The sequence below is a fragment of the Dama dama genome, chromosome 2 (genome assembly GCF_033118175.1).
Source record: "Dama dama isolate Ldn47 chromosome 2, ASM3311817v1, whole genome shotgun sequence".
NCBI classification, from domain to species: domain Eukaryota; kingdom Metazoa; phylum Chordata; class Mammalia; order Artiodactyla; family Cervidae; genus Dama; species Dama dama.
Genome location: NC_083682.1, coordinates 11036929 through 11097876, shown reverse-complemented (window position 1 = coordinate 11097876; position 60948 = coordinate 11036929). Strand labels below are relative to the sequence as shown.

The 60948-nt window shown below is 45.2% G+C and overlaps 1 pseudogene; it reads left to right on the top strand.

The window, feature by feature from the left end:
• The first annotated feature begins 22923 nt into the window (after positions 1-22923).
• LOC133066182 (pregnancy-associated glycoprotein 2-like) lies at positions 22924-31846 on the top strand (annotated as a pseudogene).
• The last annotated feature ends 29102 nt before the right edge of the window (positions 31847-60948 follow it).

Below are 60948 nucleotides of genomic sequence, written 5' to 3'. Positions count from 1 at the left end.
GTTACCCTCTCAGTATGGGCCTTTCCTCTACAAGACAAGCATCAGTCAAAGAGATGTATTCCTCAGCTCTTCCTCATCTTTCATTCACTACAAGTTTACTGAGCAGCTATATGTGCCAGGTGCTGCGGTGGACCCCAGGGGAGAGGGATGGGTTGGAACCCACCACCAAGTCATGGAGACAGATAAAGAGACAACTCTCACTGGGGAGGGCCAGATGGAGAAAACGGCAGAGCTGTGGGTAAGAGGCCAAGGAGAGCTTCCTTTCAGGGAGACATGGAAAGGCTGGCAGAGGGCAAGTGGAGGGTCATTGACTTCAGGCTTGTCATTGAACCCTGAAACACACCCGTCTACCTTGCGGTTGCCATCTCTGTGCAGAACAGCCCTGTGTCCAAGGTTGCCTGTGCCTGGCCCCTTTAGGTGACACTGGATTATGATCCCCTTGACAGTAAATATCACAAACTGAGCGAAATGGAGACTCAAGTGAACAGTCTCTCAAACTCATTTTCCAAGTAGTCTTCATAGAACCATAAGCCATGATTCTGTTGGTAAGAAATCACCAATAAGTGTAAGAAGCACAGCTCTGGTCAATTACATATGCGATCTTGCTGTCTCCACACAAGCCTGGCAAGGCATGTCCCCCATTGTACAGATGGAAGATGTCTCCTCCGATCTTCTTTCATCCATATTGGAGACAGACACATAATAATCCCACAAGTAATACATGCTGACTAAATGAATGGGTACATTTATAGATACTTCCAATAGAACACATTGGTGCATCCATGTTGGGAGACACGCATGGTCTCAGCACAGCTACTGCCATAATATGAACTGGAGAAGGTCAGGATTTGCCCCTCTAGATCAGCTGGGACTGATAAGCTGGGGCTCTCCTAAAGCTGGGGCTGGAGCTGGTGTCTGTTAAGGAGCCTCCTGTTCTTGAAAAATGAAAGTGAAAATCGTTTAGTTGGGTCCGACTCTTTGCAACCCCATGGACTATACACCCATGGAATTCTCTGGCCCAGAATACTGGAGTGGGCAGCTGTTCCATTCTACAGGGGATCTTCCCAGCCCAGGGATTGAAGCTAGGTCTCCTACACTGCAGGCAGATTCTTTACCAGCTGAGCTACCAGGGAAGCCCCTCCTGTTCTTGAGGCTCTATGTTTGTAGCCTGTGCCACCAACATGAGGATAAATTCTGATCTTCAAAGCAATAATCTTACCCCATCCTCCACTTCTATCCTTTACAAATTGTAGATCAAAGAGATGTATACCTTAGGTGAGAGAAACAGTGGAAAAAAATAGCAAAAAGATAGGTCTGGACACTTCTTTAAGAGTGTAACTTTGCTCAATCTTTCTGGAGATGTTTTGTTCTGAATATACATATGGCCTTTGTCCCGGCAATTTTGCTACTAACAATTATACTAAAGCGATGGTCAAAAGCAGCCACCAACATAAATGAGCAAGAATGAAGTCCTCAGAGTCTCTTACAAAAGAGAATATCTGGGACATCCCGAGGTCAGTTCAACATAGAGTGTCCACAGCATAGACAGACGATCACACAGGCAACTGCCTGAAAATTGTATTTAATGTTATGGGAAGTCATTCCAATAGGACATTGAAAGAAAAGAACAGAATACAAAACAGCATGATCCCAGGTTTGCAGAGCAGTTGGAACACAGTGCAGCCTCCTTGCCAGGCATGGACATTCTGGAGCTTTTCTGCCTGGGTTCAAATCCCAGGGCAGGAGTCAGAGGGTTGAACCGACAGAGGTGACAGCAAGGCCACCATGGGAGCAACTGAAGATGCATGAGGCCCAAGACAGGGTGGGGACAGCTGGGAAGTGGGGAGGAAGTCACACAGCATCCACAGGTACAGAGACAACAGCTCTTTAGGGGATGGTACCTCCCACTCTACGGAGATCGGACTGGGACCCAAGCAGGAAAGGAAAAGATGCTGATCTGTGTTACCGAGAAGAGAAAATGTATCACTGTTTCCTCACTAACAAACCCTGAGAAAGAAACTTCCTCTTTTCCTTTCTCTCCTCCTTCTTTCCTTCCTTCCTTCCTTCCTTTCCTTCTTTTGTCTCCTCTGAGCTTTCACCCCCACAGAGCTCACTGCTTCCATTGTTTTCCCATCTATTTGCCATGAAGTGATGGGACCAGATGCCATGATCTTTGTTTTCTGAATGTTGAGTTTTAGGCCAGCTTTTTTACTCTCCTCTTTCACTTTCAAAAAGAGGCTGTTTAGGTTCTCTTCATTTTCTGCCATAAGGGTGGTGTCATCTGCATATCTGAGGTTATTGATATTTCTCCCAGCAATCTTGATTCCAACTTGTGCTTCATCCAGCCCAGCATTTCTCATGATGTACTCTGCATATAAGTTAAATGAACAGGGTGACAATATACAGCCTTGATGCACTCCTTTCCCAGTTTTGAACTGTTGTTCTATGTCCAGCCTAACTATTGCTTCTTCACCTGCATACAGATTTTTCAGGAGGCAGGTAAGATGGTCTAGTATTCCAACCTCTTGAAGAATTTTCTACAATTTGTTGTGATCCACACAGTCAAGGCTTTGGCATAGTCAGTGAAGCAGAAGTAGATGCTTTTCTGTGCACACCTTGGGCCTTGCTAAACCTCTCACCATGGGGAGGGGTCATGAAGTCTCCAGATACTGGTCCTGCTGCTTGCAATCTTGCCTTCAACTTCTTCCCGCTACTTTCTATCTTTACAAAATCCAGTTCATGTACCTCAAACGCTGGGAACTCAATCTATTGGATGATAGTAAGGCCCACATGCAGCTACACAATACCTGGTAGATGGAGGCCAGTGTGATGCCTCTGGTCACTACCTGCAAAGGGGAGGCTGCAGAAAGTACCAGTGGGGAAGAGATACTGGTGAGGGCTTCGATCAGGATAACTCTCCAGATCTGATGTCAATAGGGTAAAAAGGCAAGGTATTGGTGGCTCTTGCTCAACAACGATCTACCCTGGGACTGTTCAGCTCAACAACAAATAGTTTCACCTGATATCAGATCCTATAAACATAAACTCAGGGGAGAAAAAGGAAAGACTGAATGCAAAGCAAAGCATTTTCTAAGCATGAGGACACTAAGATTAGAGTAAGGTATGCAGACCTAGAGATAGGGGGCGGTACCCCTTCCCCTCTTTCTTTAGCATAAATAATTAGTGCCAGCTCTTCACTTCCCCCAAACTCTGGGTGCAGAGCGGAAACAGACAACATGGGGACTGATGTCTTGGGTTTGCATTTTGGTTCCTCAGCACTTTACCTGTGTGACCTTGATCAAGTCTCATAACTTCAGTTTCCTCATCAGCAAAACGGGTAGCAAGATGATAACCCCACCATGGGGATGGCATGTGTGCCTGGGATGAGCGAGGGTCCCTGAGAGAGCTTTATGGACTCCTGAGTCTGGAATAAATATTCATTGTTCTGCCTCTTCTGCTCTGCTAGGCAGTCCCATCACCTCAAGGGAAACAGAAGTGGAAAAAATGGAAACAGTGAGAGACTTCATTTTCCTGGGCTCCAAAATCACTGAAGACAGTGATTGTAGCCATGAAATTAAAAGACTCTTGCTTAGATAGCATATTACAAAGCAGAGACAACACATTGCCGACAAAAGTCTGTATAGTCATAGCTGTCGTTTTTCCAGTAGTCAAGTATGACTGTGAGAGTTGGACCAAAAAGAAGACTGAGCACAAAAGAACTGATGCATTTGAATCATGGTGCTTGAAAAAACTCTTGAGAGTCCCTTGGACTGCAGGGAGATCAAGTCAAGCAATCCTAAAGGAAGTCAACTCCGAATATTCATTGGAAAGACTGACGCTGAAGCTGAAGCTACAAAACTTTGGCCACCTGATTTGAAGAGCCAACTCTTTGGAAAAGACCCTGATGTGGGGAAAGATTGAGAACAGGAGAAGAGGACAGCAGAGGATGAGAGGGCTAGATAGCATCACTAACTCAATGAACACGAACAGGAGCAAACTCTGAGAGATGGTGGAGGCCAGGGAAGCCTGGTGTGCTACAGTCCATGGGGTCATAAAGAGTTGGACATGATTTAGCAACAGAACAACAAAAGAAAAAACAGGAGCAGGCAACCAGATTTACTCTCCTACCTCAAACAACACCCAAGCAGACATATTAAATGAAACAATGGTTTTCAGACATTGGACACCTGGCAGCAGAGGACAGATTCTTCAGAGGGATGTGCAAAGGGAATGAGCTCTACATTGAGCCAAATCCAGATACTGTTTCCAAGCCTGGAATGGGAAGCATATATCCAGGCAGTCTCCTCAAGCTGGGAAGAGAGATTTGGGGCTCTAGGTAGCCAGAGTTCACAGGAGAGAGCTACACAGAGAGAACCCTGGAAATCTGCTCGAGACGCCACTCCTGTTTTCAGCTGAGTGTTGATAGTACTGGTCAGGATTAGAGGAAACAATCCTTGAGCCTCAACTTGAGCCACAACTAATTTGTGTCACCACCTAACACAGTGGAAATAGTTCATAATTCACAGGATATCAGGAGGGCGCTGAAGAGGATATTGCCTTGAGTGTGGGGAAAAGTAACCCTGGTCTAAAGACTGGTCTCCTCTCAGCTGACAAAGCTGAACAACATGCCTGTAAAAAAAAAATAAACTATTTCCAGGATATTAACAGTGTCCCCCAAACAGTGCCAGAAATATTTTTAAAAATAAAAAATCCAGCACCCAAAAGCATAAAATTCCTAACATCCAACATCCAATCAAGAATTTACATGAAGTGTAATGAAGTGAGAAATATGATCCATAAAGAGGGGGAAAATTAATCAGTAGAAACACACTCGAAAATACAGATAACTGAATTAGCAGGGAAGGACATTAAAATGGTTACTACAATCATATTCCATACATTCAAGAAGCTAAAGAAGATTGAACATTTTAAGCAGAGACATGGAAAATATTAAAAAGATCCATCAAAATTCTGGGAATGAAGTATACAGAATGAAAATTACAGCAGATTAGACACAACAGAAGAAATGGTCAGTATACTTGAAGAAACAGCAACAGAAATGACACAAAAGGAAACACAAAGTTTTAAAATACAGGCAAAAAAAAATTGAGCAACAGGGAGATTTGAAACAACTTTAAGAATACTAAAATGTATAACTAGAGTTCCAAAGAAGCAAGAGATAAGAGACAGAGAAAATTCCTGAAGAATAACTCAATGTAAAATTTCCAAATGTGATGGAACCTTTAAGACCACAGATACAAAAAAATCAATTAACCCAAACACAAGAAATATGAAAACTATACCAAGGCACATCATAAATACATTGATTCAAACAAGTAACAATAAAAATTGCCAGAAGGAAAAAAGACATTGCCCACTGGTCCCCATCACCCAGTGTCCCATGTGCCTCAGACTCTAGGCATGACCATCAGGCAACTGTAACTGCACCCTAGCAAGCAGGTTCAGGCAAGATGTCTGCCCAACATGTAGATGCAGAGCACAACCTTGAGTCACAGCACACCTGTCAGAGGTAATTGCAAGGAAAATGCCCTAGCTGACATCGTCAGGTTAAATTAAAATCTATGATCTGGAGGGTGAAAGTGGAATACATGTATGTGTTAGTCACTCAGCCATGTCCAACTCTTTCTCACCCCATGGACTGTAGCCCAGCAGGCACCTCTGCCCATGGAAATCTCCAGGCAACAATACGGGATCGGGTTGCCATTCTCTTCTCCAGGGGATCTGAGGGGCCCAGGAATCAAACCCAGTTCTCCTGCATTGCAAGCAGATTCTTTACCATCTGAGCCACTGGGGAAGCATGAAAGTGGACTAGAAGAGCCTTGAGAACTAAACCCAACTACAGTAATAGTCATATTAAAAGTATGTGCCTAAACATCCCTTAAAAGGCAGAAATTTTTAAATTGGATTTTAAAAAATACAAAGCTTATCTACTGCTGCCAACAAGAAATCCACTCTAAATATACAGACACAAATACTTCAAAAGTAAAAAATACGTAAGAGATACCCTTTAATTATGGTAAAACACTGTGGCGGTGGTTTAGTCACTAAGTCATGTCCAGGTCTACCAAACCCATGGACTATAGCCCACCAGGCTCCTCCATCCATGGGATTTTTTCAGGCAAGAATACTGGAGTGGGTTGCCATTTCCTTCTCCAGGTGATTCCTAACCCAGGGATCCAATCCCAGTGTCCTGCATTGCAGGTGAACTCTTTACTGACTGAGCTACCATTTACCATTTTAAACATTTAAAGTGTATAATTTTATGACATTAAGTACATTCACACTGTTGTACAAGCATCATTACCATCAACCTCCAGAATTCGTTCATCGTCCAACTGAAACATCGTACCCTTTAAACATTAACTCCCATTCCTCCCTTCCCCAAGTCCTTGCCAACCATCATTTTTCATTCTATCTCTATGAATTGGTCTCATAAAATTGCCTCCTCAGGGTATCTATTTGAAGATCTGTTCTGCCCCCTTTTTCCTGAGCCCAGAGTGCCTCATTTCTGCTCTCTACCCTCAACTCCTTTCAGGGGAGGTTGAAAATCACCAGCTGCTGCTGCAGTATTTCTTCCTGGAAGAGGTATATGGCAAGCGCTGTGGGAACTGCCAATTTGTAGATTGAGCCCCATGCGTGTGTGCTTAGCCCCTCAGTTGGGTCTGACTCTTTGCTACCCCATGGACTGCAGCATGTCAGGCTCCTCTGTCCATGGGGATTCTCTAGGCAAGACTACTGAGTGGGTTGCCATGCTCTCCTCCAAGGGATCTTCCCAAACCAGGGATCAAACCCAGGCCTCCCGCTTTGCAGGCTGATTGTTTACCAGCTGAGCTACCAGGGAAGCCCCACATGGTCATAAATTTGACCATACTTTGGGAGGCATTTCATGACCATTTCATCGCATGGTGCTAGGAAGTTTCATTTCGAGGTCAGGCAAAGACTTTGCCAGTAGGCCACTCAATGTGCTGTTACTGGACTGTCTATCAACAGTAACCAAGGGGCTCTAGACCACACGGGGTCTGTTATGGTCCAGGAAAAAATTCCCTCTTGTTGTATCTTCCCATATCTAGAGTGACACTATTACAGTCACTAATGGCAGACGCACTTGCCATGGGCACTAGCCATCTACCTCTAAAAGGATTAAATCCAGAGGGATGGGATGGGGAGGGAGGTGGGAGGGGGGTTCAGGATGGGGAACACATGTAAATCCATGGCTGATTCATGTCAATGTATGGCAAAAACCACTACAATATTGTAAAGTAATTAGCCTCCAACTAATAAAAATAATTGGGAAAAAAAAGAAATACAGATGGCTAATAAACATATGAACAACTTCAAAAATAAATAAATAAAGTAAGTGTTGATAGGGAAAAAAAATGGCTTAAAATTCAACATTCAAAAAACTAAGATCATGGCATCCAGGCCTATCACATAATGGCAAATAGATGGGGAAACAATGGAAACAGTGACAGACTCTATTTTCTTGGGCTCCAAAATCACTGCAGATGGTGACTGTGGTCATGAAATTAAAAGACTCTTGCTCCTTGGAAGAAAAGCTATGATAAAACTAGACAGCATATTAAAAAACAGAGACATTACTTTGCCAATAAAGATCCATATAGTCAAAGGTACGGTTTTTCTAGTAGTAGTCCTGTATGGATGTGAGAATTGGACGATAAAGAAGGCTGAGCATCAAAGAATTGATGCTTTTGAACTGTGGGGTTGGAGAAGACTCTTGAGAGTCCCTTGGACTGCAAGGACATCAAACCAGTCAATCCTAAAGGAAATCAACACTGAATATTCATTGGAAGGAGTGACACTGAAGCTGAAGCTCCAATACTCTGGATACCTGATAAGAAGAGCAGACTCAATAGAAAAGACCCTGATGCTGGGAGGGCTTCCCTGGTGGCTCAGATGTTAAAGAATCCACCTGCAATACCAGAGACCTGGGTTTGATCCCCGGGTTGGGAAGATCCCCTGGAGGAGGGCATGGCAACCCACTCCAGTATTCTTGCCTGGAGAATCCCCATGGACAGAGGAGCCTGGCGGGCTGCAGTCCACGGGGTCGCAAAGAGTCAGACACGCCTGAGTGACTAAGCGCAGCACAGCACTGACACTGGGAAAGATTGAAGACAGGAGGAGAAGGGGACGACAGAGGACGAGGTGGCTGGATGGCATCACCGACTCAATGGACACGCGTTTGAGCAACCTCCAGGAGATGGTGAAAGACGGGGAGGCCTGACATGCTGCAGTCCATAGGGTCACAAAGAGGCTGGCAGGACTGAGTGACTGAACAGCAATGGCATTTGCAACTATATATTAGATCAACTGCTTCAAGTCACCTAGTCTTCATTTTCATTGCAGTTCCAGTCACACATTTGGTAACGCAAGAAACAGCGATCTTGCAAAATAGACAAAATACAAATAACAGAGCTAGCGGTATTATTAAAGTTATAAGTAAGAATTAAACCAAGAATTTGCATTAGGTGTAGCCCAGTATATTCTCAGGTCGTTTGACTTAGTCTATTCTGTGTCAATCTTTATCTTTCAGGGAAATTATATATTGGCACTGTCCATAAGGCTCCCAGCCTCATTTCCTATTGTTACTAACCCAGTTACCCTTAGTATAATTTAATTGATCCCCAGTTAAAGGGTGACCTGAAAACTTAAATGACCACAGCCTAGTGTTAACCACATAAATCCATCCTATAAATGTTAGAGGTTTTATTCCTAATTTTGCTTGTTGTTCTGGTTGAGTTTGAGTAACTTAGAGGAAAATTCATATTATGTCCAAGGTTAGAGCAGGTATTATTAATTGGACAGGTGAGAGGATCCTAATTAGTAATATCAAGAGTAGCATGAACAGGACTGAACTTTCTTTCTGCCAAAATTAATTTTGTAAGGGTCAGCTAATTAGAATCTTGTAGTAGAGAAATTCACCAAGGTAATCTAGACTTACTAGACACAGGTAATTAGCCACAACCCAACAATTGAATAGATTTTTTTCTTTTGAATCAGTTTTTAAAACTAGCATTCGGCCATGTCCATGATAGAAAACATTTGATTTATAGGCAAAGGTCCAAAAAGTCAACAAAATATTATAAATGACCACAAGAATTAGGTCTGTCATCTTGGGTAAGCTGTCTACTTCTGGTGTCATCTTCTTCTCATCCTGGCGTAAGTGTGGCTTCTTCTATTTGAGCATTGTTTTAAGGTAAGTTGGAGGTCAGCAGTCCTCTCTACAGACCAGTCCAGTGTAGGGTCTTTGTAAGTGGGAATTAATCAAGAGTCAGTTTCCCTTCAGTGTACTGTGCATGTGCTAATTAACAGTACCTGAAAAAGCCCCTTACATTCAGATCAGAGACAGTCCTTTAAATTACGTCTTCCAGTACACATCATCCCCTGATTGCAGGTCATGCAGTCTTAATCTGAAGATGACTGAGACAAGCTTCAGAAACAAATTGAGAGGATCCTGTTACTATTCAATTACCTTTTCCTTAATATATGGTTCATTCTCTTTTTTTCTAATATAAATTTATTTATTTTAATTGAAGGCTAATCACTTTACAATATTGTAGTGCTTTGGCCATCCATTGACATGAATCTGCCACGGGTGTACATGTGTTCCCCATCCTGAACCCCCCTCCCACCTCCCTCCCCATCCCATCCCTCTGGGTCATCCCAGTGCACCAGCCCCGAGCACCCTGTCTCATGCATCGTGGTTCATTCTTTCTAAATAGTCCTCATTCCTTCTACCTCCAGCCCCTAACCTGGCTCAGCTGAATGACCAAGCAGGTAGCAGTGGGGTGGGGATGTGGTGGGTCGTTGTCTGGAGTGGGGTGAGGTGATCAGATAACAGGAGAAGAGCTGGAGTAATGAATGAGCAGGTGGGTCTCCAACCACTCAGCCTGCACAAAACTGCTTTTCTGGGACCCTCAGGGCATCACTGAAGACAAAAACTTCAAAATGGATATTTTGTAAACTTCTTACTACAAAAAGATTTCAAACATAACAAAAATTTAAAAGAATGCTATCATGAGCCCTGTATTTCATCACACAGCATCAAAAACTGCAGGAGAGAGATGGGCTCCAGGTTAGACATTTACAACTGGCCTCCTGTTTGCAGTTCATGGGGCACAAAGAAGTGGGTTTCAGCCAGGATACTCACAACTGTTAGCATTTTCTGAGGCAAGAGATCGGGGGGATCCAGTTAGGGCATTTACAATCAGCCTCCTCTTTGCCCTCCAAAATGGGAGTAACAACAGAAACAGGGTAAATAGCCAGTGTTTACCTCCTGTAAACACCTTAAGGTAATAGTCATGGCAAGGACAAAGAGGAAAAAAACCCTGTTTGATTAAAGGTTTAAGGGATCACCACTCCCCGCTCTTTCAGGACAAGGGAGACACTACACATGTGCAGAAAGGCTCCTTGTAAGTAGAAAGATATCGGATAACACCAGGCCATAATGAGTCTTTTTTTTTTTTTTTTTTTTTTTTTTTTTGCCTTTTCATACTGTTAGGGCTTCTCAAGGCAAGAATACTGAAGTGGTTTACCATTCTCTTCTCTAATGGATCACGTTTTGTCATAACACTCCACTATGACCCATCCATCTTGGGTGGCCCTGCACAACATGGATCATAGCTTCACTGACTTACACAAGGCGTAATCCATGTGATCACTTTGGTTAGCTTTCTGTAATTGTGCTTTTCATTCTGTAGGATGTGGATTTTAGTTCTTGCTTCTGTCTGCCCTCTGATGGATGTGGATAAGAAGCTTGTGTGAACTTTCTAATGGAAGTGACTGACTTGGGAAAACTGGGTCTTGCTCTGATGGGCAGGGCCATACTCAGTAAATCTTTAATCCAAGTTTCTGCTCATTGGTGAGGCTGTGCGGTGTTAGTAGCTCAGTCATGTCTGACTCTGTAGCCCTTAGCTTCCTCTGTCCATGGAATTCTCCAGGCAAGAGTACTGGAGTGGGTTGCCATTCCCTCCTCCAGGGGATCTTCCTGACCCAGGGATTGAACCCAGGTCTCCTGCATTGCCATCTGAGCCATCCAGAAAGTGCTAGACCTCTTCATAAAGGCGACACACCCAGATTTCCCTGATGACTTGTGGCAAAGCGGAGTCCTCTGATGTCGCCAGCAGGTGGCGCATTCTTCCATGCTGAGAGAGCTGCTTCACCTCTTAGGAGTTTTGGGGACTGAGATTTTTTTTTTTTTTAATTGATTTACTTATTTTATTTGGAGGCTAATTACTTTACAATATTGTAGTGGTTTTTGCCGTACACTGACATGAATCGCCATGGGTGTACACGTGTCCCCCATCCTGACCACCCCCCACCTCCCTCCCCATCCCATCCCTCAGGGTTGTCCCAGTACACTGGCTTTGAGAGCCCTGCTTCATGCATCAAACTTGGACTGGTGATCTGTTTCACATATGGTGATATACATATTTCAATGCTATTCTCTCAAATCATCCCACCCTCACCTTCTCCCACAGAGTCCAAAAGTCTGTTCTTTATATCTGTGTCTCTTTTGCTGTTCACATATAAGGTCATCATTACCATCTTTGTAAATTTCATATATATGCATTAATATACTGCATTGGTGTTTTTCTGACTTACTTCACTCTGTATTATAGGCTCCAGTTTCATCCACCTCACTAAAACTTATTCAAATGTATTCTTTTTTAATAGCTGAATAATATCCCATTGTGTATATGTACCACAGCTTTCTTATCCATTCATCAGCTGATGGACATCTAGGTTGCTTCCGTGTCCTAGCTATTGTGATTTAAATTGAATGATGGAAGGGAATTCCCTGGCAGCCCCCGTGGGTTAGGACTCTGCACTTCTACACAGGGGGCCTAGGTTTGATCCCTAGTTGGGAACTATATATATGCTTGGAATTGGATTTGCTTATTTCTAACACTTACATATGTTGAAATTTAATGTAAATCTTAACACAAAAGAGTTAAAATTGAAATTGATGAAAGCACTGTGTGAAAAATAATTGGCCTGCGGAATTTACAACAGAAACCGCTGGATGTATTATTATCATTTGTAAACTGTGCATCATGTGCTCAGTTGCTCAGTTGTGTCTGAGCACCACTGGGATGTGCTGGGACTCTTCATAACCCCATGGACTGTAGCCCGCCAGGCTCCCCTGTCCATGGGATTTTCCAGGCAAGATTTCTGGAGGAGCTGTGCTCCCTCCCTGTTAGTTGTTTGACCTCAGACAGCCCAGTCCTGGAGTCTATAGGCTCTATGGTAGGGTTAAAGGTGAAGTCCAAAAGGATTTATGCCAACACACACCCCCCCCAGGACCCCTGCTACCAGTGCCCCTGTCCACACAGCAGGCCACGGCTGCTACATGCTGCCACATGCTGCCACAGGAGACCCTCAAAACTCACATGCAGGTCTGGCTCAGTCTCTTGGAGGTCACTGCTCCTTTCCCCTGGGTCCTGGTGAATGCAAGGATTTGTTTGTGTCCTCCAAGAGTCTCTGTTTCACCCAGTCCTGTGGAACTTTCATAATCAAATCCCACTGACCTTCAAAGTCAGATTCCCCGGGGATGCCCAGTCCCTTTGTCAGATCCCCAGGTTGGGAAGCCTGATGTGGGGCCTAGAGCTTCACAAAAATGTGAGAACTTCTCTGGCATTATTGTTCTCCATTATGGGTCACCTGGTGGGGATGGAATTTGACTTTAATGTGATTGTGCCCCTCCTACCATCTCCTTGTGGCTTCTCCCTTGTCCTGTGACATGGGGTATCTTTTTTTTCTTTTAGTGAGTTCCAACATCCTCCTATCAAAATCCAGGAGATAGTGAAGGACAGGGAAGGCTGGCGTTCTGCAGTCCACGGGGTTGCAAAGAGTTGGACACGAATTAGCGACTGAACAACAACGAAAGTACTGAGTTTTGCTCCTCCCGGAAGCCTTTACTTCCAGATCCATCTTGGCTGAGGCGTGCATGCACCCCCAGGGGAGGTTCCCAGGGTGAGTCCGGTATGGAAAAAGAAATCAGGTAATTGGCCTGAAGGAAGACAAAGACCCTGAAGAACTGACCCATATAAATAACTTAACCACCTCTTTAGTGAACTCCTACTCACTAGGCCCATCCTCTTTCTCTCCAGGGGTGCATCTCTGCCTTGCTTCTATCCCATCTATACAAACCATTTCTCCGTGTGCTCTCCCACTCATTCTGTATCTTTAATAAGAAACTTTGTACCTTCATTTATAGTTTCTGCCTCCGTGATAAAGCCATTTTCCACTGGGGGACAAAGATCCAAGGAAAAATAGCTTCTAGCCTCCAGCCCTTGCTGGTCTGGTGGCTAGGATTCCTGGTTCTCATCCTTGGAATGAACCTCTCATTCCAGGTTCAATTCCTTGGCAGGGAATGAAGATCTTGCTTCATATCACCGCTCACTGCTGCCTCACCGAGATCAGAACTACAACACTACTCTCTTGGTCCACCTAGGGGGTCATAGACCTGAGGCTACATGTCCAAGACCAGGTGCTGGCCACTTGTGTTCCTGGTGGGAGCCCTCATCCTGGCTCCCAGACAGTTCTCTCCTTGCGGTGTCCTCACATGTGATGGGGAGGGATATTGAGGGAGGAGAGGAGGAGGGAGGGGAAGGAGAAAGAATGAGAGAGAGAGAGAGGACGTTCTCAGGTGGCTCTTCCTATAAAAGTGCTAATCCTATCATGGAGAAGGAAATGGCAACCCACACCAGTATTCTTGCCTGGAAAACCCCATGGACGGGGGAGCCTATTAGGCTACAGTCCATGGGATCGCAACGAGTCAGACACGACTGAGTGATTCACTTTCACTTTCAATCCTATCATGAGGGCCCTACCATTAAGACCTCATCTCAACCTAATGACCTCCCAAAGGCCCTGCCTCCTAAAATCATCACATCAGGAGTTAAGGATTCAACATTTGAACTTGAGGGTGGACACAATTCAATCCATAGCAAATACTCAGATCTATTTCTTTAAATCAAAGCACACCCTCATTTAAATTTTGGTTTTTGCTATGCATTCATTTTTGCTAAAGTATTTTAAGGAAGAGACTGTTATTTTGCTGTTGTTGTTTAGTCCGACTCTTTTGTGGCCCCATGAACTGTCGTCTGCTGGCTCCTCTGTCCATGGAATTTCCCAGGGAAAAATACTGCAGTGGGTTGCAACTTTTTTTTCTCCAGGGGCTCTTCTCAACCCAGGGATCGAAATAATATCTCCTGCATTGCAGGCAGATTCTCTACCACTCAGCCTCCTGGGAAGCCCAAGGAAGAGAGTACCATTTCATAAAATGTATATAACCATAAATGCTATTTTCTTCCAAATAAAATTAACATCTGATATCTAGTCCATGTTCAAATTTCTGTAATCCTCTAAAAAAAAAGTCCTTTATAGTTTACTTATTCAAATCTAGGTCTAGGGGATGAATATTTGGATGTTGCATTTGGTTGCTCTAAGACTTTCAATAAATAAAATTCTCCCCCTTTCTTTTTATACCATTTATTTGTTTAAAATGTGAGAGGAGGTAGGTGATTTGCCTCATAGAAAGTCCCAAGGCTTGTGTTGAGAGCAGGAGTCCACCACACCAGTACCAGGACCAGTACCAGTCCTTGGTCCATTAAGAACCAGACACACAGCAGGAGGTGAGCAGCCCACAAGCAAGGCTTCATCTGTATTTTCTGTGGCTCCCCATCTCTCTCCCATCACCCCCAGATGGGATAGTCTCTGTCCAGAAAAACAAGCTCAGGGCTCCCACAGAGTCTGTATTACAGTGAGTTGTATAACTATTTCATTATGTATCACAACATAATAGGAATAGAAATTAAGTCCACAATAAACGTAATACCCTTGAATCATCCAGAAATCACCCCCTCCACCAAGTCTCTAGAAAAATTGTCTTCCAGGAAACCAGTTCCTAGTGCCAAAAAAAGCTGGAGACTGCTGATTTAGAGGATTGCTTCTCTGTTCCTTTATCTATGTATTTCCCTGGAAACTGGTAGTGAGATCTAGACTTATGTTCAACAAATTTTATTGGAATATTTAATTTGTAGTTACATATATTTCTTACGGCATCACTTAAGAGACATACTCGCTAGGTGCCTCACTTTGATGTATGCAGCGGGTCCTGATGCTGCCAACCTCATGCAATCATTATAAACTTCACCTTTGACCTTTCATCTTATGGTTTCATCATCCATGGATGATCTTGGCCAAGATTTATTAGCTCATGAGAATGTTGCAAAACAGTGGTTTCTTCTTTCTACCACTGCTGAATTTAATTCCTGGAAATCTTCAATTAATAAGAGCATTCTTTCAAATGTTTATAGTTACATGAAATATGCTTCATACAAACAAAAATAGCATAAATATTGATGATTATTTCCCTTTCTCAGTGTCCATGACAATGACTTTGTGCCCTAGCAATCTGCCACAGTGACAAATTACACATTATCTATCAACATTTGGAACTCCTGAATTTTCATATATTTAATTTGTTTCAGTGGATTTGATCTGATGCTAAAATTGTCTCACTTTCAGCCTCATCAAATGGATTCCTAAACTTTTTGTTCAGCTCTTGCTAATCTTTGAAGGCCCTCAAATTTCTGGTCCTTCAAGATTCTCAGGCTTATCTTGTTCATTCCTTGGCCCAGTCCTGAAATCAGTCATCTCTTCAAGAATCCATGGACCCTAAGTTGGGAAATGGAATTTAGAAGCCACATGATAGACCTCAGGATAGTCACTGTAACCAGGTTGCCATCCCTTCTAGGCTTTTCAGTTGAAAGAGCCAGGAAGTACCAATTCCTTTAAAGAAAAGGAAAAAAAAAGGAAAATAATTAAATGGTACAAACTCATGTTATCAATTTTTAAGGCTGTAGGGCTTTACTAAAGGTTTTTTGTTTTATACTTGAACCTCTTTACCCTATCCACTGAAAGTCTTGCTTCAGAACAATATTAGCATAAATTATTGACTTGCTTTAACCAGTAATAAACACATGATACTTTCACAATAACAAAAGCAATATCACCAACAATAAGGAGATGGATATAATCTCAAATTTCTTTGCTTTTTTGTTTTCTCTTGGTTTTGTTTTGGATACAGCAGAGTATTTTTGATTGCCTTAGTCATCAGAAGACATTCCACTGTGAATGTAGAGTCACACTTCTGAATTTAAACCACTTAAATAATATTTTGTTCTGTGCAGTAATATCACCAACTTGACACAATTAGGCTCATTTGCTTTTTGATTGTTCTAAAATTCTGCAGATGTATTTCTTTATCTGTTTTTTGAGCCTGTGATGCATTTTCATGGTTGCAAACTCAAACTATAAAACAAGAAAAATCACTTCCATCCCTGGCCCTCATCCATAAATTACATTTTCAGGAGGTCTAGGCTTTTTCTTCCCCTTTTTCTTATTGAAAATAGACAGATATTGTATGTAAAAGCAACAACTGTAAGCACTTCTCCAGTCCCTCTGTTTCAAAAAACTAAACAGTGTATCCTGAAGATCTCACCCATTCCACTCTTCTCTCCTTTTATCCACATGATACCCAAGTGTTGGGATGCCCTGTGCCTTATTCCACACTCCCCCATGAAAGGTCACTTTGAGTATATTTATAATCTTATACTTTCACAATCAGTGTTGTAGTGAATAGTTTGTACATGTGGTACTTCTTGTATTTTTTTGCCAGTGAATTTTTGGGACAGATCCCTAGAAGTAGAATTGGCTGAGTTAAAGAGCATATGTGTGTGTCATTTGTTAGATGCTGTCAAATCCCCTCTGTAGGGATTGAACTGAATGTTAACATTGTACAAAATGAAGGATAAGACCCAGCACCCCATCAACACACACCTGGTGACTGGGGAGCCTCCCAGTGTTCTACCCAAGGGACAGGCTTGCACGAACCTCATACAGGAATACCCAGGCCCTGGGAGTTGTAGAAGGAACCATGAAGCACCGTCGTCTTTATTTTGCATGGAAGAACAGTCTAAGAGGTAGCCCTGATCATCTCAGGCTGAGCAGGAGCTTGAGTGGTTTGTATTTTGTGTGTATACGTTCCTTGACTGATTAGACAACTTGCAATTATCTCTTTCTATGTTTGATTTGGCAGACAAAATGTTTCATGGCATGGATCCTATTGTTGCTCTTCAGTCATTCAGCCGTGTCCAACTCTTTTCCACCCCATGGACTGCAGCATGCCAGGCTTCCCTGTCCATCACTCTCTCCCAGAGTTTGCTCAAACTCATGTCCACTGAGTCAATGATGCTATCCAACCATCTTGACCTCTGTCTTCCCCTTCTCCTCCTGCCCGCAATCTTTCCCAGCACCAGAATCTTTTCCAATGAGTTAGGTCTTCGCATCAGATGGCCAAATTATTCGCACTTCAGCTTTAGCATCAGTCCTGATTTCCTTCAGAATTGACTGATTTGGGCTGATTTGGGCTGATGTTTGATCTCCTTGCTGTACATGGGGCTCTTAAGAGTCTTAATCCATGGCTGATTCATATCAATGTATGACAAAACCCACTGGAAAAAAAAAATAAAAATAAAAAAAAAAAAGAGTCTTTTCCAGCCCCACAATTCAAAAGTATCCATTTTTCAGCTCTCAGCCTTCTTTATCGCCCAACTCTCACATCTGTACATGACTACTGGAAAAACCATAGCTTTGAGTACATGGATCTTTGTTGGCAAAGTGATGTCTCTGTTTTGTAATACACTGTCTAGGTTTGCTATAGCTTTTCTTCGAAGGAACAAGCATCTTTTAATTTCAAGGCTGCAGTCACTGTCCGCAATGATTTTGGAGACCAAGAAAATTAAATCTGTCACGGTTTCCATTGTTCCCCCATCTATTTGCTATGAAGTGATGGGACCGGATGCCATGATCTTCGCTTTTTAAATGTTGAGTTTTAAGCCAGATTTTTCACACTCTCCTCTTTCACCTTCATCAAGAAGTTCTTTAGTTCCTCTCTGCTTTCTGCCATTAGGGTGGTATTATCTGCATATAAGAGGCTGTTATTTCTCCCAGCAATCTTGATTCCAGTTTATGCTTCATCTAGCCTGGCATTTCATATGATGTACTGTGAATATAAGTTAAATAAGCAGGATGACAATACACAGCCTTGACATACTCCTTCACAATTTTGAATCTGTCCATTGTTCCATGTCCAGTTCTAATTGTTGCTTCTTGACCTCCTTACAGGTTTCTCAGGAGGCAAGTAAGGTGGTCTGTTACACCCATCTCTTGAAGAATTTTCCACAGTTTGTTGTGATCCACATGGTCAAAGGCTTTAGCATAGTCAATGAAGCAGAAGTAGATGTTTTTCTGGAATTCCCTTGCTTTATCTATGATCCAACGGATGTTGGCAATATGATCTCTGGTTCCTCTGCATTTTCTAAATCCAGCTTGTACATCTGGAAGTTCTCGGTTCACATACAGTTGAAGCCTAGCTTGAAGGATTTTCAGCACTAGCTTGCTAGCAAGTGAAATGAGCACAGTTGTGTAGTCAATGCCAAAATCAGATTGATTATATTCTTTGCAGCTGAAAATAGGGAAACTATACAGTCAGCAAAAGCAAGACATGGACTGACTGGCTCAGGTCATAAGCTCCTCATTGGCAAATTCAGACTTAAATTGAAAAAAGTAGGGAGAACAATCAGGCCATTCAAATGTGACTTAAAGCTAATCCCTTATGATTATACAGTTTAAGTGACTAATAGATTCAAGGTATTAGATGTGGTAGACAGAGTGCCTTAAGAACTACAGATGGAGGTTCATAACAATGTACAGGAGGTGTGACCAAAACCATCCCCAAGGAAAAAGAAATGTATCAAGGCAAAATTATTGTCTGAGGCATCTGTAAAAATATCTGAGTAAGGAAGAGAATCGAAAGGCAAAGGAGAAAAGGAAAGACATAAGCATCTGAATGCAGAGTTCCAAAGAATAGCAAGGAGAGATAAGAACACATTCTTAAGTGAACAATGCAAAGAAATAGAGGAAAACAATAGAATGGGAAATACTAGAGATCTCTTTAAAAAAAAAATTAGAGATACTAAGGGAACATTTCATGCAAAGATGGGCATAATAAAGGAGAAGTATGGACCTAACAAAAGCAGAAGATATTAAGAAGAGGTGTTAAGAATACACAGAATAACTCTACAAAAATTCGGTCTTAATGATCTGGATAATTACAATGGCATGATCACTCACCTAGAGCCAGATGTACTGGAGTGTGAAGGCAAATGTGCCTTATGAAGCATTACCAGGAGCAAAGCTAGTGGAGGTGACGTAAGTCCAGCTGAACTATTTCAAATCCTAAATGATGATGCTATGAAAGTGCTGCACTCAATATGCCAGCAAATTTGGAAAACTCAGCAGTGGCCACAGGACTGGAAAAGGCCAGTTTTCATTCCAATCACAAAGAAGGGCAATGCCAAAGAATGTTCAAACTACCACACTATTGCATTCATTTCACATGGAGACTCTTAGGGAATTAGAATTCTATCCATTTGTCCTCAACAAAGAGTATTATTAAATTCATTGGTTTATATAACCCTGCTAATCTTTCTTTACAAATGGAAGGGAAATTAACATAGATGATATGCATCCAGTCTCTTATTCAATCAACCAACTTGAATTGAATCCCCTCTCTGTCCCCTCTCTACTCACACCTCTAGGATGGAAATAAAGACCACACAGTCTGCAGGTTGAATTCGGCACACAGTTGTTTTGACATTTGGCCTCCACTATTGATCTCAGAGGGAGAGCAGTGAGCAGTGCTGAAGAGAGATCCTCATTCCCTGGCCAGGAATTAAGCCCAAGCAACCTGGGAGAAAACCAAGAGTCACTACACCACCTGGAGCTAGAGGCTAGAAGCAAAGTGGCCCTGGCGCCTGTCCCTGCTTGAAAGCAAGACTGTTTCAAGGAGGCAAAAACTGTAAAACCAGGTACAAAGTTTATTACTAGAGGCACAGCACCATGTATGGGGGACACATGGGGAAACAGTTGGTTTATTCAACTCAGAAGCAGGGTAGAGATACACAGAGAGAAAAAGGGCATGGGCATCTTCTCTAATGAGGGGGAGTGCAGTACATCAGAAACTAGGCAGAGGCCATACCCAGAGAGGAGTGTGGGCATCCTGAGTGAGGAGTGCAGTATGGAGGTGAAGGAAATCATATAGGACAGTCCTTCTAGGTCATTGTTTACCCTTGGCCAATTATCTTCTTTCTTCACACCTGACTGATCCATGGATCCTCCCTGAGATGGATTCACAAATTTTTGCTAAGATGGATCCCACTGCACAGGCCTATGGGTGTGTGTCCACACTTATTATGAGGTGAGGTCTGCTCCCTTTTCCACCCCCATGAAGCCTTCTTGAGCATGGGCAGACGAGGAAATCTTCCTTGCACTCAGGAGTGGGCACCTTATCTCCTTGTTTTAGTAGAGCTCAGCTTTTACCACTAGCTTTGTCCTCGGACAGTCTGGGTGAGAACAAAAGCTCAATTTTACTCCACTCGACAACCACCAGGTGTCTGGCCCAGAGGCCAACTGTAGCTACCTCATTTTGTTTTTAGTTTGTTTTTAAAAGAAAACCCAAAAAAGTAAGTTGCTAGCATTTAAATCAGAAGATTGTACATAAATATCCAGGCTTCTGAGCTCTCTTCTAAATGAGGCCGGTCGGCCCGCTTTCCAGCACGGCAGCCGCTGGTTGGAGCTGAGGAGAGGCTGCCCCCAGTAGTAGGGCCTGTGATGCTGGGTGTCCAGGATGCCTTCCGAGTGCTTCCATTCATTTCTCTTGGGCCAGGTATTAGTGAGAAATGACTTGGACTGCTCTACCCTGAGGGTAAGGGCCACCTGAGTGTTACTCAACTTTTGACTTTCCAGTGTCCTATCCAGACCCCAGCACACAGGGTTCTCCTTATATGTTTGTTGGATAATATAAAGTATCTTGTGGATGCCTGCATCACATTTTTTCCAATACTGAAACTGTGCAATTGCAATTCTGCTCCAGCCTAGATCTTTGACAGAGACTGGCATCAAAGGTGCCCCTGTTCTGTGCGAATGTCCCACTACCTAAAGCCACTCATATGTCACTGGGTTGCCCCTTAAGTCTTCACTTTGCTATTTGACTTCTTTTCCTTCTAGCAATCCCCTCTCCAACTGAGGACAGCCGTGTACATCTTATGACATGTCTAGGAAGACCACGTGAGATCACAAATATCTAGCATGGCCCCTAGATTTACTTTTATCACATTATTAGCAGTATTTTGTGTCTAAGTTGGCAAGAGATTCACTACTCTTAGTTTAGTTTAATTTTTCAGCTAAGCCTCAAGGAAGAGATTACAGTCAGTTCAATTCAGTTGCTCATCGTGTCAGATTCTTTGCGACCCCATGGACTGCAGCACGCCAGGCCTCCTTGTCCATCACCAACTCCCAGAGTTTACTCAAATTCATGTCCATTGAGTGGGTGATGCCATTCAACCATCTCATCATCTGTCATCCCCTTCTCCTCCTGCCTTCAATCTTTCCCATCATCAAGGTCCTTAAATGATGCAGCTCTTCACATCAGGTGGCCAAAGTATTGGAGCTTCAGCTTCAACATCAGTCCTTCCAATGAACAGTCAGGACTGATCTCCTTTAGGATAGACTGGTTGGATCTCCTTGCAGTCCAAGGGACTCTCAAGAGTCTTCTCCAACACCACAGTTCAAAAACATCAATACTTCAGCCCTCAGCTTTCTATATAGTCCAACTCTCACATCCATACCTGACTACTGGAAAAACCATAGCCTTGACTAGACAGACCTTGCATTTCTCTTCTCTTCTTTTCACAGCTATTTGTAAGGCCTTCTCAGACAGCCATTTTGTTTTTTTGCATTTCTTTTTCTTGGGGATGGTCTTGATCCCTATCTCCTGTACAATGTCATGACCCTCCGTCCATAGTTCATCAGGCACTCTATTAGATCTAATCCCTTGAATCTATTTGTCACTTCCACTGTATAATCATAAGGGATTTGATTTAGGTCATACCTGAATGGTCTAGTGGTTTTCCCTACTTTTTCAATTTAAGTCTGAATTTGGCAATAAGGAGTTCATGATCTGAGCCACAGTCAGCTCCCAGTCTTGTTTTTGCTGACTGTATAGAGTTTCTTTGGCTGCAAAGAATATAATCAATCTGATTTTGGTGTTGACCATCTGGTGATGTCCATGTGGAGTCTTGTGTTGTTGGAAGAGGGTGTTTGCTATGACCAATGCATTCTCTTGGCAAAACTCTATTAGCCTTTGCCCTGCCTCATTTTGTACACCAAGGCCAAATTTGCCTGTTACTCCAGGTGTTTCTTGACTTCCTACTTTTGTATTCCAGTCCCCTATAATGGAAAGGACATCTTTTTTGGGTGTTAGTTCCAGAGGTCTTATAGGTCTTCATAGAATAGAACCGTTCAACTTCAGCTTCTTCAGCATTACTGGTCGGGGCATAAGCTTGGATTACCATGATATTGAATGGTTTGCCTTGGAAACAAACAGAGATCATTCTCATTTTTGAGATTGCATCCAAGTACTGTATTTCAGGCTCTTTTGTTGACTATGATGGCTACTCCATTTCTTCTGAGGGATTTTTGCCCACAGTATATATAATGGTCATCTGAGTTAAATTCACCCATTCCAGAGATTACAGTAGTATCTCTGTATTCTGAGAATTTTCCAAGTCAAATACACACGGGGACTGATAGAGGTAAATATTTTATGGAGAGGTTCATATTTCTTATCAGATCCACCACTAGCCTAAAGGGGACAATTAGGGCAGGTCAGAGCATATATAATTAGGAGCTCTTGGTCACCACTGCATGCTCAGAACTTGAACTTCCCTGAGTACTAAGACCCAGGAAAGAAGCATGAAGTGGCCTGTGCTCCTCGGGCTGGTGGCCCTCTCAGAGTGCATAGTCATGTAAGTATGGGGACTGTAAGTAGCATCATCTTTCCTTCTGGGGTTTCTCTTGTCATCCTCTCATTCTTCCACCCATCAGGGTTAGAAGAGAAAGTAATCACTCCCTGGCAGTCTTCAACTTTCACTGATTAATGAGAATCTTGTCATGGGCACCATGGCGGGCAAGGTTCATGGGGCAGGACTGCAGGACTGCGTAACTCTGGGAGTACCAGTCACATCGTGACCCATATAAAAATGGCACTCCTTGGAATTGTTCAGTGCATGACCTGTGCAGCTGTCGGTGTGATGCTACAGAAAAGCATTTCTCCTGCATTTGCTTCTAGGTCTTCTCTCTGCTCTCCCTCCTCTGCTGTGTGTATGTGTCAGTGTCTTCATCTGTGTAGGCTCCAAATGGTCATCTGGTTTACCCAAGATTATACAACAGAACCTGTATGCAGACCTAGGTCTTTGACATGTCTTTGCATGGCATTCTGATAAAAAGTGACACTCATAAAAATGCTTGGAAAATACACAATGCCATTACAATGCCAGATACAGCAGTCATACCTGGTTACTGACATTTCTTTGTTTCCTTTTCCCCATGCTCGGTGAAAGAATCCCTATAACGAAGATGAAGTCCGTGCAAAGAACCCTCACGGAAAATAACTTGCTGAGAAGTTTCCCGGAGCCACAATCTTTTACCCTGTCCCAGAAGTTGACTCTTGACCAGAATTTCTCATCTCATCCCCCGAGGAACCTCATGGACGTGAGTGCATTGGGAGAATGGTGCTCCACAGCGCTCCCTGGTGTTCTGGTCTAGAATTGAGGCTCATCTGGGGGTGCCAGGTGGGATGTTGGGGCTGGGGCTCCTGCAGGAGGCAGAAACAGTGGGGAACAGGGACCCCATTCCCAGGGGAGAAAGCACTCAAATCCTCAACTTTTGGTCTGCGTTAACTGGGACCAATTACGACCAAGTGGCAGGTAAACATCCATTTATGTACCAAAGATGTGGCATTAGTTTGAGGAAGATTGTTCTTTCTGAAATAAGTGAGCCACTCAGTTACAGATGAAGGGTGAGCCATCTCTGATCAAAAGATAAAGTCAACTGAAAATCAAATGTGAATCTCCAGGCAGAGAAAGTTCATCCTCCAGAGATCCAGAAATGACACTAACTTACTGAGTCCCTAATGCATGTGACTCCATAAAGGTCTAACACTATAGTTACTGTTATGTTTTTTTTTAAATAGGAGCTTTTCTCTTCTTCAAGAATGCATGGGAAAGCCATGAAATTCTCCAGGCAAGAATACTGGAGTGGGTTGCCATTTCCTTCTCCAGAGGAACCATACCAACCTAGGGATTGAACTCGGGTCTCCTACACTGCCGGCAGATTCTTTACCACTGAGCGGCCAGGAAAGCCCATATAAGCAAGGCAGAGAGAGACAAAGATTGAATACATGTCAAAGAAGGGACCACTTTCATGTTTTTCACAGGACATGCTCTGAGTTTAGCAGGAGTGGCCTGGAATGACATAGGAGGGCCACCTAGAGAAGGAGGCGCTAGAAAGTGAAAGAAAGTGAAGTCGCTCAGTCATGTCTGACTCTATGTGATCCCATGGACTGTAGTCCACCAGGCTCCTCCATCCATGGAATTTTCTAGGCAAGAGTACTGGAGTGGGTTACCATTTCCTTCTCCAGGGATCTTCCAGACCCAAGGATCGAACCCGGGTCTCCCACATTGCGGGTAGACACTTTACCATCTGAGCCACCAGGGAATCCCAGTTTTTATATATAAAAAGGCGGCGCTAGGCTGGGCCTTAAAGAAGGAAACTGGAGAGCTTCTCAAACGAAGGGACCTCTGAGCAGAAGTTGTGAGGAGGAGCAGTTGGAAGTGATTTCAGGCCCTGGGATGCCCAGAGGGAGGCAGAACAATGGGAGTCAAGGGTGGCCAGGCAGCCAAGTCCACCCCAACCTCCGTCCCTGGCCCCTATAGATGGCCTACATTGGCAGCATCACCATTGGAACACCACCTCAAGAGTTCCGGGTTATCATTGACACCAGCTCGTCTGACTTGTGAGTGGCCTCTGCTGAAGTCCCTCCTTCTGTGAGTGCCTGCCCCCCACCCATCTTGTCCTCCCCCACTTTCTCCATCCTTGGCATCTGACAGATATGGGTCTCTTGTGTTGGCAGCTGCAGACTGGACATATGACCCCAAGATGTCCACCACCTTCCGATGGAAGTGGAAGAAATTCAACCTCTACTGTGGCTTTGCAAAGATAACAGGAGTTCTTGCCAATGAAACTGTTCAGGTAACAGGGGAACCAGGGGCTCAGTCTGGGCTGGCCCTGGGAGCAACCACTGCCTGCAAAACAGATGCAGGACCAGCTGGGAGGGACTATCTTTCTGAAAGTCCCCTCATGGCTGGCCACATGCCCAGCAGTGCCCTGTCCCTGGGGAGACAGCGCCCCTGCTGACACACAAACTCCCAAAACAATGAACCCCAGAGAGAGGCTTGGGGTGTGGACCCGCATCTCCATTACCCAAGGTGCATTTTGCTGGAGCAGGAAGAAGGGGGAGTGAAGCACCCCCTTTGATAGTCACAGGCTCTACAGGGCAGTTTCTTGGTAATAACTTGTTTTATCCTGCAACATCCCCAGGCAGGAGGTACTATTATTAGCTCAGGATAAAGACGAGGGACATGAGGTGCACAGAGCGAGGGCCTTGCCAAGGTCACATATTTTTTAAGTGGAGCCTCACTGACCTTCAGGACTCAAGTAGGTGTGGGTTTGGGGAGAGGATAAAACTGATTTGGGGCCCCTGGGGCAGCACAGGGCTTCAGGTATCTAGGCAAGGGAATCAGGGGTCACAGGTGTAAGATGGGACTGATAAAAGGGTTCTCACTCTAGGGGGCCTTTGAGACTAATAAAAACTATGGCCTGCCCCCCCAACACACACACACAAAGTGCCTGAATATGCTCACCCTGTGTTTCTCTGTCTCGGTCTCTGTATCTGTCTCTCTCTCTGTCACACACACACACATATATATATACACACACACACGCACTCACACACAAGTGTGCACATCCCCAAAAGCCTGCTTTACAGGCAGAATTTTCATTAGAACCCAGCCAGTGACATTGCATAATGGCTTCTGTCTTCCTGGGCACATGTAGAATCCACAATGCATTGCAATGAATTCAGTTCATGTTTGTCATCAGATCATGAAAGTGAAAGTGTTCGTTGCTCAGTGTTGCGACCCCACGGACCTAGCTCGCCAGGCTTCTCTGTCTGTGGAATTCTCCAGGCAAAATACTGGAGTGGGTTGCCATTTCCTTCTCCAGGGGAACTTCCCAACCCAGGGAATGAACCTGGGTCTCCCGCATTAACAGGCAGATTCTTTACTGCCTGAGCCACAAGGGAAGCCCATCAGATCATAGTGATGCCAAAGAGAAGACTAGTCTGGTCTCTATTCATTGTCCTTAGAGAGGACCATTCAGTCCTGTCCTGAGTCTGGTTGCCCCACCTGTACAGAAGATATGAACCAATTTGACTCACTCAGATGGTGTTTGCAGGAGAAGCAGGTGTTGTTAAAATCCACAGCCCCACACAAATGAAAGCCCAATTCCTATCCCAGCTTGCCCTACCCATCTGAGGTCAACTGAGGCCTCAGTTCTTCTCTGCAGTGCTAATGGCATTTGCACCAAATAGCCCAGCCTCACTTCCCAACCCTTTACATGGGAACACTCTCCTGTCTCACAAATAGGGACAGCTGTTGCCAAGAACCAGACATTTGGCCTGACCAAGAATAAGATTGGTGGGTTCCTGGAAAATTCACCTTATGATGGCGTCCTTGGCTTGGCGTTCCCCAGCCTCGCCAGGCGTGAAGCCACCCCTCTCTTTGACAACGTGAAGAGACAAGGAGTCATTTCTGAACCTGTCTTTGCCTTGTTCATGAGCAGGTAAGTCTGAGCTGGACAAGCCCTTCCTCCAAACAAGCTCTAAGATGCTTCCATTTGCATGAAAAGGTGTAGGCCACCTCATCCAGTAGACTCCTGAGTGATAGTCTAGCCGAGGAGAACCACGGCCCCAGGATCACAACTGGCCCCATCACTGGGTTTTTGTTAATAAAAAATGGTTGTGTTTCACTGGAACACAACCATTCTCATGGATTCAACGGTGCAGTTTGGTCCAGCAGGGTGGAGGTAGGAGGAAGAGAAATGGTCCAGGATACGGCTGGAGGAAAAGGCAACAGGATTTGCTGATGAATTCGATGCAGAAGGAGAGGGATGGCGAGAATGTTTCCTTCCTCACTAACATTTCACCGGGAACCCAGGGCAAGCTACAGAATTTGCAGGAGCCAGCACAAAATGAAAATGTGAAACCCTTTGTTCAAAACATATTAGGAATTTTAAGACAGGGAGAGTGGAGGTGGGTGGCCTGCTCAGCTTGAAGTCCCATTGACAGCACAGGTCACAGGCAAGAGAAGTCAACCCTGGGTGAGACTGAACCCATGTTCTTAGCTCCCTCAGACATCAGCTTTCCTGAAAAATGACAGGCTAGACAAGGAGGAAGCCTGACCCCTCCAGCATAGAGTCCTCTGAGGGTATATCTGAGCATCCAGGTGGCTGGAAAAGTCCAGGCCCTCTTCAGAAAGATGGGTGGTCGGAGCCAGGCCTGGTTGGAGCCAGGCTGCCCAGCTTCGAACCTCTTCTGTGACACTTATTAGATGGGGACCGACCCTGGTCAGGTACGCAAGCCCTCCAAGCATCCGTTTCTGCATGTGTAAAATGGAGACCATAGTAGTGCCTCTGACGGGTGAAGAAGCGCAGCCCTCAGACAGTGGCTGGTGTTACCCTCCTCCAACAAGCCCCTTCTTCCTCCTCTCTTCAGCTGGCCGCAGAAGAGCAGCTTGCTGATGCTTGGTGGGGTGGACCACGCCTACCACAAGGGAGCTCTCAAGTGGGTACCGGTGACCCAAGCCGGCTTATGGCAGATAACTGTGGACCGGTAAGCCTGCCCCTCTGAGGGCCACCCCAAATGATGCTGCCACACATGCACATGGACACATACAAACACACACAAATGCACTCACAGTCACACACAGATATATGCTCCACACGCATGCACACATAAAAACACATACAGAGACACATATAAACACTTACATAGGCAGACATATAAACACACACAGACACACAGATGCACACAGACACACACACGGGAGCACACACCACCCATGGGTTCATAGTTGCCCCAGAGCTCCTGATCAGGCCTCTCACCCGGATCCTGAAAGGGTCCAGAGAGGCCTGGGCAGCTGGGGGAGAGCTGCATTCCTGTGCTGTGAGGTGGGGAGCCTGGTTAGAGGACCCTATAGTGTGATGAAAAGAGGATCAGGGGGAATTTCACCAACCTGAACAGGATTGTGTTAAGATGACCTACTGACCAGGGCCACCCAGGACCTAGGGTGTTCTCAGGACACAGAATTGCCAGTTGAAAAGCTGAGAAAGTCCTGAAAAACTGGGAAAACTGGTCTCCTCAGAGAGAAGTTACCCAACAGTGGAGAGAGTTTGGCTGCAGTCTTGAGACCTGAGAGCAACGCATAAAAAGAGACACACCACCTAACCAGTGCTACTTGTGGCCCAAGCCGGGCACACAGCAGGGCAGGGGCTGTGCCTGAATCAGGAAGCTGGGATCCAGGCGTGGCCTGAGAACAAGGGGCGAGAATTGATGGGATTCTCTGTGATAGCCTCAGGCCAAAGCTCACCTGCTCTTTGGAGGCCCCTGGGTCTGCTCATGCTCCCCTGGCAGGGACCTCAGGGTCTGAGCCGGGTGAGGGGGCAGTGCTGGGAGACAAACTCTCCCGGGGCAGCCTGTGTCTCCCCCACCACCGCTCTGACCATCTGCTGCCCTAGAGACCTCCATCTTCACTGGATGGGCCAACCCATCATTGGGGAGACACCAGATACAGGTCTCTGGGTGTTCCTCATTCATTCATTCAACAAACATACACTTGCATCCATTGTGTGCTGGGCACTTGTGGGAGGCACTGAGGATCCAACTTGCCCTCACATCTAGTGAGGCAGACGTATGTGAAACAACATGAAATGAAGTTCACACACAGTGAATTACCACCTTGGTAGACGCTAGGCACGAGGAAGGGTCTACAGAGACTGAGCAAGACAGGAGCCTGATCTAGTCTGGGGAGAAGACTTTCCTGACAAAGTGGCAATTAACCTGGAAGATGAGGAAAAATTAGCTGGACCAAGGGGATGGTGTCTTCTAGGAAGGGCACCAGCACAACCTCAGGCCCTGAGACATGAAAGAGCTTGGTGCCTGCAAGAACTGAAAGAAAGTTAAAAAGATGATGTGACCAGAGAAAAGAAAAACAGAGTCAGGGTAAGAGCTGAAGGGCTGTTCAGGAGACAGTCAGCCAGGGGGCAGTCATTGAAGAGACTTCAGGGTGACCCTGGTGCCCACTTTGTCCCTCCGTCTCTCAGCGTCTCCATAAACAAAATGGTGGTTGCTTGTTCTCGCGGATGTCAGGCTATTGTGGACAGCGGGAGCTCAGTGCTGGCTGGCCCAACTCAAGTGGTCCGCAACATCTTCAAACACATCAACCCCAATCCCAAGGAGAAAAACCAGGTGAAGGGTCATGCCACAGGATCATTCTTGGGCTCCCCACACACCAAGGATCACCTGGGCCAACCTCTCTCCTGCTTTCTTTTACAGCAATTGATTTCATGTGACCAGGCCAAGACCCTGCCTCCTATTAACTTCACTATCAATGGCATGGACTTCCCAGTGTCCCCTAAATACTACATCCAGAACGTGAGGGGATAACTCTGGGGGCTGGTTCCCAAATTTGGAATTTGCAAGAACTCTTGGGCTGCTGTTGGGAGGAAGAGGCCCTCTATAGGCCAAGCCACACCATGGCAGATGCTGCTGAGCCCCAGTGGCTGGGCCAACGCCTCCCACAAAACCAACCACGTGAGAGTAAAGGGCAGTCTGGGACATCCATCCTCCTGCAATAAATGTGGAGACACCACCCCGTGCTGACACGGTGGGAGTGACAGGAGAGGGGAACACTGAGGGCCTCAGTCTTCACAGAGCTTGAGGTCAACCAGAGACCTCAGATGCAGAAACATGGAAAGTCAGCTCTAGCAATCCCTGAAATAGAACAAGTGACAAGAAGGATGTCTGGGGACAGTCTCATTTTGCTGTCCCACCATAGGGGTTAACAGTCTCCCCTTCCCAACTCAAAAGTCTCCAGGTGGAGATCATAAATTACATGCTTACCCTAGAACTTCGCTGCAACTTCACACTCTGTGAGTTGGGGTACTGACCCCTCTGTGGGGAGGTTGGATGCTAAGGTGAATAAAGGAGCACAGTGACTGCTCAGCCCCAGCACAGAGTGGAGGCTTCATGTCAGCTCCCTGCAGGAGTTCAGAGCAGGCTGATGGGCTCAAAGGAGGCTTTGAGGAAGAGAAGGAATTGCAGTAATTCTAAACACCCCAGCCTCATGGAGGAGCAAGGGAGCCTGCTTGGGTTGAGGTAATCTATATCGGATTCCTTACAAATGGCAGCCCCAGGGACTATGCAAAGTGGTCCAGGGGCAGATAAGGGGTGAGGAGGGCTACAGACTGGGGGAGCTTCAGGATAAGTCACCCAACCCAGCCTGGAGTGGCAGAATAGTGTGAGTGTGGGACCAGAAAGATTTCCTAGATGGCCTGAGTGAGTATAAAGAATGCATTGTGACAATGCTATTTACAATAGGTAACCAACAACAACCTACTATGTAGCACAGGGAGCTCTGCTCAGAGTTATGTGGCAGCCTGGACGGGAGGGGAGTTTGGGGGAGAGTGGGGACATGTCTATGTATGGCTGAGTCCCATGGCTGTCCACCTGAAACTATCACAATCCTGTTAATTGGCTATCCTCCATTAAAAAGTTAAACATTTTTTTAGAAAAAATAATCGGTTGTGGCCAATGAAGAGATAAACAGGCATTCTTAGCAGAGAAAAAAAAGAGAGCAGGAGTCGGAAGGAAAGAAACAGCAGTATGTGAGGGGAACTATGAGCCATTCTTGTTCTTTGTTTAAAAAATACATTGAAGTAGGACTGATTTACAATGTTGTGTCAATTTCTGCTCTACACCTAAGCCACTCAGTTTTATATATATTCAAATATATGCATACTGCTGCTGCTTATTTGCTTCAGCTTGTCTAACTCTGCGAGACCCCATGGACTGTAACCTGCCAGGCTCCTCCATCCAGGGGATTTTCCAGGCAAGAATACTGGAGTGGGTTGCCATGTCCTCCTCCAGCAGATCTTCCCAACCCAGGGATCGGTCTCCTGCCCTACAGGCAGAATCTTTACCACTGAGCCACCAGGGAAGCCCACAAATATATACCAACTCTTTTTCATATTCTTTTCCATTACAGTTTATCATGGGTTACTGAATACAGTTACCTGTGCTATACAGTAGGACTTTGTTATTTAAATATCAAATATTAGTTCGCATCTGATAATCCCAAACTCCCAATCCTCCCCTCCCCATACCCCTCTGTCATGGCAACCACATGTTTTGGCCCTTCTTGTTCCTATACCCTCACTTCTGCAGCTGCTGTGAGAGCCACTTGATTCTTCCCAAAGAAGGGGAAAGAATGGAAAAGCTCTCTGCTCTGGATATTGAGGCGGGTGGCAGGTAAGTGCTCACACTGGTGTGTATTTCTCTCTCCCACAGGTTTTTGAGGACATCTGCTTTGTCAGCTTTCAAGGGGGCACAGAAGACATGAGCCCCTCAGACACCTGGATCCTGGGTGACATCTTCCTGAAAGCGTATTTCACAGTTTTCGATCGGGGAAACTATAGGATCGGCCTGGTTCCCTCAGTGTAAATGCTGGGCTGCTTCAGATATCACTCAGGCCCACTCCAAAGACACACTCACACATAGGGCACTCCCTCCCAGGGATGCCAAGGCACTGGGTTTGGGGCTCTGCAAGCCCTGCCCTCAGCAGAGAATAAAGGATTTCATCTCAATGGAGCTCATACAAATGGCTGCCTCTCTTTGAGTCAGGAAGGTACATCACAACCGGGCAGGATCTAGAACCAAGTCTGAACCACAAACGAGAGGAGCCCAACTGCCCAACTCCACTGGCTTCAAGAAAGGGGAGACTTACTGGAAGGACACAGGGATCCGGGACACAGGAACGAGAACAGATCCAAAGATCTCAGTGACTGGACCCAAGAAATCAGAAGCCATCAGTTCACTCTTTCCCTCACCCCTTCCCTTCTCTCTTCTTTGATTCTCTCAGCCTGACAGCTTTCTTCCCTCAGGTTTCTACACCTAGTGAGAGAGTTTCAAGCTGCCTGCCTCATGTCTTTATCTCTCTAAGGCAACTAACCAGTAAGGAAAGAAGCTCAGAAGACATCAGAGTTCAAGGGAGGGCTCTGAATGGACCATCCCAGATCATGTGTCCAGTCCTCGACCAAGCATGCTGGCAGGGGCACAGAGTTTTATAATTGTCTTAATTCGTCACCAGGCCCTGCCCCCAGAGCATGTGATTGACCGGTTCCTCATTAACAGACCCTGAGAAAGAATCATTTTCTTCTTTTCTTATCCTTCCCTTCTTTCTTTCTTCCTTCTCTCCTCCTTTAATTCCTTCCTTTCATTTGTCTCCTCTGAGTATTCACCTCCACAGAGCTCACAAACCTAGGTGTGAGAAAACTTCAGATTTCTCCAGGGACCACATCGGTCAAGAGAACGACAAACTCAAGATGTCTGGATGGAACTCAGATCAGTAGAATTCAGTTTCATGCTCCCTTCATGGCTTAGTGGTCAAGAATCCACCTGCCAATGCAGGAGACATGGGTTCGATCCCTGCTCCAGTAAGCACCCACATGCCGAGGATCCATTAAGCCCGTGCACCACAACTATGGAGCCTGTGCCATATGTTCTGCCCGTAGTCCGAGTCCCCAGTCGGGAAAGAAGACTCCTCGAAACAATGCAACTCGCAATAGGGGAATTTATTACTGACTCAAGGGCCTCCCGCCCTCACCAGGTGTGTGAGGACGAAAGGCCCCAAGCCCCAGTTAAGCAGCAGGTAGTTGGCACAATCGGATTGGTTACACAGTGGGTAGTTGGCGTAAGCAGTTTGGTTACACAGTTGCAAGGTAATTTTTCTTGGCCCAATGTGGGGCTTTCAGCTTTCCCCTGATAGGTTCCCTTTTCTCTGGCTAGGCATATGTTGATTGGCTGGCTCCAGGAGGCCTGATAATTATGTTACCCCGGGAAACCAGGCCTACTCCTAATCTAGGCTGCCTGCCATGGCGTTAGCCGTGGCATCCTCACATTTCCCCCCTGTCTGTTGTTCAAGTAGAGGAATCTTCCTCTTCACCCTGTGAAACTGACTGATATTGTTGTCTCAATACCATAATTTGGATGGTATTTAGGCGCTCCCTAATAAATGAGACCAGACGGTTTAAAATGTATGGACCAAAGGTCAGTAACAATATTAATATTATGAGTGGACCCAGGAGGGTGGAAATCAAAGTGGTCAACCAGGGGGAGCGCTGAAACCATGATTTAAACCAGCCTTGTTGGGCTTTTCGTTCTCTCTTTCGCTGGGCTAGTCCCTCTCTTACTTTCTGGAGAGATTTTTGTACCACCCCTGAATGGTCAATATAGAAACAGCATTCTTTTCCCAGTGCTGCACATTATCCTCCTTGTTGCAGAAACAACAAATTTAAACCTCTCTTATTCTGTAACACTACTTCAGCCAAGGAGCTCAAGGATTCTTGGAGGTGTGAAATGGACTGTTCCCGTGGTTTCGCAAACCCAAGCGGCGCAATAAAAAGAGTCAACTCCCCCACATTTTTCAATTTGGTTCCGATCCCTTCTTCCCCCCGGGCAGACATAGACAGGCACCTGTTCATAGTACTGTGGGCCTTTTCGCTCACAGTTACAGGTGAACAGACCGAAAGAGCCGTGGGCAAAGAACTTGGTCAGTTGGTGGGGACCAAACCCATTACCGTCAGCCACCAGCACACACAAATCAAAGGTCAGTACTGGCCACCATGTCCCTTTGGGGGCCACGTTGGAGCTCGAATTAAGCACTTCTCCAGTCTCAGGATTGTAGATCACCCAAGTCAGGTTAGCTGGCTGATGGGGGTTGTGGCTGGTTGCTCCTGGGCCGATGAAAACTGTTACCAGCACGATGGTTAAGAGGGCTCCCGTTGTACTAGTTTCAGTTTCAAAGGATTTGACAGGTGAGGTCTTGCCTCCCATTCTGCTTGTGCCTTCTCCTGTTCTTCTGGGGTGGCTTGCCGCACGTGATTGCAGTGAACCCAGGGCCCGATCCCGTCGACCTTAATAGCAGTAGGAGTGGTAAGGAGAACAACATGAGGGCCTTTCCATCTAGGTTCTAATACTTTAGATCGGTGTCATTTTACCCAAACCCAATCACCCGGGCCAATATTATGTGAGGGGATGGTCCCCTTGCTTGTTCCCTCGTGTATCTCTTGAATTAATTTTTAAACATGGCTATGTACCTTACTTAATGCCATCAGTGTTTGCTGAAATTGTCCCAAGGTAGGGGGTGGTAGGCATTTTCTCTCGAATATAGGACACACAGGAGGGGATCTTCTATACAGAATCTCAAAAGGGGTAAGATTCAGCTTATAAGTGGTGTTACATGCTCGAAAGAGCGCAAAGGGAAGGAGGATCACCCAGTCCCCGCCAGTCTCTATTGCCAACTTTGTCAAAGTTTCTTTTAGGGTCTAATTCATTCTCTCAACCTGTCCTGAGCTCTGGGGATTATATTCACAATGTAACTTCCATTTTGTCCCCAGAGCTTGGGCCAGCCCTTGTACAATCTGGCTCACAAAGGCAGGCCCGTTATCTGAGCCCATAGTCACTGGCAGCCCGTACCTAGGCACTATCTCCTCTAAGATCTTTTTAGCAACCACTGTTGCTGTCTCTCCCTTAGTGGGGAAGGCTTCTACCCATCCCGAGAAGGTATCTACCAGAACCAACAGATAGCGATACCCGTACTTGCCTGGTCTTACCTCAGTGAAATCTATCTCCCAGTGTTGCCCTGGCTCTTTCCCTCGGTACCTCGTTCCAGTGTGCTGCCTTTTCCCTGTCTTCATCAGCTGGCACGCTTTGCAAGCCTGGCTTATTTCTCGTACAGTTGCATTTTGTCGAGGGAACCTCAGGCAGGCCGTCTGGAGAAGAGTCAAGGTCTTTTTCTCTCCCAAGTGTGTAGTTGTGTGCAGGTGTTCACATGGTGACGACCCAGGATGGCAGGCAATATCAGGTTGTTGTTTTGATCTCGGTACCATCCATCTTTGTCATCCTTCTGGAGGGTGGTATCCTCGTTGATCCAAACGAGGTCAGGGAGGGAATAGTCGGGGACTGGCAGTAGAGTCCCCATACCAGGAGGTGGAGTCCCATGGCTAATATGGGGGCGGCATAGTCTCGGCTGGCCACTTTTAGTAGGGCCCATCTGAGTGTCTGGAAAGTTTTATTGGCTCAGTCCAAGTCCAGTTTGGGGTCTCTTTACTTCCCTCATACAAGGGCCGGGCCTTCTCAGCAAACCCCATGATCCACAGTCTACAATATCCAACAGTCCCCAAAAACTTTCTCGCTTGGCGGGGGGGTCTTGGGCTCTGGTACCTGCAATATTGTTTCCTTCATGGCCTGACTTAGCCACCTTTGCCCCTGCCTGATCTTATACCCCAAGTAGGTGACCTCTTGCCGGGATATTTGCACCTTCTTTGTGCTAGCATGATATCCCAAGGTGCCTAGAGTCTGTAAGAGGTCACCGGTGGCACGGCTGCATGCCTCCTCTGTGGTTCCAGCCAACATAAGGTCATTCACATATTGCAGCAGGATGACCTCTGGGTGGCGAGACCGATATTCATAGAGGTCCTCACTCAAAGCCTCATTAAACAAGGTAGGGGAGTTTTTGAACCCTTGTGGGAGGTGGGTCCAAGTTAGTTGTACTACCGGTTGGCCTTCCCCCTCAGTCCACTCAAAGGCAAATATTTCCTGGCTCTGGGCCGCCAGGGGTAGGCTGAAAAAAGCATCTTTCAAGTCTAACACAGTGTACCAAGTGTACTCAGGCAGCAGACTGCTCAGGAGGGTATACGGGTTGGGGACAGTAGGGTGTATGTCACTCACCCGGTTGTTGACTTCTCGTAGGTCCTGGACAGGTCTGTAATCCGTACTCCCCGGCTTCTTCACCAGTAGTAAGGGGGTGTTCCAAGGGGATTGGCACTGCTTGAGAATTCCGGCACCCATGAGCCGTCGAATGTGGGGAGTGATCCCCCGCAGAGCCTCCTGGCTCATAGGGTATTGCCTCACCCTCACAGGAGTCGCCTCGGCTCTTAGTGCGATGACGACCGGATGTCTCTGTTTAGCCAGTCCCATTCCTGCTGTTTCTGCCCATACCAACGGGTATTTGTGGACCCACGGTTGTATATCTGGTGCTATAACCTCTGAGGGCTTAGGCACAAAACGTCTGTATTCATCTTTTAAGGCTAGAGACAAGACATGTGTCGGCTATCCAAGTCCATCCGTGACTGACATTCCCCCAGGGTCAAAATGGATCTGAGCATGAACTTTAGTCAACAGGTCCCATCCAAATAGAGGGGCTGGGCATTCTGGTATCACCAAAAATGAATGGGACACCTGATGGGTCCCCAGATTTACTTTCTGTTCTGTGGTCCAAAAATATCTTTTTTTGTCCCCGTGGCTCCCTGCACCAAGCTGGTTTTCTTAGACATTGGTCCCAGTTTTTGATTTAAAACAGAGTGTTGGGTGCCAGTGTCCACCATGAAGCCAACGGGGTTCCCCTCCACATGTATGGTTACCCAAGACTCGGGGAGGGGTGTCGAGTCTTGACTCCCCTAGTCACTGTCTTCCCCCGCATATAGAACTCGAGTTCCAGGGGAAATTTTTTTCTCTCTGGGTTGTTCCTCTCTTCGGGTCCCTCTTAGGGCACTCATTTTTCCAGTGCCCCCGTTCTTTGCAGTAAACGCACTGATCTTTCTTTAGGGCCTGCCTTTTTGGTCTCTCTGTTTCTCCCGTCTGGGGGCCTCGAGGCTCCCTCAATTCTGTTCCGGCCTTCATCCCCGCAAAAAGAATCTTGGCCAGCTCTCTCCGGTGCTTCCAGTTTTCCTTTGCCCTATGTTCCCTATCTTCTTTCCTGATCTTCTCAGCTAGTTCCCTTTCCTCCCGACGAAGTCGTTCCTCCCTTTTTTCTGGGGTCTCCCTATTATTAAATACCTTTTCAGCTGCTTTCAGTAAGTCTTGTATTGTCTGCTCTCCTAACCCCTCTATCTTTTGTAATTTCCTCTTAATATCTGGGGCTGCCTGATTCACAAACGCTAGTAGAACTGCAGCGCGTGATTCCTCAGCCTGGGGGTCCATGGGTGTATATTGCCTAAAGGCTTTCATTAGCCTCTCTAGGAAGGCTGACGGGCTCTCAGTGGGCTCTTGCCTTACTAAATTTACCTTTGCCAAATTTGTTGGCTTTTTAGCTGCGGCCTGCAGGCCAGCCATTAGAGTCTGGCGGTACACTCAGAGACGCTCCCTACCTTCCACTCGCTCAAAATCCCAGTTAGGCCGCAACAGAGGAAACCCCTCGTCCACGAGATGAGGCTGGGCGGTTGGTCTCTCGTCGACCCCCAGGACCCGTTTCTGCGCCTCTGCCAGGATTCGCTCCCATTCTTCCATGGTGAAGAGCACCTGCAACAGCTGCTGGCAATCATCCCAGGTGGGGTTATGAGTGAACAAAATGGGAAAAGGGCCAGTATTGATATGTTCGCTCTCTGTCCGGGTTAGCTGGTCTCACCCGGACGGGGAGTGCCTATACAGTAGATGAAGGTAACTCTGGGTCCCCATGATCTTGCTCACCCCTATTTTCTTTATTCCTTCTCCGGGGTCAGGATTCCCTTGTCCCTTCTGATTCATCGGGGGGCTCTTCCCCCCAGGGGCACCTGCAACGGACGAGGGGCATATGGCGGGGGCCTAATTTCCGTCTCCAAGCCAATCAGGTTCCAGTCCGAGGATTCCTGCAAGACCGGTTTTGGGCCCTTATTCTTGGCTTCCTCTGGGGGAGTGGGAGTTTCCATAACCAGGGCCTGTACATTAGGAGAATCAGGGAGTTTGTGAACAAAAGGTTTTAACCATTCAGGCGGATCTTTTACTAGATCTTGCCAGACCATAACATATGGGACTTGGCTCGGGTGGCCCCAGGGATCAGGAGCCATAACTTTTTCTTTTTCACCACCCGAATAATAGAAGGTTGAAAAGTTTCTTCTGGAGGCCATCCAACCTGGAAGGCGGGCCACTCTGCAGAGCAAAAGGTTATTAATTTACTCTTTGTAACCAGTAGTGACAGATCATATGCTTTAGCCCTGACATCCGAGAAATGATCAGTCATGAGAGAGAGTGAGGTAGATTTTCTTTGCCCCATAGCGAGAGTCAGAAGAAAGTCACCGAGAATTACCACCAATAAATCCCATTGGGAGTGGTGGCGGCCAGGAGGTTCGGCTTGTGGTATGCTTCGTGGAACTATTTGAGTGCCTTAGTCGTTGCACGGAAGTTTTCTTGCTGGGGGCGGGCACCCTAAGGGTTTCTAGCCCGTTCCGTGACCCCCTTATCCTTTCACGGGAGTCTTCCAGTGGCAGACGCCCTATCGGCTCTTAAGTGCCTGTCCCGTGCCCACACAGACGGGTTTTTATTTGGCCAGATTCTCGGTTTAGAATACGAGGAAAAAAAGAAAGGAGTTTCACCCTCTAGGGCTCCCTGACTTGTTGGGAGGCCTTCAGAATCTGCCAGGGAGTAGCCCTGGCTGGGACTCGTCAGTTGCCCCGACAACTGTCTGCCTGTTCACTGAAACTCCCAGAAACAGAAATGAGGCTCTAAGGCTTTATAGGAAGAAGTAGACAACGACACACCAGAGAACAACGAGACAGGAGACAATGCTGGCAGTTATACAGAAAAACACACAAACAGACATACATCGGCCAATGACACAGATCCTCTGGAACAAGGGTCACCTTACCGTATGGCGTCCACTGTTCCCCAGATTCGGGCTTAGGAGAGGAGGTCTCCTTCCCGCAGAGCTGGCTGCCTCCTAGCGCGCTCGCTGGCCTCGGCCTCACGCCAGCCAGAACGGCCAGTCCGTTCCCTCATGGAAAGCTTTCCCTAACTCCAGACACCTTCCTGCTTCACAGCAGGGCCCCGGATTTACTCTGGTCTTTCTGCGCCAGACACCTTCCCGCTTCACAGCAGGTCCTCGGCTTTACTCTGGTCTTTTTCTGCAATAGACACCTTCCGCTTCACAGCAGGGCCTCGGCTTTACTCTGGTCTTTTCTAAACCTGCCTGAGCACCGGTGCTATTACCTGTCTTTTTTCCCCTTTGTTCCAAAGAGCGCTCTTCCCCGGTCAAGGGATCCCGGATGAGCCCCCAAATGTTCTGCCCGTAGTCTGAGTCCCCGGTCGGGAAAGAAGACTCCTCGAAACAATGCAACTCGCAATAGGGGAATTTATTACTGACTCAAGCCAGGGCCTCCCGCCCTCACCAGGTGTGTGAGAACAAAAGGCCCCAAGCCCCAGTTAAGCAGCAGGTAGTTGGCACAATCGGATTGGTTACACAGTGGATAGTTGGCGTAAGCAGTTTGGTTACACAGTTGCAAGGTAATTTTTCTTGGCCCGACGTGGGGCTTTCAGCTTTCCCCTGATAGGTTCCCTTTTCTCTGGTTAGGCATATGTTGATTGGCTGGCTCCAGGAGGCCTGATAATTATGTTACCCCGGGAAACCAGGCCTACTCCTAATCTAGGCTGCCTGCCATGGCGTTAGCCGTGACAGCCTCACACATAGAGTCCAGAAACCACACTACTGAGCTCACGTGCAGTCACTACTGAAGCCCACATGCCCTAGAGCCCAAGCTCCACAACAAGAGGAGCCACTGCAATGAGAAGCCAGCAAATACATTAGATTGGAAATAAGACAACGGGGTAAAAACCCCAACATGGTCACTTACTGTGCAGCACCGTACCTAACTAGGACTCACTTCTAGGATTCACTTCATCTGCAAAATAGGCTCATCACCTAACTTGAAGTGTACCCAGAATCTCATATGTTTACAAAGCCCCAGAACATTGCCAACAGCACAAGGCAGCAAGGCAAAAAGAATAAGAGCTACTGCTACCCTAAGGAACAACAACAAAAAAAAAAGAAGAAGAAGCTGCCCAGATGAAATCTACAAAGAAAATTTTCTGCATAATGGAAAATACAAAGGCACCAAGCCAGATTTCTGAGATAATCTGGGGGGGGGGGGGGGCGGGGAGAGCTTTTCTGGGGATATGACTGTCCCGAGTTCTCATTTTGTGATCCAGTCTTTCTCCCCAAGTGCTTACTCCCAGGCCTGTGCAGAGTCACAGCTTTGGACAACAGTCAAAGAAAGTCTTCTTTCCCAAGTCCCTCTGTCACCACCACCAGCAGCTCTAGGGCTGACAGTCACAGACCTCACAGGTTTAGCATCTCGGGTGCACCAGTAGGAAATGGGACTCCTGGGTAAGAGGCAGGCAGCCGATGAAGAGTGTGGAAAAGCTCCCAGCCAGCAACAGTATTACTGGGATACTGCTGGAGTGAAAGGAAGTGAGTGTGTGAAGTTTCCAGAGTTGAGGGTGGACATTCCCAGGGTTAGTGAACCCAGACATTGGTCAGCGGAGAAAGCGCTGACTTCTCTCAGGGACAGAAACACTGAGGTGTAGAGTCAACTTTGCCAGTAACACACAAACACACACCACTGCTCTTGGAACCCAGAAGGAACTAGCACACCTTGGAGATACACAAACACCCATGACCTTTGTACCCAGCAAGCCCAGAACTAGGGGTTGGTCAGTGACGCTGGGAAAAGGATAGGGGCCAGGAGCAGACCCAAGGCTGAAAAGACACATCCTCACTGCCCCGGGGTGGGGTGGGGGACGGACGGTGGGGGGAAGTGCACAGCTCAAAGGGTTACAGACCAGACCAGAGGATCCCTCGGACCCCACTCTGCTGATGGATCCCCCTGGCAAGTCAGACCCCACTCTTAACCCTTCTCTCCCTACCTCCACGATGGGCAAATTGGCTCTTGGCTCATCAGAAGTGTGGCAAGCAAGATGCTCAAATACAGGGCTCAGGGTGAAAGGCAGTGATGAGGAGTGGCGTGGGACTGGAGGCCAGACTGGCCCAGGGAGCTTGGGCACTGCCTCCTCCTACTGGTCCAACTGCGAAGGGCACGGACCTTTAGTGGGTCACGTGCCCGTCGTGCCCAATACCAGCCTCTGCCACATGAGGTGTGCCAGGAGCGTCTGCAGGCGCTGCCCCCAACCCCGCCCTCGCCCCTCCCCGGGTCCAGCTCACCTACCCCTGGCCACCACAGGTTAAATCGCAGCCCAAGCCCACACTTCCGAGGACCACAAACATGGCCCTCACCGGATGTGACCTCCCTCCAATGTTCAGGCACTAGAGCTGGGGCTCACGTCACTATTCTGAGGCAGATGGCCTGAGAAAAGAGTGCTCCTCAGATGTTATTTCCTCCAATTTTCCACTTCCGGCTCTTTTCAGCCTCCCCACCCACTATGACCCTCGTCCCCTATCACTTGCATCTATTTCCCTAATACCAGGCCTCCATTTCCCCAATTTTCTTATTCAGAGAAAATGAGTGAGAGAAATGAAATGAAAGTGAGAGAAACAGAAGCTAACTCCTTACTCTCCTCTTGTTCATTCACTCCACATACATTCACTGAAGACCTGTGCTGTTAAGACCTGTGGATGCAAAAGTGAACACACCACCCCCAGGTTCAAGGAAGTCACCTTCTTGCTTGGGATGTCAGAAGAAACAAGAGATCTCCCTATTCTAGCCATCTCAGTCCTTCAGATGACTTTGATCAGGAACAAAAATTATTAAGGTAGGAATAGGCATCCGCTTGCTGTGCTGTGCTAAGTCGTTCAGTCATGTCTGACTCTGTGATCCCAAGGACTGTAGCCCGCCTGGTTCCTCTCTCCATGGGGATTCTCCAGGCAAGAATACAATAGTGGGTTGCCATGCCCTCTTCCAGGGGATCTTCCCAAACCCAGGGTCGAACCCAAGTCTCTCACATTGCAGGCAGATTCTTTACCAGCTGAGACACAAGGGAAGCCCAAGAATACTGGAGTGGGTAGCCAATCCCTTCTCCAGGGGATCTTCCCAAACCAGGAATCAAACTGGGGTCTCCTGCATTTCAGGTGGATTCTTTACCAGCTGAGCTACCAGGGAAGCCCCATCCTGTTTTTACCCACTTCTAAAAACTGTTCGTTTAGCTCCTCAGTACTGGATCTTGTTACGTTGGTAGACTGGATGGAGAAGTGATGTGAACAGAAGTTAGGAAGGTGAGTGGGTAGGTCAGAATGTGAGGTAACAAAGACACAATATTTAAAAAGCTGACTTATTGAGAGAGACTTGGGACCTGAGTTGGAAAAGCACTTTTCAAAAGAAGTTAGACCATGTGGTATGCATAATTCCCAGTTCAGACTTCAGATCTCTATGAAGACTTTGTCGTTTGTTTGTTGTTTTTTTTTTTTTTTTTTTTTTTTTTTGGAACCAAAGTCAGATCCTTCTAGCTGTTTTTCAGTCCTGCTCCTTCCTCCTGGGTCTCACACTATGCCCAGCAGTTCAGTGAGCTCAATGGGCAATGGTTTTGTTCTCTGAGCCTTCAACTAACCCAGTGTCTAAGGACCCTTGTATTAGATCTTTCAAAGACAAATCAAAGTTTCCACTAGAAGCTGAAGTACACCAAAACCAGAGAAAATGTAACATCAGATTATATTGACATCAGAAAATGTAACATCAGATCATTATATATTATATGCTGCTCTGCCCTCTCCAGCATCACATTGAGAATCCTGCAAGTCTAAAGAGCCCCACAGGTCTCTAGAGGTGACCTTTTTATAATTTAATTTTTATTTCATGTTGGAGTATAGTTGCTTGTGGGGCTTTCCAGGTGGCTCAGTGGTAAAGAATCCCCCTGAAATGCAGAGGACCAGAGTTCGATCCCTGGGTTGGGAAGATCCCCTAGAGCAGGGAATGGGAACCCACTCCAGTATTTTTGCCTGGAGAATTCCGTGGACAGAGGAGCCTGGTGGGCTACAGTCTATAGGGTCGCAAAGAGTCAGAGACAACTTAGCAGCTAACTATACTATATTACAGTTGCTTGTGTTAGTTTTAGCTGCACTGAAAAGTGATTCCATTATACATATACATGCATCCATTCTTTTTTAGATTCTTTTTCCATACAGAATACTGAGGAGAGTTCCCTGTGCTATACAGTAGGTCCTAGTTGATTATTTATTTTATATATAGTTGGGCGTGTATGTTAGTTCTAAACTCTCAATTTATCCCTCTCCCACCTTTTCACTTTGGTAACTAAAGATTGTTTTCAAAGACAGTAAATCTATTTCTATTTCCAAGAAACCATTTCTGATGAACTGAGATGAGTTTTCGGTTTTCAAGAAACCATTTCTTGAAAACAAGAAACCATTTCTGATGAGCCAGCTGGAGAGCATGTGTGCTAAGTCGCTTCAGTCATGTCTAACTCTTTGCAACCCTATGGACTGTAGCCCTCCAGCTTCCTCTGTTCATGGGTTCTCCAGGCAAGAATACTGGAGTGGTTTGTGATGCCCTCCTCCAGTGCAGGAGTACATTTCACCCCAGTGAAGATCCTTTCACCTTAACATTTAATCCTCTCTGTGCAAACACACACACACACACACACACACACACACACACACACACACACACAATTTTTAAGAACAAAATGAAGGGACTGTGATTGTTGATAAACTGCTCAACCAAGACAGGCCAGGCTCAGTTTTTAGTCTGAGTTCTCTTTGGTGTCACACTGCAGTCCCTCACACTATCATCCCCATTGACCATGGCATCTGCTGTGATAAGACTCCAGGAGATCAAAAAAAGCTACCCAAGCCCTCAGGCCAGCTAGACGTCAAAAGGAACAAACCGCCTTCCCTCCAGGCAGCAGTCGAAAGGTGGCCCTCAAAGAAGCCAGAGGTCAGATAATCTCTGCTCACCCTACTCAGGCCTGGAGTCCCACAAAGCAGCACCTTCATTTCACAGATGGACAGCCTCATACATCAATCACACCGTTTATGAGAGGCTAACTTATGACTGCAACTTGCCCGAATTCCAGTCGCTGTTTTGTCACTAAACTCCCCGGGTCTAGAGCAAACTTGATCAAGTCCTGCCTACTCTCTTGGCCTTGATTCCTCATCTGCAAAAGCAGAGATGGGACCAGATGGTCCCCCAAATCATGACATGACCCTGAGGCAGCTCCCAAGGCCCAAACAAGCTCCTCACATACAGTAGGTAGAACAGGTATGAATTAGAGTCTAAAATACGTGACTGACTAAGCCAACTAAACAATGTCCCTTGCCATCTGGTACTACAAGGATGGAGCCACTGACCTCACTGACTTTCAACATACCCTGCCAGGAGGTCAAAGTGGAGGTCAGGAATGAGGCCCTCTGTGCTCTGGGAAAACTGGCAGAACAAGACTTCAAAGAAATATTTTCAAAGAAGGTTTCATGAGCCCATTTTCTTGCATCATCTCACACCTAGAAAAGCACTAAAATCATTAAGAGACATCTGCTCCTCATGACTAGCAGCAAGCCTCTGCCGAAACGTGTGCTTGACTGCACATCCCCCTTCAGCAGATCACGTATACACTGACCTCCACCACACACGCACCTCTTTGGTGAAGTTCTTCAGAGCTACGTGAGAGGCTATGTCACGGGCTATACTCCTCACTTTGCCCAAAACAAAACTTAACCCACAACTCTCACATTGGGCTTTTTTTTAATTTGACAACTTCATGCAAAACTCATATAGCACTTACCAGGACTCAAAGCACCCTACACATATTAACTTATTCAGTTCTGTTATTATCCACAATTTAAACATGAGAAATCTGAGGCACAGACAGAGTAAGTAACTTGTCCAAGAACACACAGCTAGTAGATGGCCAAGCTGGGATTTGAGCCCAGGACATCTGGCTCCAGCACTGTGTTCTAAAGAGCTATGCTCTCCCCCCTTGCATTTTTTAAGGATATCATATACCTTTATCCAGTGGATAAATTTGGGCTAAATTTGGGCTCTAAAGAGTATGCTCTCCCTGTAGGCCCAGGGTGGGGCTGCTCAGCCAGGTTCTCTGCAGGCACAGCGAAGAGGACAGAAGCTCCAGGCTCTGGGGCAGACGGCCTCCTCAGGCTCTAGCTCACAGCGCAGGCGCAGCATCTCTGCAAACGACCTGCCGCCGCCATCTTGAACTGCGCACTGTGCCTGGTCCTCGGCAGTCATTTGGTTGTGTTAGTTGCATTCTGTAGACCTGGGAACTCTAGTCTGAAGGGCTGGATGTGAGGCCTCTGTGTGTGGTCTCCTGAGAACAAGTGAAATGAATCGCAAAGGAAAAGAAAAAGTCCAGGATTTATGAATTGCAGCCCAGAGTCCCAGTCAGTTAGGGTGATGGCAGAGCTTCATACTAAACACAAGCAGAGAAATTCTACAGCTTCCCAATGAGGACCTACTTTTGCTTTTTTATGAAATCTCATATGATCACAGAAGTCAGTCATTTAAGCAGGAGTGAAGAGAATAAGTAGTATTCAGATGAATGGGAAGATTTGTAGGAGAGGGACTGGCAGAGCAGGGCAGGGAGAAGTAATAGCAATCAGTACAGAACACTTGGTTTTGAGAAGACTGGTACTTGGGACAGATATCTGGGAGAAGGGAAAGGCCACCCACTCCAGTATTCTGGCCTGGAGAATTCCATGAGCTGTATAGTCCATGGGTACCATGCAAGATGGCGGAGTAGAAGGATGTGCGCTCATCTTCTCCTGAGGGAACTCCAAAACTACAACTCAGTGCTGAACAACCGTCAACTGGAGAATGTTGGATCCCACCAATAAAAGATACCCCACGGGGGGAGGAGCCAAGATGGCGGAGGAGTAGGACGGGGAGACCACTTTCTCTCCTACAAATTCATCAAGAGAATAACTGAATGCAGAGCAAACTTCACAAAACAACTTCTGATCGCTAGCTGAGGTCATCAGGTGCCCAGAAAAGCAGCCCATTGTCTTCGAAAGGAGGTAGGACAAAATATAAAAGATAAAAAGTGAGACAAAAGAGCTAAGGACAGAGGTCCATCCCGGGAAGGGAGTCTTAGGCGGCATTGCTTGGGGTAGGGTCCGGGCCTGAGTGCCCTGAGGACAATCGGAGGGAGCTTCTGTGAGTTGCCAACTTGAACTGTAGGAGACCAAAAGAGAGAGAGTAAATTAACCGGCCCGAACACACTGCCGGCCGTTCGCAGAACAAAGAGACCAAGAAAATCCAGAGAAGAGCTCGCAGGCTGCGGACCGGCCCAGCCCCGCCGGAGGCAGGAGGCACGGGGGAGGGGAAGGTCGCGGTGAGACACAGGGCGCAGGCACCCGACCGGCGCGGGCGGGGACTGGGGCTGGGGACGTGGAGGGCAGAAGGCGCACGCACCCGACTGGCGCCAGCAGAAACTGAAACTGGGTCCGTGGAAGGGAGTGGGCGCGCCACACCTGGGGAGAGTGCGCCCACCAAGCCCCTGGCTGCCTGGACCACTCTGACGGGGAAGGCACAGAGAGCAGGCGCAGCTTTTCGTTCTGTGTTTTTGTGGAACACCCGAGGGCTGGAACCTCGCGCAGCGCGGGCGCGCTCCATATAGAGCAGCTGGGAGCCTGAGTGGCGCAGACGGAGAGGGCAGCGTCAGCCCCTCCCGGCAGCGCCAGCCCGTCCCCACGGCGCCAGCCCCTCCCCGCAGAGCGATGGAACTAGCTACCTGAATAAGAGTCCACCTCCGCCCGCCTGTGTCAGGGCGGAAATGAGGCTCTGAAGAGACCGCAAACAGAAGCCAAATAAACAAAGGGAACCGCTTCAGAAGGGACTGGTGCAACAAATTAAAATCCCTCTAGAAAACACCTACTACACCGGAAGGGGTCTGTAGATATCGAGAAGTGTAAGCTGGAATGAGGAGCTATCTGAAACTGAGCCGAACCCACACTGACAGCAACAGCTCCAGAGAAACTCCTAGATATAATTTTACTTTTTTCTCTTTTTTTTTTCTTTTTTTATTTTTTCTTTTTTATTTTTTATCTTTTATTTTCCTTTAAAATCCCCTATTACTCCCCCCATTACTCCTGAACTTTCATTTCCATAGATTTTTACAATTTTTTTAATTAGGGAAAAAAAAATTTTTTTTTCTTTCTTTTTCTTTTTTTTTTCTTTTTTCTTCTTTTTTTGCTTTCCTTTTTCTCTTCTATTTTCTATTTTTCTTTTTCTCTTATTTCTTTTAAAGTCCTCTAGTACTCCTCTACTACTCCTTAATTTTCATTTTCAATACACTATAAACTTACAAAAAAAAAAAAAAAGAAGAGAAGCCCTATTTTTAAACCAAAGATTATTCTCTCCCAATCTTGACTCTCATTTTCTACCTCAGAACACCTCTATTTCCTCCTTTCCCCTTCTCTTCCCAATCCAATTCTGTGAATCTTTGTAGGTGACTGGGCTACGGAGAACACTCTGGGAACAGACAGCTGTGTAGATCTGTCTCTCTCCTCTTGAGTCCCCCTTTTTTCTCCTCCTGCTCATCTCTATCTCCCTCTTCCCTCTCCTCTTCTTCATGTAACTCTGTGAACCTCTCTGGGTGTCCCTAACGGGGGAGAATCTTTTTGCCATTAACCTAGAAGTATTCTTATCAGTGCTGTATAGTTGGAGAAGTCCTGAGACTACAGGAAGAATAAAACTGAAATCCAGAGGCAGGAGACTTAAGCCCAAAACCTGAGAACACCAGAAAACTCCTGACTACATGGAACTTTAAGTAATAAGTGACTGTCCAAAAGCCTCCATACCTACACTGAAACCAACCACCACCCAAGAGCCAATAAGTTTTAGAGCAAGACATACCATGCAAGTTCTCCAGCAACGCAGGAACATAGCCCTGAACATCAACATACAGGCTGCCCAAGGTCACACCTAACACATAGACCCATCTCAAAACTCATTACTGGGCACTCCATTGCTCTCCAAAGAGAAGAAATCAAGTTCCATGCACCAGAACACTAACGCAAGCTTCCCTAACCAGGAAACCTTGAGAAGCCAATCATCTAACCCCACCCACTGGGTAAATCCTCCACAATAAAAAGGAACCACAGACCTCCAGAACATAGAAAGCCCACTCCAGACACAGAAATCTAAACAAGATGAAAAGGCAAAGAAATACTCAACAGGTAAAGGAACATGAAAAATGCCCACCAAGTCAAACAAAAGAGGAGGAGATAGGGAATCTACCTGAAAAAGAATTTAGAATAATGATAATAAAAATGATCCAAAATCTTGAAAACAAAATGGAGTTACAGATAAATAGCCTGGAAACAAAGATTGAAAAGATACAAGAAATGTTTAATAAAGACCTAGAAGAAATAAAAAAGAGTCAATTAAAAGTGAATAATGCAATGAATGAGATCAACAACACTTTGGAGGGAACCAAGAGTAGAATAACGGAGGCAGAAGATAGGATAAGTGAGGTAGAAGATAAAATGGTGGAAATAAATGAAGCAGAGAGGAAAAAAGAAAAAAGGATCAAAAGAAATGAGGACAACCTCAGGGACCTCTGGGACACTGTGAAACGCCCCAACATTCGAATCATAGGAGTTCCAGAAGAAGAAGACAAAAAGAAAAGCCATGAGAAAATACTCAAGGAGATAATAGCTGAAAACTTCCCTAAAATGGGGAAGGAAATAGCCACCCAAGTCCAAGAAACCCAGAGAGTCCCAAACAGGATAAACCAAGGTGAAACACCCCAAGACACATATTAATCAAATTAACAAAGATCAAACACAAAGAACAAATATTAAAAGCAGCAAGGGAGAAACAACAAATAACACACAAAGGGATTTCCATAAGGATAACAGCTGATCTATCAATAGAAACCCTCCAGGCCAGAAGGGAATGGCAGGACGTACTGAAAGTAATGAAAGAGAATAACCTACAACCTAGATTACTGTATCCAGCAAGGATCTCATTCAGATATGAAGGAGAATTTAAAAGCTTTACAGATAAGCAAAAGCTGAGAGAATTCAGCACCACCAAACCAGCTCTTCAACAAATGCTAAAGGATCTTCTCTAGACAGGAAATGCAGAAAGGTTGTATAAACGTGAACCCAAAACAACAAAGTAAATGGCAACGGGACCACACCTATCAATAATTACCCTAAATGTAAATAGGTTGAATGCCCCAACCAAAAGACAAAGATTGGCTGAATGGATACAAAAACAAGACCCCTATATATGCTGTCTACAAGAGACCCACCTCAAAACAAGAGACACATATAGACTAAAAGTGAAGGGCTGGAAAAAAATATTTCATGCAAACGGAGACCAAAAGAAAGCAGGAGTCGCAATACTCATATCAGATAAAATAGACTTTCAAATAAAGGATGTGAAAAGAGACAAAGAAGGACACTACATAATGATCAAAGGATCAATCCAAGAAGAAGATATAACAATTATAAATATATATGCACCCAACATAGGAGCACCGCAATATGTACGGCAAACACTAACGAGTATGAAAGAGGAAATTAATAGTAACACAATAATAGTGGGAGACTTTAATACCCCACTCACAACTATGGATAGATCAAATAAACAGAAAATTAACAAGGAAACACAAACCTTAAATGACACAATGGACCAGCTAGACCTAATTGATATCTATAGGACATTTCACCCCAAAACAATCAACTTCACCTTTTTCTCAAGTGCACATGGAAACTTCTCCAGAATAGATCACATCCTGGGCCATAAATCTGGTCTTGAAAAATTCAAAAAAACTGAAATCATTCCAGTCATCTTTTCTGACCACAGTGCAGTAAGATTAGATCTCAATTACAGGAAAAAAAATTGTTAAAAATTCAAACATATGGAGGCTAAATAACATGCTTCTGAATAACCAACAAATCATAGAAGAAATCAAAAAAGAAATCAAAATATGTATAGAAATGAATGAAAATGAAAACACAACAACCCAAAACCTATGGGACACTGTAAAAGCAGTGTAAGGGGAAGGTTCATAGCGTTACAGGCTTACATCAAGAAACAAGAAAAAAAACCAAATAAATAACCTAACTCTACACCTAAAGCAAGTAGGGAAGGAAGAAATGAAGAACCCCAGGGTTAGTAGAAGGAAAGAAATCTTAAAAATCAGGGCAGAAATAAATGCAATAGAAACTAAAGAGACCATAGCAAAACTCAACAAAGCTAAAAGCTGGTTTTTTGAAAAAATAAACAAAATTGACAAACCATTAGCAAGACTCATTAAGAAACAAAGAGAGAAGAACCAAATTAACAAAATTAGAAATGAAAATGGAGAGATCACAACAGACAACACTGAAATACAAAGGATCATAAGAGACTACTACCAGCAGCTCTATGCCAATAAAATGGACAACTTGGATGAAATGGACAAATTCTTAGAAAAGTATAACTTTCCAAAACTGAACCAGGAAGAAATAGAAGATCTTAACAGACCCATCACAAGCAAGGAAATCGAAACTGTAATCAAAAATCTTCCAGCAAACAAAAGCCCAGGACCAGATGGCTTCACAGCTGAATTCTACCAAAAATTTAGAGAAGAGCTAACACCTATCTTACTCAAACTCTTCCAGAAAATTGCAGATAAAGGTAAGCTTCCAAACTCATTCTATGAGGCCACCATCACCCTAATTCCAAAACCAGACAAAGATGCCACAAAAAAAGAAAACTACAGGCCAATATCACTGATGAACATAGATGCAAAAATCCTTAACAAAATTCTAGCAAACAGAATCCAACAACATATTTAAAAAATCATACACTATGACCAAGTGGGCTTTATCCCAGGAATGCAAGGATTCTTTAATATCTGCAAATCAATCAATGTAATATACCACATTAACAAATTGAAAGATAAAAACCATATGATTATCTCAATAGATGCAGAGAAAGCCTTTGACAAAATTCAACACTCATTTATGATTAAAACTCTCCAAAAAGCAGGACTAGAAGGAACATACCTCAACATAATAAAAGCTATATGTGACAAACCCACAGCAAGCATCACCCTCAATGGTGAAAAATTGAAACCATTTCCCCTGAAATCAGGAACAAGACAAGGGTGCCCACTCTCACCACTACTATTCAACATAGTGTTGGAAGTTTTGGCCACAGCAATCAGAGCAGAAAACGAAGTAAAAGGAATCCAGATAGGAAAAGAAGAAGTGAAACTCACTGTTTGCAGATAACATGATCCTCTACATAGAAAACCCTAAAGACTCTTCCAGAAAATTACTAGAGCTAATCAATGAATATAGTAAAGTTGCAGGATATAAAATTAACACACAGAAATCCCTTGCATTCCTATATACTAACAATGAAAAAACAGAAAGAGAAATTAAAGAAACAATACCATTCACCATTGCAACAAAAAGAATAAAATACTTAGGAGTATATCTACCTAAAGAAACAAAAGACCTATACATAGAAAACTATAAAACACTGATGAAAGAAATCAAAGAGGACACAAACAGATGGAGAAACATACCGTGTTCATGGATTGGAAGAATCAATATTGTCAAAATGGCTATTCTACCCAAAGCAGTCTATAGATTCAATGCAATCCCTATCAAGTTACCAACGGTATTTTTCACAGAACTAGAACAAATAATTTCACAATTTGTATGGAAATACAAAAAACCTCGAATAGCCAAAGTAATCTTGAGAAAGAAGAATGGAACTGGAGGAATCAACCTGCCTGACCTCAGACTATACTACAAAGCCACAGTCATCAAGACAGTATGGTACTGGCACAAAGACAGAAATATAGATCAATGGAACAGAATAGAAAGCCCAGAGATAAATCCACAAACCTATGGACACCTTATCTTTGACAAAGGAGGCAAGGATATACAATGGAAAAAAGACAACCTCTTTAACAAGTGGTGCTGGGAAAACTGGTCAACCACTTGTAAAAGAATGAAACTAGAACACTTTCTAACACCATACACAAAAATAAACTCAAAATGGATTAAAGATCTAAATGTAAGACCAGAAACTATAAAACTCCTAGAGGAGAACATAGGCAAAACACTCTCCGACATAAATCAAAGCAAGATCCTCTATGACCCACCTCCCAGAATATTGGAAATAAAAGCAAAACTAAACAAATGGGACCTAATGAAACTTAAAAGCTTTTGCACTACAAAGGAAACTATAAGTAAGGTGAAAAGACAGCCCTCAGATTGGGAGAAAATAATAGCAAATGAAGAAACAGACAAAGGATTAATCTCAAAAATATACAAGCAACTCCTGCAGCTCAATTCCAGAAAAATAAATGACCCAATCAAAAAATGGGCCAAAGAACTAAACAGACATTTCTCCAAAGAAGACATACAGATGGCTAACAAACACATGAAAAGATGCTCAACATCACTCATTATTAGAGAAATGCAAATCAAAACCACAATGAGGTACCATTACACGCCAGTCAGGATGGCTGCTATCCAAAAGCCTACAAGCAATAAATGCTGGAGAGGGTGTGGAGAAAAGGGAACCATCTTACACTGTTGGTGGGAATGCAAACTAGTACAGCCGCTATGGAAAACAGTGTGGAGATTCCTTAAAAAACTGGAAATAGAACTGCCATATGACCCAGCAATCCCACTCCTGGGCATACACACTGAGGAAACCAGATCTGAAAGAGACACGTGCACCCCAATGTTCATCGCAGCACTGTTTATAATAGCCAGGACATGGAAGCAACCTAGATGCCCATCAGCAGATGAATGGATAAGGAAGCTGTGGTACATATACACCATGGAATATTACTCAGCCATTAAAAAGAATTCATTTGAACCAGTCCTAATGAGATGGATGAAGCTGGAGCCCATTATACAGAGTGAAGTAAGCCAGAAAGATAAAGAACATTACAGCATACTGACACATGTATATGGAATTTAGAAAGGTGATAACGATAACCCTATATGCAGAACAGAAAAAGAGACACAGAAATACAGAACAGACTTTTGAACTTTGTGGGAGAATGTGAGGGTGGGATATTTCAAAAGAACAGCATGTATACTATCTATGGTGAAACAGATCACCAGCCCAGGTGGGATGCACGAGACAAGTGCTCGGGCCTGGTGCACTGGGAAGACCCAGAGGAATCGGGTGGAGAGGGAGGTGGGAGGGGGGATCGGGATTGGGAATACATGTAAATCCATGGCTGATTCATATCAATGTATGACAAAACCCACTGGAAAAAAAAAATAATAATAATAATAAAAAAATAAAAAAAATAAAAAATAAATTAAAAAAAAAAAAAAGAAAGCCCAGAGATAAATCCACGAACCTATGGACACCTTATCTTTGACAAAGGAGGCAAGGATATACAATGGAAAAAAGACAACCTCTTTAACAAGTGGTGCTGGGAAAACTGGTCAACCACTTGTAAAAGAATGAAACTAGAACACTTTCTAACACCATACACAAAAATAAACTCAAAATGGATTAAAGATCTAAATGTAAGACCAGAAACTATAAAACTCCTAGAGGAGAACATAGGCAAAACACTCTCCGACATAAATCACAGCAAGTTCCTCTATGACCCACCTCCCAGAATATTGGAAATAAAAGCAAAACTAAACAAATGGGACCTAATGAAACTTAAAAGCTTTTGCACTACAAAGGAAACTATAAGTAAGGTGAAAAGACAGCCCTCAGATTGGGAGAAAATAATAGCAAATGAAGAAACAGACAAAGGATTAATCTCAAAAATATACAAGCAACTCCTGCAGCTCAATTCCAGAAAAATAAATGACCCAATCAAAAAATGGGCCAAAGAACTAAACAGACATTTCTCCAAAGAAGACATACAGATGGCTAACAAACACATGAAAAGATGCTCAACATCACTCATTATTAGAGAAATGCAAATCAAAACCACAATGAGGTACCATTACACGCCAGTCAGGATGGCTGCTATCCAAAAGCCTACAAGCAATAAATGCTGGAGAGGGTGTGGAGAAAAGGGAACCCTCTTACACTGTTGGTGGGAATGCAAACTAGTACAGCCACTATGGAAAACAGTGTGGAGATTCCTTAAAAAACTGGAAATAGAACTGCCATATGACCCAGCAATCCCACTCCTGGGCATACCCACTGAGGAAACCAGATCTGAAAGAGACACGTGCACCCCAATGTTCATCGCAGCACTGTTTATAATAGCCAGGACATGGAAGCAACCTAGATGCCCATCAGCAGATGAATGGATAAGGAAGCTGTGGTACATATACACCATGGAATATTACTCAGCCGTTAAAAAGAATTCATTTGAACCAGTCCTAATGAGATGGATGAAGCTGGAGCCCATTATACAGAGTGAAGTAAACCAGAAAGATAAAGAACATTACAGCATACTAACACATATATATGGAATTCAGAAAGATGGTAACGATAACCCTATATGCAAAACAGAAAAAGAGACACAGAAATACAAAACAGAATTTTGAACTCTGTGGGAGAATGTGAGGGTGGGATATTTCAAAAGAACAGCGTGTATACTATCTATGGTGAAACAGATCACCAGCCCAGGTGGGATGCATGAGACAAGTGCTCGGGCCTGGTGCACTAGGAAGAACCAGAGGAATCGGGTGGAGAGGGAGGTGGGAGGGGGGATCGGGATGGGGAATACGTGTAAATATATGGCTGATTCATATCAATGTATGACAAAACCCACTGAAATGTTGTGAAGTAATTACCTCCAACTAATAAAAAATAAAATAAAAAAAAAAAAGATACCCCACATCCAAGGGTGAAGGAGACGCCCCAGCAAGATGGTAGGAGGGGTGAAATCACATTTGGAATCAAACCCCTTACCCGCCAGAGACCCTCAGAAGGCTCAAACAAACCTTGTGTGCACCGGGACCCAGAGACCCCACAGAGACTGAGCCAGAACTGTGTTTGAGTGTCTCCTGTGAAGGCACAGGTCAGCAGTGGCCTGGGGCAGGGGCAGGGGCTCTGGATGCAGCAGACCTGGGTATGGCATAAGCCCTCTTGGAGGAGGTCGCCATTAACCCCACCATGGAGCCTCAGAACTTACACAGGAGTGGGGAAACAGACTCTGGGAGAGCACAAACAGAAACTTGTGTGCACCAGGACTCAGTAGAAAGGAGCAGTGACCCCACAAGAGACTGACCCAGACTTCCCTGTGAGTGTCCAGGAGTCTCCAGCAGAGGCGTGGGTCGATGGTGGCCTGCTGCAGGCTGGGGGCACAGAGTGTAGCAGTGCCTGTATGGGGCCTTTTGAAGGAGGTCACCATTATTTGCATTACCTCCACCATAGTTCGGCCTCAGGTCAAGCAACAAGGAGGGAACACAGACCCAAACATCAACAGAAAATTGGATTAAAGATTTACTGAGCGTGGCCCTGCCCATCAGAACAAGACCCAGTTTCCCCCTCAGTCAGTCTTTCCCATCAGGAAGCTTCCATAAGCCTCTTATCCTTCTCCATCAAAGGGCAGACAGACTGAAAACCACAATCACAGAAAACTAACCAATCTGATCACATAGACCACAGCCTTGTCTAACTCAATAAAACTATGAGCCATGCCACGTAGGGTCACCCAAGGCGGATGGGTCATGGTGGAGAGTTCTGACAAAATGTGGTCCACTGGAGAAGGGAATGGCAAACCACTTCAGTATTCTTGCCTTGAGAACCCCATATACAGTATGAAAAGGCGAATAGATAGGACACTGAAAGATGAACTCCCAAGGTCGATAGGTGCCCAATATGCTGCTGGAGATCATTGGAGAAATAACTCCAGAAAGAATGAAGAGACAGAGCCAAAGCAAAAACAACACCCAGTTGTAGATGTGACTGGTGATGGAAGCAAGGTCCAACTTTGTAAACAGCAATATTGCATAGGAACCTGGAATGTTAGGTGAGAGACTTTATTTTCTTGGGCTCCAAAATCACTGCAGATGGTGACTGCAGACATGAAATTAAAAGACGCTTGCTCCTTGAAAGAAAAGCTATGACCAATCTAGAGAGCATATTAAAAAGCAGAGACATAACAAGGGTCCGTCTAGTCAAGGCTATGGTTTTTCCAGCAGTCATGTGTGGATGTGAGAGTTGGACTGTAAAGAAAGCTGAGCACTGAAGAATTGATGCTTTTGAACTGTGGTGTTGGAGAAGACTCTTGAGAGCCCCTTGGACTGCAAGGAGATCCAACTAGTCAATCCTAAAGGAGATCAGTCCTGAATATTCATTGGAAGGACTGATGCTGAAGCTGAAATATCAATACTTTGGCCACCTGATGTGAAAAACTGACTCACTTGAAAAGACTCTGATACTGGGAAAGATTGAAGGAGGAAGGAGAAGAGGATAACTTAGGATGAGATGGTTGGATGGCATCACAGACTCTATGGACATGAGTTTGAGTAAGCTCCAGGAGTTGGTGATGAACAGGGAAGCCTGGCGTGCTGCAGTCCATGGGGTCACAAAGAGTCAGACACAACTGAGCGACTGAAATGAACTGATACCTTTATCCATGGGGTAAAGATATATGCCCATGGGATTGCAAAGAGTCAGACATAACTGAGCAACTGAACAACAACATACCTTTACCTATAACTCAAGTTCAATCTTCTCACTCCTCAGACCAGAATATACCTCACTCTTCTCCATCCTCCATAGAATCCTTGGAGATTTCCAGACTACTGCAGTGTCAAAGGAAAATGAAGAGGGGGAGGTGTTCACGCAGACACGCTGGTGTGTCACCATCAATTTCCACCTCCCCCAGCTCCAAGTGATATGCCAGTGCTCTCTGTCTTTGGGCAGGTCACAGAGGTGCCCCCTAAAGGTCCAGGTGGAGCAAGGGCCAGGCCTAAGGAATCACATCAATTGCTCTGAAGGCTGTATGCTCCGGGATCTGATTACAGTACCCACAGACTTCCAGTCAGAAGTTCTACCCCTTCCTGCAGACATGACAGTAGGAGAACCAGCCTCAGCATGGACCACCCCCTCTTTCCCTGGAGAGAGTTTACTCCTCCTTTCCATCCTCACACTTGCTCTTTTGCCCACCTCCCCTTTTAAATTCATTTAACTTTGCCTTCAAAACACAGGCAAGAGTGGATACCACCCCTTCCGAGTCTTGGAAAAGGAAATGGCAACCCACTCCAGTATTCTTGCCCAGAGAATCCTGTGGACGGGGGAGCCTGGTGGGCTGCTGTCCATGGGATCACACAGTCAGACACGACTGAAGCAACTTAGCAGCAGCAGCCTTCTTAGCCTAGAGTGTTACCTTTTCATTCCTTCTTCCCTAGGCTCTGAGAACTGTAAGGAAATTATTCTTGAATGTCACACACACAGCCCAGTTTATGTAAAGTGGTGGAAAACAGTTCAAATAACAATGGTAAGTTAATTACAGAATTGTTCTCAAATTAAAGTTAAATCTGCCTTCCTTCCACCTGACCTTTGTCCTCATTCTACTCAGAAAATTCACCCAAGAGTAAAGGTAGTCTTTCTTTGTGAAAAACTATTAGAGACTTGAGCTTGGTTCTCAGACCCATACCAAGGTCTTGATTTTCCAGTGTAACTGCTCCAACACTTCTGTCCACACACCCACTTCCCAATGCAATGAAGGATTGGAAGCTTCACTCACTGTCAAAAGCATCTTCTCTGGCCCCTCTGTACACTTTCCAGGTTCTTTTAACGTACTTCCTTCCAATTCAAGTCTTTATCTCTTGTATTCATCTTAAATTTTAGCCTCACTTTCCTTTGTTCTCCATTCTCCCAGTCTAACATCTCACTCACCTACTCAAAGATCCCCATCACCCTAAGTAAATCTCACACTCTTAAATGTGACCTTGAACATCAAGCCCCCTCCATTCCATCCTGGGACAAGGTCTTTGGCTCCCCTTTTCTATATTGTCCTGTGTAGCAATAGTGCTGTTGTACAGACTGTCAAGTCTTCATTGTAAATGCACGCTGGCTTACACTTCCATACTCCCTCATATTCACTGTGGCCCTATGGCTTGTTTACACCAACCTAACGCAGGTAGGGTCTTCCTTGGTGGCTCAATTGGTAAGGAGACCAACCACAGTGCAGGAGACCTGTGTTCGATCCCTAGGTCAGCAAGATCCTCTGGAGAAGGAAATGACAACAACTCCAGTATTCTTGCATGGAGAATTCCCTGGACAGAGGAGCCTGGTGGGCTACAGTCCATGGGGTCTCAAAGAGTCAGACACGACTGAGCAACTTAATCATAACCAAGGCAGGTAGCAGTGGCAAATGCTTTGATAACATCAATGAAGAAAAAAAAAAAAGGCACAGCCTAAAAATTTACAATTCCAAGCTTTCTGAGGACTTTAAGCCCGGGGGCAGCCTCTCAACTCCCTCTAAAGATCTGCTCTGAAGGGGTAAAGGAAGAGCCAGGATATACAGGATTTTTTGCTACAACAACAACAACAACAAAATCAGAACATCAAAAGATTACTGCTCATTAAAAGAAGTCAAATGTCTCAAGTTAAGGGATTTAAACATTTTTCAATGTAAGGGAAGATGCAAGAGCCTGGACTTACTGGAAGCTTTCCTTGGATACGCACTGTAGCTATCTGGGGCAATTATCCACATTCTTCTCATCCTGAATTCCCTCTAGGTACACAATTGGTGGGTGTGGGGTGGCTTTTATAGGTGAGGGCTTAATGGAAGACATTCATTTGCCAACCTGAATTCCTTCTGGTCTGACCATTGTGGGCAGCTGTAATGTGACAATTGTATGGCTGTAACATTGTTTTCCTACTGATATGGCAGGCAACACTTTTCATTCGCAATTGTCAGTACATGCATTGGCACATGCAAGAGAATGTCCCCAATTCACAGATGAGGAAACTGAGCTCGAGAAGAATTAAGTGTCTCACTGGAGGCCATAGGGCCACTGTGAGTGGTAGAGCCAAGATTTGAACCCAGGTCTGTTTGACTGCTAATTCCAGCCTCTCCTTACTGGGCTTGGGTGGCCAGGAAGTGATGCAGAGGAGACAAGAGGGTGGGAGATGGAGGGGAAAACTGAAAAAGGATCTCCTCTATTAGGTAATATCCATTCTTTCAGTGAACACTTCCTCAAGGTGCTAAAGCCTAGTATGAAAATGCTCCCTGCATAGATGGAGCCTAGAAGGCAGGAACACCATGGGGACTGTTCCCAGAACACAAATGCTGGGCACAGGGGGACGGTGGCCTGAATCTTAGTTCATGACTTTTTCCATGAGCCAAACCATCCAAAGCTTGTCCACTTCTCTGGCCTGCTTTTCATGCATGGGCTAGCAGGAACTTGTAGTCCAGTAATCAAAATGTCAGAAAAGAAATGTGGCCACACACACATGCTCCTGCCATGCTGGGAAGCCAGTGCCAAATGTCATCTTGGCACGGTCTCCAGCTCTCAAGCTGACCATGAAAAGCACATAGGCAAATGCAGTCACTGTCTATGGTCTCTTTGAATGAATCAGGCTCTGTGCTGAGAGACTAGAGTGGCCAGGGAAGGCCTCCAAGGGGGGAGACATTTAAGATGATGCTAAAAGTTGAGAGGGCTTCCCTGGTAGCTCAGAGGGTAAAGTGTCTGTCTGCAATGCAGGAGACCTGGGTTCGACCCCTGGGTCAGGAAGATCCCCTGGAGAAAGAAATGGCAACCCACTCCAGTACTCTTGCCTGGAAAATTCCATAGACAGAGAAGCCTGGTAGACTACAGTCCATGGGATGGCAGAGAGTCAGACACGACTGAGAGACTTCACTTTCTTTTTTTCTTTCTTTAAAAGTTGAGAAGGAACCAGGCATGCCAAGAGCTGGGAGAAGAACATTCCAGATGGGGAAATAACCATTGCAAAAATCAAGGTAACCAAGCTTAATAAATGGCTACTTTTCCACCTCCAATCTTTCTTCCACGCTTGGACCCCAGCCAAAGGTCACTGATGTCAACTTAAAAAAAAAAAAAAAAAAAAAGCACAACGTGAGAGTTGCAATTGAAGTTTTATTTGGAGCAAAATGAGAAATGCAGCCTGAGAGACAGCACCTCAGATAACTGAGAAACTGCTCCAAAGAAGCAGGATGGAAGGTCAGTATATACGAGATTTTGGTGAAGAGGGAATACATGCAATCAGGAACAAATTTTTCCCGAGGGTTTCCACTAGGCTTGGGAAGGTTTTCTACTCACAAGGAACAGTCCTCACCATGGAGGATTGTTGTGTTTTTCTAGATATGAGGAGATAGAGGAATTCAGCTCATAAAATCGGTTCCTGAAAATATCAGTTTGAAGACCTGTCCTGCCAGTTTTCCCCCAAGCACAAAGTGCCTCATTTCTGCTCTCCACCCTGAACTCCTTTTAGGGGGTGTTGAAAATCAGCAGCACATGATTTAATCCTTAAGGGGGTAGATGGCAAGGGCTAATTTGTAGTTGAAAGAACACGTTAGGGTAATAAACTCTACCCTACCTTAAGAGATACCTCATGACCATTTTGTCGCATGTGCTAGGAAGCTTCAACCGATCTTACAGTGATTTACCTGATAGGCCATTCGATGTGCTGTTCTAGATTAAGTCTATCAACAGTAACCACGGGGCTCTAGACCATCTCTCTTACATGATCCATTGCAGTCCAGGAAAAAAAAATTCCCTCTTGCTGTATCTTCCCATATCTAGAGTTACACTGTTATGATCACTAATCACATATACCACTATATCTTCTATCAGCTGCTTCAAGTAGCATAGTCATCATTTTCTTTGCAGGTTCAGTCACACTTTTGGTAATGCAAGAAACAACAATTTCATAAAACAGCCAAAGTAC